The 60,948-nt window shown below is 46.2% G+C and overlaps 2 protein-coding genes across 2 annotated transcripts; one reads left to right on the forward strand and one right to left on the reverse strand.

The window, feature by feature from the left end:
* The first annotated feature begins 1,859 nt into the window (after positions 1-1,859).
* Positions 1,860-8,963, forward strand: CTSB (cathepsin B). Its single transcript, XM_065878697.1, has 9 exons — positions 1,860-2,008; positions 2,991-3,076; positions 3,995-4,109; positions 5,663-5,781; positions 6,501-6,586; positions 6,878-7,021; positions 7,322-7,438; positions 8,383-8,511; positions 8,839-8,963. The coding sequence occupies exons 1-9, from the start codon at positions 1,886-1,888 to the stop codon at positions 8,922-8,924; spliced, it is 1,005 nt and encodes a 334-aa protein (XP_065734769.1). The 5' UTR covers positions 1,860-1,885; the 3' UTR covers positions 8,925-8,963.
* A 4,532-nt stretch (positions 8,964-13,495) lies between these two features.
* On the reverse strand, positions 13,496-57,465 carry FDFT1 (farnesyl-diphosphate farnesyltransferase 1). Its single transcript, XM_065878545.1, has 8 exons — positions 57,212-57,465; positions 46,558-46,655; positions 45,571-45,754; positions 40,662-40,790; positions 36,506-36,697; positions 30,950-31,126; positions 29,683-29,835; positions 13,496-14,089 (listed from the first exon to the last, which is right to left on the reverse strand). Exons 1-8 carry the CDS (start codon positions 57,308-57,310, stop codon positions 13,868-13,870), a joined length of 1,254 nt encoding a protein of 417 aa, XP_065734617.1. The 5' UTR covers positions 57,311-57,465; the 3' UTR covers positions 13,496-13,867.
* Positions 57,466-60,948: the final 3,483 nt, after the last annotated feature.

A 60,948-nucleotide genomic window follows, 5' to 3' on the forward strand; every position in this document is an offset into this window, starting at 1 on the left:
CTGGGCTGGCGTCACCCAGGGTTTATCATACGTTTCCCACCCCAGACCTTCAGGCCTTCATCGCTGTTCTTTTCCAGAACCGTCTGGCTGTCTTCACACGTGGATTCTTCCAAGTGAATTGTTGCCTAAGCAACGATTAAGTTAGGTTTTCCCTTGAATATAATTCACTGTGTGGAAGGCAGCATGTTCAGTGCTGTCACCTACGTCATCTTCATGTACCCCTCACAAAAACCTGTGACCTGAGGAGGTGACCCAGTGACCCTGCTGTTCCAGCCCCTGAGGTCAGGGACAGGAGGTCCCAGCATGCGCGCACATACACACACACACACACACACACACTCGCTCTCTTGCTCTCTCGCTCTCGCTCTCACTCACTCGCTTACTGAGTGGGCATCTCACGAGGCCCTGCAGTGCCGTGGCGCCCAGGTCACATTTCTTGCTCTCATCAGAGCTTCTTGCCTAAGAGTGTGCCTCAGAGGCTGAGCTGGAAGTTGGCAGTCTCCTGCAGGCCAATCCAAGAGCTAAGGCCTTCGTGGTGATGGGATGGCTTCCCTTCTCGGGAGCCCCGTCTCTGAAACTGGAAGCAGAGCCCTTGGCTGACTGGAAAAGCCAGGGACAGTTCCGGGAGACCTGTGCCACCAGCCAAACTAGCTGTGGTTTCCCAGCTCTCGAGACAGCACACGCGGGGCTGGAGGTGGGCTTGTGTTTGCTTGTTTGGTGTCCAGGATGTGGCTCATGAGATTTATCTTCTCTCGCGTTTTTCTTATCCCACTGGTCTTCCACTTGAGACATGATCACGGGGAAAGGCTGTTTATTCCTTGGGAGCACAAACTTGGGAGAAGTCACAAACTTTGTTCCAGGAACCCATGGAGAGGCAGGTTGACCATAGTGGGGAGGGCACTGGATTCGACTTTGCCTGAAGATCCGGGTTTGTCCATTTGTTTGGGATGGACTTGTTGAAACTGCTTGTCGCCTGGGCCCTGGGGTGGGTTCTGACAGATAGCAGAGCAGCCTCGGCCCCGACCTCCCAGCTCACAAGATAGTTGATCCACAAACCATGTAGTGACCAGCATCATTTCAGACTGTGAGCCCTGCCCTGGCCCTGCAGCAGCTCTAGAGACCGAGTGATGTGGTGTCCTGCCGGCATCCAAGGGGGCCTCACGCACACAGCACAGCCCTTTCTTGGCTTTCTCTCTCGTGCCTGCTCCCAGCCACCTAGAGAAGCACACAGTCTGTCTTAGCCATTCAGGCCATTACAACAGAATGCTACAGATGGTGGATTCCAAACAAACTTACTGCTCACAGTTCTGGAGACTGGGAGCCCCAGATCAGAGGCCAGCATTGGCCAGTGAGGGACCCCCTGCCTGGTCAGACTTCCCCTGTGTCCTCACATGGAGGAAGGGGGGCTAGGGAGCTCTGTAGGAGCTCTTTCATAATAAGGGCACTAATCCCATTCATGAGGGCTCCACCCTCATGACCTCATCATTCCCCAAAGGCCCCACGTCCTAACACCATCACCTTGAGGGGTAGGATTTCAACTTGAATTTGGGGGCGTGGGACACAAACATGAGTCCATTTCACGGTCCTGCATGCTATGGGCAGGGGCTGGGACTTTGAGACAAGGCCTGAGAGCACATGGTCACCGAGGCTTGAAGGCTGTCTGCTGACACCTCAGTTCCAGAAGAGGAAACTGAGGAGCACAAGGGGGCAGGTGGTAGAGCCAGGACGGAATGGGATCCCTTTGACCACTGGGTTGTTTGTGGCCCCAGAACAGTGCTACCTGAGGTGACACCTTGTGTCTGTCAAGCACTTGAACTGAGGGAAGAAGCATCCTGATGTCTTGTGTCCTTTCCTTTCCAGGTTAATCTAGCATCCAGTTTCCAAAATGTGGCGGCTCCTGGCCACACTCAGCCTGGTGGTGCTGACCAGTGCCTGGAGCGATGTGCATTTCCCGCCTCTGTCGGATGAGCTGGTCAACTTCGTTAACAAGCAGAACACTACGTGGAAGGTGGGCTGGGGGCCCCTTCTGTGTACTCTGACTCCCGAGGGAGGGGCTGCAGCTGTGGCCCGCGGGACAGTGTGTCCTAGACAGTTGATCTGATTCATAGACCTGGCCACTGAGGCCCACGCGCACCGCCCTGTCCCCTTCCCTGGTGTATGTGTTGTCTGTGTGTGAGAGAGTGTGAAGGTGCATGGGGGAAAACCAGCTCTGGAAGAGTTCACCACCGGGTAGACACTGTAACCCCACCGTGGTAGGTGTCACAGCCCATCAGTACCACCAACTCCGTGATTCTGCCCAGCCCTGAGGCCCGAGGCTACAGGAACAGAGGGATGAGGGATAAGCCGTGTTCAGGGCATTGGAGGCTCTCTCGTGACGTCAGCAAATGGTACAGCTTGGGGGAGATCCCCACTGGTCTGAGAGCTACCCACTGCCCGTGCGGTCACTCTGGGCTGCTCCCCGCCTGCTTTGCAGATGCCTGTCTTAATCCATTCAGACTGCTGTAACAAAAGCACAGAGGCCAGTGCCTGTAAACCGGAATGTGTTGCTTGCAGTTCTGGAGGCTGGAGGTCCAAGATCGGGGTGTTGGCACAGTCGGGTTCTGGTGGGGGCCCTCTTCCGGGTTGCAAGTGGCTGACCTCTTGTGCCCTCACTTAGCCTGAGGGGTAAGCTAGCTCTCTGGAGTCTCCTTATAAAAGGGCATGATCCCATTCATGGGGGCTCCACCCTCATGACCTAAGCACCTCCAAAGGCCCCACTTCTTAACACCATCACATTGGGGTTAGGTTGCAACATGAATTTTGGGGGGGGACACACATATTTGTTCTGTAGCAGTGCCCCAATCCCCTTGCTCTGCGGAGGTGGAGGGGCCCCCGGCCTTGTCAGGGCTAGTGTGGGTGGTGTGCGTGCTCCACCCCGTCTCTGGAAACATCCCCACCCCGCTGCCGCCCCGTGTTGGTGGGTGACTGCCATGGGTGCGGCTGTCTTCCAGGCTGGACACAACTTCTACAACGTGGACCTGAGCTACGTGAAGAAGCTGTGTGGCACCTTCCTGGGCGGGCCCAAGCTGCCCCAGAGGTGAGTGCCCACCACTGGGGAGGACGCACAGCTACACCAGCACCGCTGCCATGGGAGCAGAGATGCTCGGCACAGAGGGAAGGGGGAGGCAAGAAGGCTTCCCTGGCATCTGTAGGCCTCACTGCCCCCAGAGCTGCAGGGACTCTGCCTGAGGTACAGGGGCTAGCCACCGATGCCAGAGTTTACTACAGTGCTTCTCCAGGTGTCCCAGCCGCAGTGGGACAGGCCCCAGGTCTGGGTCTCCAAGATCTGAATGGACCCAATCTTGAATTTAAGGAAAATCTAAGAAAAGCCATATGATCTGCCGTTAATGTTTTTGTTCTTTTTTCTGGAAAAGTCTGCAGTTTCTATTTTCATGTAGATATTACTCTTGAAGGAAGTGTTAGAGAAACCTAACAGTGAGGATGGGATAGTTACGTTATGGGGACCATTACACAGTTGTGAAGGTACTTAAAAAATGATGAACCTGGGCAGATGTTTGATTCGGGGTCGGGTTGGGGAAGCAAGAGATACAGTTATCTGGACCCCGTGGCGAAAACTCTTCAAAAATATCTATAAAATGGGTGTAGAAAGAAACGTACAGAAGAGTAAGTTACGTGGAGCAGTAGAACCTATTTTGTTTTATAAATTCCAAGGGGGGGAATTCCCTGGTGGTCCGATGGTTAGGACTCCACGCTCTCAATGCTGAGGGCCCGGGTTCGATCCCTGGTTGGGGAACTAAGATCCTGCAAGCTGCACGGCACAGCCTCCCCCAAAAAATTGTTTAAATAAATTCCAAGGGGACACCCTTGCATACGCCCTCCTTTGCATGTCCTCGTGCCAGTCCCCTTCTAGGTGACGGCAGTCAGCTGGCCTTTGCGGGGATAGGAGAGTGGGTTCTAAGGTGACAGCTTGTGACGGAGACCTTCCTTTTTCCAGAGCTGCCTTTGCTGAGGGCATGATTCTGCCTGAAAGCTTCGACGCCCGGGAACAGTGGCCAAACTGCCCGACCATCAGAGAGATCAGAGACCAGGGTTCCTGCGGCTCCTGCTGGGTGAGTACCCTGCTGGCCGGGAGGGCTGCGGCCAGGGGACAGGTTGGGGTGGGAGAGACCAGGGGAGTTGAGGTTAGACCAGCTGTGACTAGGCAAGTCACAGAAGGTTCCCGAGTCTCAGTCTCCACCAGTATAAAAACAAGAAGGATCCCTAAGGTCGTGAATCATTGCAGGACCAGGCGGAAGAATCGGTACATGCAGAATGCCCTGTACAGGGCGTGTCCCACGTATGGGTTGTGAAGCAGTTTTTATTTCTGTTTGACACACTGTCCCAGGCCATCAGCAAATACCACTAACTGTGAAGAAGCATCCCATCTATATCAATGGCTACCTTAATTGTGCTTGTTTGGGTAAAACACACGACATAAATTTAATCATCTTAATCATTAAATGTACCACCCAGTGGCATTGGGTCCATTCAGGTTGCTGTGCAGGTATCACCACCTCTGTCCACAGAGCCCTTCATTGTGCAAAACTGAGACTCTGTCCCCACGAAACACTAACCCCCATTCCCCTCTCCCCAACCCTCAACAACCACTCTTCTGTCTCTTGTGGTTTTTTCTTTTTTTAAATCCGTGAATCAGTGTATTCCAGGGTAACTCGCAGGGTGGGATTGGGATGAGGGGTTGAGTGGAGACGGCAGTCCGGAAGCACGTGCAGTCGCATCCTGCACTGCTGAGGAGCCCCTGGGACTTTTTTTTTTTTTTTTTTTGTGGTACGCGGGCCTCTCACTGTTGTGGCCTCTCCCGTTGCGGAGCACGGGCTCCGGACGCGCAGGCTCAGCGGCCATGGCTCACGGGCCCAGCCGCTCCGCGGCACGTGGGATCTTCCCGGACCGGGGCACGAACCCGCGTCCCCTGTATCAGCAGGCGGACTCTCAACCCCTGCGCCACCAGGGAAGCCCCTCCCTGGGACAGTTTCATAGCTCACCCGGGGTATGGGGGGTAGGTAGGTGCTTGGAAAGGGAAAGTACATTCTTAAGATTCATGAATGGGTAACTGGTCTGTTTTGTGGGTACCAGGAATATGTCAGCGAAGGTTTTCATCATTGTTTAGGGACTAACAGAACATAGAGGCTACCCGGTCCTAGTGATTATTAAAATCTAGTAAATACTAAAACCTTTGATGACACAGAAGTGATTGCACCGTGCAGTCCTGGGTAGGGTCAGCAGAAGAATCGGAGGAACTGGAAGGGCCCAAGGGGGAATCGGTCACGCTAACTGCTCTGTGCTCCACCCGAATTTTTTTTTTTTGGTCTCTCACTATTTTAACTAGTCTGGGTACCTCATATGTAAGTAGAATCATACAGTATTCGTCCTTTGTACAAGCTATATTTTTATGTCAGAAACCAAAGACCGCATGTTTCAGCAGCGAACTGAATGGTTTGGGGTGGACTGGTCTCTTGCTTTAATGCCCAGCTTGAGTACCAGGCTCCTCCACTGCCGTGGAGAGGAACCAGCCACCAGGAAGGCATGGGGTGCCTGACGTCGCCCCCCGGGTGGAGGCTGGAGGGCCCGCAGTGCAGGATGGGGCTCAGTGTGCCGGTTCTTGCAGGCGTTCGGGGCTGTGGAAGCCATCTCTGACCGGCTCTGCATCCGCAGCAATGGACGTGTCAACGTGGAGGTGTCGGCCGAGGACATGCTGACCTGCTGTGGCGACGAGTGTGGGGATGGGTGAGTCGGAGCCGCCCAGCAGACCCGCGGGTGGGCGCTGGCCGGGGGGCTCCCTGCGGGCGGGACGCCGCCTCTGCTGAGACACGATGGGGACCCGGGGCGTCGGGAACCAGGCCGGCCGTGCAGAGCTGGGTGTGGGCCGTGGGGGCCAGACACAGCTTCTCCGCACAGGCGGCTTAGCTTCTGGGTTTTGTCGTGCTGGTTCCCTTCCTGCTTGAGGCAATGTAGTGGTCTCTGGGGCCTGTCTCCTTCTCTGTAATTAAGGGTGGTGGGCTCCCAGATAAGCCCCATTAGTAACCAGATCCCTGTCTTCTGCCAGCTCTGCCCTTGCTTCTGCAACAGTGGTTCTCAGATGTGGCTGCGGATTAGCAATACCTGGGAGTTAAAAAAAATGCCCAGGTCTCACCCCACAGCAATGAAATGGGAATCCCTGGCACTGGTGTTCTGTAAGAGCCCCAGGGGATTCTAACGTACTGCCCTTCAAGAACCGCTGTCTAGACAGAAGACAGAGCCTGGTGTGGACGTGATTATGAAAGTACTTCCTGTCTTCTGGGGGCGAGTCCCTGCAAGAAGTGGCTGTCAGGAGGATGAATGGGGCATTTGGGGTCTGGGAGAACTGTTGGGCCAGTTGCCAAAGGCAGTGGTGGTGCACCGGGCTGTGGCCTGGGAGCAGCGAGAACCACTCTCACCATAAGTTTAACCAGTGGTTCTTTTCTCAGCTGTAATGGCGGCTTCCCCTCTGGAGCCTGGAACTTCTGGACGAAACAAGGCCTGGTGTCCGGGGGCCTCTATAACTCACATGTGGGTGAGTGTCTGCCCTCAGCCCCCATCTGGCCAGATGGATTTTATATGCAGGAATAATAGTGGTCTCATTTTCCCCTATAAAGTAGAGGTTAAGGGTTGAGGGCAGGAATGCTGGGCTGAAAATCCAGGTCGAAAGACAAGGCAGCCTTGTGTATGGCAGAGTTAGCAACAGGAGGACAGCGTCAGTGCCGCAGACTTGAGGGTAACTTCTGTTCCCGCGAGCCGTCACCCCGATTCTTCCCTCTGGCCTCGAGGGGCCTCCTGACACCCACCTTTGTCCTTGGCCCTCCAGGCTGCAGGCCCTACTCCATCCCCCCCTGCGAGCACCACGTGAACGGCTCGCGGCCCCCGTGCACGGGGGAGGGCGACACCCCCAAGTGCAGCAAGATCTGTGAGCCCGGCTACACCCCATCCTACAAAGAAGACAAGCACTTTGGTAAGCGGGGCGGGTGCCGCCAGTGCACTGGCCGGGGGAAGCCAAGGAGGGAGGACCAGGGCTTTGGGCTCTTAGGTCAGGAACACAGAATGGAGCAGCACACTGCATTCTCTGCCCATTTCCACCCTGAAGTCTGCGGGAATGGTGTCTTGGAAGGAAGAGACCAAAGCCCTCATTTTCATGGGGGAGTAGTCTGCCCTAGAATCCTTCTGGGTGCCGCCTGCCCTGCTTCCAGGGCCTCAGGCCCCGTGCGACCCTCTGTGGGAGGCGCCCTGCCCTACTTGGCCGGTCCCTTTGCAGGATGCAGTTCCTACAGCGTCTCCGGTAGCGAGAAGGAGATCATGGCGGAGATCTACAAAAACGGCCCAGTCGAGGGGGCCTTCTCCGTGTATTCGGACTTCCTGCTGTACAAGTCTGGTGGGTCTTGACCCCTGGTGGCAGCTGGCAGGGGAGGGAGGGCTGGGTTCCCAGCTGGCAGGACCTCCTGGGGGGGGGGGGCGGGGAGGCGGTGCCACACACCCCTGGCCGCTCCTTGGCTGGTGGTAGAGCTCTCCGCAGTGGAAAGGCCAGCGCACTTATCTCCTCAGGGAGCCTTTCCTCCATTGCTTCCTCATCGCATTCACGTTGGCCTTGGCAGAGTCTAAGCGTCATGCCCAGCACCCAGTGGATGAGGAACGAGGGAGCACCTTGTTGTGGGGATTCAAATGGCCGGGGACAGGATGGTCGCCGCCTGAGAGCTTAGAAATCCCTCATTCCAGACGAACAGGCTGTGCTGAGGGCTTCTGTCTCATTTTATACGCTGCTAGGTTGAAAACTCCAAAGCTCTCCAATCTTATAGAAAAAAAACCAAGGTGCCTGGCAAGAAAAGTTCTTAACACAGTCTCCACCAGTATTATATGAGAGGACGCATTTCCAATTTGACGAAGTGATTCACCAGTGAGGTGGTAGCCTGGGGGTCCTCAGAGCACCTTAGCCAGCATCTTTCTGGGTCATCAGCACCTCTGCAGGGTGTGCCCCAGAGCAGCAGTGAGACTAAGCCACGTGGAGTCACTGTATGTAACACAGTTAACTGTTGTATTTTTATTAGAATTTACAATTTACAACTTTAAAGGGAACCAACGAACACATTTGATTGGCCTCCATCTTAATATTTACCTCCTATATTCGAGTGTGGTAGGCTTTCAAAAATAAGTAATTCCAAAATGTTGTGGGAACTCCTGGAGCCTTCTTGTGGCACGCCAGGGCCCGTCCTTTCCTCCAGCCCCGTCCGTCCTGCCCGGGGTGACCAGCTGAGCTGGAGGGGTGCTGTGGCAGATGGGGCGGCTGCCCGGTCTTGGTCTGACCGCTGTCTCCTTTCCCAGGGGTGTACCAGCACGTCACAGGAGAGATGATGGGAGGCCACGCCATCCGCATCCTGGGCTGGGGAGTGGAGAACGGCACCCCCTACTGGCTGGTCGGCAACTCCTGGAACACCGACTGGGGTGACAATGGTGAGTGCAGCCCCTTCCTGCTGAGAGCAGGGCCCCCTGAGCCAGGGCACAGCGGGCGTCCTGTCCTGCTCCGCCAGTTGCGCAGGTGCCGGGGCTTCCACGAGGGCAGCCTCTGATCCCGGGAGGGTGTGTGCTCGGCCTGGGTCCCCACGGCACCAGGTGCAGGGGCCGGATGCGGGGTGAACGGAAGCCGGCAGAGCATCTTGTGGGCTGGCTGGTGACAGCTTTGGGGCTGGTTTGTGACTTCTGTTTCCCCGTTTTTCAGGGGTGGGTCTGGATATGTCGGCAAAAGCCAAGCACTCTCTAAAGGCGTCTTCTGCTCTCTAGGCTTCTTTAAAATCCTCAGAGGAGAGGATCACTGTGGAATCGAATCGGAAATTGTGGCTGGAATCCCATGCCCTCGTCAGTACTAGAAGATGTAACCTCCTGTGGGCCTGTCCGCCGGCCCTGGGGATGAGATGCAGGGGTAGGAACGTCTCTTATTCTTTGATTTAGCCAGGACCTGGTGGACTGGGTCAGGCCAAGCCCCACGTCTGCCATCCGCACTGTCTTCCAAGGAGACGACGGGAGCACTTAGCCAGCAAGCCTCCCGTAGACCAGCTGTGTAGTGCCTGCTGCCCCCGCCTCTGCGTCACCAGGGAGCAAGACCAGAAGGGTTGTAGTTTCCCAAAGGAGTGGAAAGTAGAGCTCTCCTAGCTAGATGGATTTCTGCCTGCTTCTTTCTGGATCCAGAATAGGTTGAGAAGAGATAGATAGTGGGGCAGCCCTTTGGAGAAGCCACGTTCTCCCAGGGCCCCTGCATCTGTTGAGGTCTGCAGTGCTGCTAGCCCTCTCTGGTCTTGTCCTTGGCATGATTCTTAGGTTTTCTGTTGTGTGCCCCTCGGCTGATCAGGTGGATGAGTCTGCTGGTTGGAAGAGCTGTACTAGTGGAAGTACAGATCGTCTCCTTCAAACCCAGTGGTTGAGATTTCTCTTACCTGCTGCCCTCTGATACCACAGTCTGGGGAGAAGCCGGCTTTTACTGTTTTGAAATCACTGCTTCACCCTGTTAATATAACAAAGAAAGGAATGACTGCCAATAAAATGCCTCTTCTTCAATGTGAAGTCTGCGTTCTGGTGGCATCTCGAAGATTGTTTCTCACTGTCTGTAGACGTTTAGCTGCCTGTCTCTCCTTCTCCTCCAGAAGGAATCGTGTTCCCATGGATCTGGGTGCCCTTGAACCTCTAACCAGGGATATCTTGCCTGGGTTGAGTGGAACAAAATAAATACCTAACTTTTTAACTTCACTGCTGCAGCCGTACTGTCAAACCACAGCACCTCCTCTCTTACTTTCCTGTCCTCCTGTCGTTCTCATCAACCCTTTTCTATAAATCTGCCACCCCACACTGCCCCAAGCCTCGGTGAACTCTGTGCCTGCTTACTTACTTAGAACTCTTACCTCTTTTTCTTATTTTACCAACTGCACACCAGCAGTGAGGGTTCCTGCAGGCGCGGTGTAACCAGTCCTGCCGGAAGACCAGCTTCCCGGGTCGGGGCAGAGCCTGTGTGCAGTGTTAGGAGCTCCTGTCTCTTGGGACGCTCGTTAAGATTGCTGCTTTGCATCATCCTAATTCCCCGTACGCAATGGGAGGACCCCAGTTCTCCAGGGAACAGGAGACTGTTAGAATCTCCACCTCTACCCGCACCCCGGCCTGTCAATACCCCAAGTCATTTCCCTTCCACAACTGGGAGTGGAACCAGCTCTTCCCAGAAGCACAGGAGGTTTAACTTCTGACGTGCCCCAGAAATTAGGATCAGAACTACCTCAGACACGCTCTTGAACACGTGGTGAACATCATTGCAGGAAAAACTGGTGAAACTCATAGTACTTACAGAATGTTTAACAAGGGTTAAAGCTACAAATTCTTCACTGCTAGGATACATTCACAGTGAAGTTCTAACATTTTCTACCCACTCCCAAACTGCATTGAATAATTCTGTTTACTACTTTCTCCCATTCGCACCCCTTACCCACCTGCACCTCCATCCTCACCCGGACGCCAGCAGACATGCACTAAGTGAACCGAACTGGACCTCGGGGCATCTTCGTGCTTGGCCTAAGGAGTCTTTGTTAGAAAATAGAAAGCAATGTTTACGATTGGGACTGACGTCACTACTTCAGTAAACACACTACCCTACTACCACCACCTCATTGCCTCAGTTCAGTAGGTGGGAAGTTTTTCTTGGGTGCCTCCAAACAAGATGACAGAAGTGACAATACCTTTTCGTTCTTTACATGGAGAAGGGAGTATTTTTGTTCAGATTTAGAAGGGTGAGCAAAGGTAGTCCAACCTTTCCCGTTCCTTTAATAGGCATCAGAAACTGTCCTTTGGAGCCTCAGGAGTGGTCCATGGACCAACAGCATTGCCATCTCTGAGGTTCTTGCAAGAAATGCACAGTTTGGGGACAGACCTGAATCTGCATGTGTGGTTAACCCGGACTCCACTATGGGTTGAGGAACGCCTTAGAGCAGTGGCTCCCAAGCTGGTCTCCTGCCCAGCAACATGTGTGGCACCAGGGAACTTGTTAAAAACGTAGGTTTAGGGGCACCTCCCCAGATCCACTGAGAAATCTAGCAATCTGGAACCTTCAAGCAGTTCACTGAAGTTTAAGAACCAGCCTTAGAGCTCTCTTTCCAAAACTAAGAATAACCTAGGGCTTCCCTGGTGGTTAAGAATCCGCCTGCCAATGCAGGGGACACAGGTTCAAGCCCTGGCCCGGGAAGATCCCACATGCCGCGGAACAGCTGGGCCCGTGAGCCACAACTGCTGAGCCTGCGCTCTACAGCCCGTGCCCTGCAACGAGAAGCCACCACAATAAGAAGCCTACACGCAGCAAGGAAGACCCAATGCAGCCAAAAATAAAAAGAATAACCTAGAATGCCTGTTAATTAACAAATGTGTAGCCACCCCTCCTCCTCCCCCTACACCCGCGGCCACAGAGAAGGGGCTCAGTAGATACAAGAGTGGGGCTTCCAGGTATTTGTTTCCCAGGGCAGGGTGTGGGTGTGTGTGCAGGTCTCAGCTAGGGCTCCAGAGAAAGTTCTCCAAATGGGGTTAGGCTCTGTTAAGTTTCTTGATTTGAAGCCCTGGATTCAGATGGGTCAGATATTCCTCTGAGGAAAACTTAAAATCTCCCACTGTAAGAGTCACGTAGACTATGCCAGGGATCTTGTACATTTAATTACTTACCTTAAAAGTGTGCAGTAGACGGTGGGGTTGCCAGATTCAGCAAGTAAAAATACACGATGCCAGGGCTCCCCTGGTGGCGCAGTGGTTGAGAGTCCGCCTGCTGCTGCAGGGGACACGGGTTCGTGTCCCGGTCTGGGAGGGTCCCACATGCCGTGGAGCGGCTGGGCCCGTGAGCCATGGCCGCTGAGCCTGCACGTCCGGAGCCTGTGCTCTGCAACGGGAGAGGCCACAACAGTGAGAGGTCCGCGTACCGCAAAAAAAAAAATACAGGATGCCAAATCAGATTTGAATTTCAGAAGTCATCTTTTAGTATAAATATGTCCTGTGCAGTATTTGGGACATAATTATACTAAAAAACCATTTTATCTGAAATTCAAGTTTAACTGGGTATCCTGTATTATCCGGCAATTGCAGTAGAGAAAACATTTAGAAGGGATATGTTCTTCCAAAGGAGTGGGCATGCGAGCTAAGACCTTTATAGCTTTACAGCTGGGAGGGACCTAAAAGATCATACAAACCACCAGAAGCTCAGAAAGCCCCACAGCTGAGCCAGGAGAGAAGCTTCCAACGCATCCACCTCAGACCCAGGCTCTTTCCACCGGGTTGTCCCGTGTCCTACGTGATAGATTTCAACACACAAATCTTAACACCTACCTTGGAATCGCAAACCAAGTTTTGATGCTTAAATTACTCACTGCTGAGTCTGGCTTAGAGCTGGGCTCTAAGTGGTAAGTGACTTTGGCTTCAGTGTGGTGACTGGTTCATCCAGGACTGAGTCTCAAATGAACCAAAACAGTTCACGGTCAGGCGGCGGCAGCGACCCACAGGAGAAGAATCAGTGTGGGTACGTGTGTCACAGTGCAGACCCAACGTTACTGCTGGAACATAGCTCCTTCAGTGACTAAGTCATCACACACAGAGAGCTGCAGCAAAAGAGGACTGACTATACACTACACACCAAGAGCACAGCTTCGGGAAAGTACTGTAACGCCCTGCGACAGGGATTCTCGGCCCGAGGGGCTTTTTCAAACACCCCCTCTGAGCCGAGACTCGGAGTCACTGGGTGGGCACAGCCCAAACCTCGGCGATGCTGGGGGGAAGAGGGAGGTGGACCACCGTGCTGGGGGAACTGGGCTAAGTGCCACTTGGCTTTCAAGCCAATCACCCGAAAACATCTTCTGCCTTTCTTGAGAAACAAACAGAAAAAAACCCCAAAGCTGAAAATACCCTCCGAATGCAATAAAATTTCTGAATGCAGCTAAGAGAATTAGCTAGAAGTAGAGCAGGCTGGCGGAGATGATGCCCTTGCTCCCTTCCTGGCAGGCACAGCGCAGCGGGGGGAGGCCGGGTCCCTGCTTCCCAGTGGCAGCAGTGGCCACCGTCCCTCAACCAGTAACTCCAGCCTGGAGTTCCGTACCTGCCACGCTCATCCAGGCTTCAAGTGAACTGCCCTTGACAAATGCCGAGTAATTCAGTTCTTTATTATAAAAATCTCAAAAACGTCAGCCTTAACTGGAAACCAACCTGCTACGATGGGACCAAAGGCAATCCTGAAACCTAAACTCCTTTTAAATGAGGAAATAATGCTAACCCCACCCAGAAGTTACTTCCTAGCCTTCACGTGCAGAAGACAGTCTGCATCCTTAGGAAACGGGAATATTCCTAGAACTCTAAACATTCACATCTACTACATTCAAGTCCACTGAAGAAAACAAAAGGATGAGAAAAACAGGAAGAGAACAGAAAGAAAATGCACTTCACTTTCTACTAGGATAGGTATTCAAAGGTTGCTTCAAATTAAATACATTTAAATTTAGCCCATATTCACACTAAGTATGACCTCTCTGCAGGCCTGGATGCAGCCCTGACTGTGACCCACAGCAGTGGACGCTCAGCCCTCAGTCACCCCGCCCAGGTGGGCACAGGTGAACACAGGTGGCCAAGGCTGAAGTGTCCTTTCCCTTTAATCTTATCTTCACCACATGTCACAGTTTCTAAAGTTCTAGGCCCACAGAGTTCTTTGAGGAATTAAAGCAGGAGGGGAAAAAGGGGGGAAGCCCACATCCATCCCTGAAGAGAAGGTCAGTCCATTCCCCAGGGTGTTCAGTCTCCCGACCAAGCCCAGTCAGCGTTCTCCGGTCTGAACATAGTCCTCTGTGACCTGGGACAGGGTGCTCAGATACTGCCAGCTCAGGGCCGCCAGGAGCATGACACACGACAGGTACAGGGGTGAGTAGTGGCTCCGAGAGATGAGCTGACAGTTGGGAAGACTCTGTGTCCTGATCGTGGAGATGATCTGCCTTGTTTTAGTAGAACATGGGTCGGAGTTGGGGATTCTGTGATAAATCTGTGGAAGAAAGAGAAGAAAACAGTCGTAGGAACTTTATAAACATCTGTGTTCACTTCTGACCACAACCTGAAACAGGTAGGCATTTTATGCCCATTTTACCATTGAGAAAAACTGAGGCTCAGAGAACACAAAAGCAATAACCCAAAGTCACTCCACTAATAAGGCAGGATGTCAGCGGGGCCTGTGTGATCCCACGGGCCATCCCGGAGCAGCAGGGTGGCCCCCGAGAGCCCCACCCTCGGAACCTCGCAGAGCCAGTGACATCCACGTTGCTCGCTGAGGCTACAGCAGAGCCACGTGGAGGAGGAAACACACTGCACAGACCGGGCACGGGCACTCAGGAGAACGCGATGGACTCTGAGGTGCGCGCAGCAGGCGAGAACAAAGCAGGGCCCCCGAGAGTCACCCTGGAGGCCTCCCCGTCCCTGCACACCCTCCCCTCCGAAAGCTCCAGAATCCCCGCTGAACCCAGGCCTCCTCCCCAGGCCTGCAAACACTGCTCCTGCTTAGGTTAGGCCCTCCCACCGGAGCTTCCAAATCGAGCTCCTGCCTCTGTGCTCGAACCCTAAAGCCATGCACCTGCCCCACCACGCTGTAACCAAAGAGACCTACAACCGCTTCGGCGTGACAGCCTCGGGGGTTCCGTATCCCCGGCCGCGCGAGGCCTGAGCTCCCGAGCGTGCACCTGGCCCTGCCCAGGGCCCCCGCGCACGCCAGCAACAGCTGCTGGTGATCGTCTTCTGTGTGCGATGCTGCTGTTTCTGTTCCCTCCCCGCTCACACCATTCCCTCTGCCCCCGGGAACGCTCCTCCCACGTGCCGTCGCCAGGCTGAGTCCCACCTCCACCCAAGTCTCGCCCTAGGTAGCTGTCTTCCATGGCACCCGGCCCGAATGCCCAGGTCGGGCCGAGGGCCCCCTCGGGTATATACTATCTCCCCGTCGCCCATGCCGGGCCAGCATCTGCACGTCGCCCTAAATGGACCGAAGGCCTGAAGGCACCGCAGCTTCCTTGTCTTTCCATCTCTGGCCCAGCCCTGTGCCCGGCACAGAGCAGGCCTTCGATCAACGTTTCCTGCCTCAAACCAACTGACCCAGAGGTCATTAAGGTGGAAAGCAACGGGGACCCGAGCCCAGACGGAGGCAAAGAGGATGAAGAGGATGGAGCAGGCATCTATAAAGTTATTATCTTCAATTTTTCCATTACACAATGGGTATGTTTTTTCCACAAACGTTCTCTTATATTCTTGCCCCCCTCACCCCAAAAAGCACAACTACAATTTAATATAGCGAGGAAATAAAAGAACATGCTGACAGGAACACGCCAATGACATCTAACATCTAACGCAATGCTATGAAGCACAGGTACGGAGAGAAACTATAATGTCTTCTCAAAAACTGTAGATGATAGAATTATGGTTATAAAAATAGGCAAAACAAAAAAAAAAGAAATCAAACTTCCCTTACATTTTTCCCCCTCGCTTTGTCCTTATTAGCCTATACATATAAATGTACAAACCGTCACATATTAATACATACATTAATGTAATATGATATACTAGTGTAGTTTATTCCTGGGTTTATTCCAGGAATGCAAAGATTCTTCAATATACGCAAATCAATCAATGTCATAAACCATATTAAACTGAAGGAGAAAAACCATATGATCATCTCAATAGGGTCAGACAAAGCTTTTGACAAAATTCAACACCCATTTATGATAAAAACCCTGCAGAAAGTAGGCACAGAGAGAACTTTCCTCAACATAATAAAGGCCAGATATGACAAACCCACAGCCAACATCGTCCTGAATGGTGAAAAACCGAAAGCATTTCCACTAAGATCAGGAACAAAACAACGTTGCCCACTCTCACCACTCTTATTCAACACAGTTTTGGAAGCTTTAGCCACAGCAATCAGAGAAGAAAAGGAAACAAAAGGAATCCAAATCGGAAAAGAAGAAGTAAAGCTGTCACTGTTTGCAGATGACATGATACTATACATAGAGAATCCTAAAGATGCTACCAGAAAACTACTAGAGCTAATCAATGAATTTGGTAAAGTAGCAGGATACAAAATTAATGCACAGAAATCTCTGGCATTCCTATATACTAATGATGAAAAATCTGAAAGTGAAATCAAGAAAACACTCCCATTTACCATTGCAACAAAAAGAATAAAATATCTAGGAATAAACCTACCTAAGGATACGAAAGACCTGTATGCAGAAAATTATAAGACACTGATGAAAGAAATTAAAGATGATACAAATAGATGGAGAGATATACCATGTTCTTGGATGGGAAGAATCAACATTGTGAAAATGACTCTACTACCCAAAACAATCTACAGATTCAATGCAATCCCTATCAAACTACCACTGGCATTTTTCACAGAACTAGAACAAAAAATTTCGCAATTTGTATGGAAACACAAAAGACCCCGAATAGCCAAAGCAATCTTTAGAACGAAAAAAGGAGCTGGAGGAATAAGGCTCCCTGACTTCAGACTATATTACAAAGCAACAGTAATCAAGACAGTATGGTACTGGCACAAAAACAGAAAGATAGATCAGTGAAACAGGATAGAAAGCCCAGAGATAAACCCACGCACATATGGACACCTTATCTTTGATAAAGGAGGCAGGAATGTACAGTGGAGAAAGGACAGCCTCTTTAATAAATGGTGCTGGGAAAACTGGACAGGTACATGTAAAAGTATGAGATTAGATCACTCCCTAACACCATACACAAAAATAAGCTCAAAATGGATTAAAGACCTAAATGTAAGGCCAGAAACTATCAAACTCTTAGAAGAAAACATAGGAAGAACACTCTATGACATAAATCACAGCAAGATCCTTTCTGACCCACCTCCTAGAGTAATGGAAATAAAAACAAAAATAAACAAATGGGACCTAATGAAACTTCAAACCTTTTGCACAGCAAAGGAAACCATAACCAAGACCAAAAGACAACCCTCAGAATGGGAGAAAACATTTGCAAATGAAGCAACTGACAAAGGATTAATCTCCAAAATTTACAAGCAGCTCATGCAGCTCAATAACAAAAAACCAAACAACCCCATCCAAAAATGGGCAGAAGACCTAAATAGACATTTCTCCAAAGAAGATATACAGAATGCCAACAAACACATGAAAGAATGCTCAACATCATTAATCATTAGAGAAATGCAAATCAAAACTACAATGAGATATCATCTCACACCAGTCAGAATGGCCATCATCAAAAAATCTAGAAACAATAAATGCTGGAGAGGGTGTGGAGAAAAGGGGACACTCTTGCACTGCTGGTGGGAATGTGAATTGGTTCAGCCACTGTGGAGAACAGTATGGAGGTTCCTTAAAAAACTACAAATAGAATTACCATATGACCCAGCAATCCCACTACTTGGCATATACCCTGAGAAAACCAAAATTCAAAGAGAGTCATGTACCAAAATGTTCATTGCAGCTCTATTTACAATAGCCAGGACATGGAAACAACCTAAGCGCCCATCATCGGATGAATGGATAAAGAAGATGTGGCACATATACACAATGGAATATTACTCAGCCTTAAAAAGAAATGAAATTGAGCTATTTGTAATGAGATGGATAGACCTAGAATCTGTCATACAGAGTGAAGTAAGTCAGAAAGAAAAAGACAAATACCGTATGCTAACACATATATATGGAATTTAAGGGAAAAAAATGTCATGAAGAACCTAGGGGTAAGATAGGAATAAAGACGCAGACCTACTGGAGAACGGACTTAAGGATATGGGGAGGGGGAAGGGTGAGTTTTGACAGGGCGAGAGAGAGTCATGGACATATACACACTAACAAACGTAGTAAGGTAGATAGCTGGGGGGAAGCAGCCGCAAGGCACAGGGATATTAGCTCGGTGCTTTGTGACAGCCTGGAAGGGTGGGATGGGGAGAGTGGGAGGGAGGGAGACGCAAGAGGGAAGACATATGGGAACATATGTATATGTATAGCTGATTCACTTTGTTGTAAAGCAGAAACTAACACACCATTGTTAAGCAATTATACCCCAATAAAGATGTTTAAAAAAAAAAAAAAAAAAAAAAAGAAGTAAAGCTGTCACTGTCTGCACATGACATGATACTATACATAGAGAATCCTAAAGATGCTACCAGAAAACTACTAGAGCTAATCAATGAATTTGGTAAAGCAGCAGGATACAAAATTAATGCACAGAAATCTCTGGCATTCCTATACATTAATGATGAAAAATCTGAAAGTGAAATCAAGAAAACACTCCCATTTACTACTGCAACAAAAAGAATAAAATACCTAGGAATAAACCTACCTAAGGAGACAAAAGACCTGTATGCAGAAAAACATGACACTGATGAAAGAAATTAAAGATGATACAAACAGATGGAGAGCTATACCATGTTCTTGGATTGGAAGAATCAACATTGTGAAAATGACTCTACTACCCAAAGAAACCTACAGATAATGCAATCCCTATCAAACTACCACTGGCATTTTACACAGATGTAGAACAAAAAATTTCACCATTTGTATGGAAACGCAGAAGACCCCGAAGAGCCAAAGCAATCTTGAGAACGAAAAACGGAGCTGGAGGAATCAGGCTCCCTGACTTCAGACAATACTACAAAGCTACAGTAATCAAGACACAATGGTACTGGCACAAAAACAGAAAGATATATCAATGGAACAGGATAGAAAGCCGAGAGATAAACCGACGCACATACGGTCACCGTATCTTTGATAAAGGAGGCAGGGATGTACAGTGGAGAAAGGACCACCTCTTCAGTAAGTGGTGCTGGGAAAACTGGACAGGTACACGTGAAAGTATGAGATTAGATCACTCCCTAACACCATACACAAAAATAAGCTCAAAATGGATTAAAGACCTAAATGTAAGGCCAGAAACTATCAAACTCTTAGAGGAAAACATAGGCGGAACACTCTATGACATAAATCACAGCAAGATCCTTTTTGACCCACCTCCTAGAGAAATGGAAATAAAAACAAAAATAAACAAATGGGACGTAATGAAACTTCAAAGCTTTTCCACAGCAAAGGAAACCATGAACAAGACCAAAATACAACCCTCAGAATGGGAGAAAATATTTGCAAATGAAGCAACTAACAAAGGATTAATCTCCAAAATTTACAAGCAGCTCAGTAACAAAAAAAACAAACAACCCAATCCAAAAATGGGCAGAAGACCTAAACAGACATTTCTCCAAAGAAGATATACAGACTGCCAACAGACACATGAAAGACTGCTCAACATCATTAATCATTAGAGAAATGCAAATCAAAACTACAATGAGGTATCACCTCACACCAGTCAGAATGGCCATCATCAAAAAATCTAGAAACAAGAAATGCGGGAGAGGGTGTGGAGAGAAGGGAACCGTCTTGCACTGCTGGTGGGAATGTAAACTGATACAGCCACTGTGGAGAAGAGTACAGAGGTTTCTTAAAAAACTACAAATAGAACTACCGTATGACCCAGCAATCCCACCCACTACTGGGCATATACCCTGAGAAAACCATAATTCCAAAAGAGTCAGGTACCAAAATGTTCATTGCAGCCCTATTTACAATAGACCGGAGATGCAAACGACCTAAGTGCCCATCTTCGGGTGAATGGATAAAGAAGATGTGGCACATATATGCAATGGAAAATTACTCAGCCATAAAAAGAAACGAAACGGAGCTATTTGTAATGAGGTGGATAGACCTAGAGTCTGTCATACAGAGTGAAGTCAGTCAGAAAGAGAAAGACAAATACCGTATGCTAACACATATATATGGAATTTAAGAAAAAAAACAATGTCATGAAGAACCTAGGGGTAAGACAGGAATAAAGACACAGACCTACTGGAGAACGGTCTTGAGGATATAGGGAGGGGGAACAATGAGCTGTGACAGGGCGGGAGAGACGCCTGGACATAGATACACTAACAAACGTAAGGTAGATAGCTAGTGGGAAGCAGCCACATGGCACAGGGATATCGGCTCTCTGCTCTGTGATCGCCTGGAGGCGTGGTATAGGGAGGGTGGGAGGGAGGGAGACGTAAGAGGGAAGAGATATGGGAACATATGTATAACTGATTCACTTTGTTATAAAGGAGAAACTAACACAGCATTGTAAAGCAATTATACCCCAATAAAGATGTTAAAAGAAAAAAAAAAAAAAAACTGGGATCTAATGTTACTTCAAAGCTTTTGTACAGCAAAGGAAACCATAAACAAGACCAAAAGACAACCCTCCGAATGGCAGAAAATATTTGCAAATGAAGCAACTGACAAAGGATTAATCTCCAAAATTTACAAGCAGCTCATGCAGCTCAATAACAAAAAAACAAACAACCCCATCCAAAAATGGGCAGAAGACCTAAATAGACATTTCTCCAAAGAAGATATACAGACTGCCAACAAACACATGAAAGGATGCTCAACATCATTAATCATTAGAGAAATGCAAATCAAAACTACAATGAGATATCATCTCACACCAGTCAGAATGGCCATCATCAAAAAATCTAGAAACAATAAATGCGAGACAGGGTGGAGAAAAGGGAACCCTCTTGCACTGCTGGTGGGAATGTGAATTGGTTCAGCCACTATGGAGAACAGTACGGAGGTTCCTTAAAAAACTACAAATAGAACTACCACATGACCCAGCAATCCCACTACTGGGCATATACCCGGAGAAATCCATAATTCCAAAAGAGTCAGGTACCAAAATGTTCATTGCAGCCCTATTTACAATAGCCCGGAGATGGAAAAAACCTAAGCGCCTATCTTCGGATCAATGGATAAAGAAGAGGTGGCACACATATACAATGGAATATTACTCGGCCATGAAAAGAAACAAAACTGAGCTATTTGTAATGAGGTGGATAGACTGAGAGTCTGTCATACAGAGTGAAGTAAGTCAGAAAGAGAAAGACAAATACCATATGCTAAGACATATATATGGAATTTAAGAAAAAAAAATGTCATGAAGTACCTAGGGTTAAGACAGGAATAAAGACACAGACCTAGCAGAGAATGGACTTGAGGATATGGGGAGGGGGAAGGGTAAGCTGTGAGAAAGTGACAGTGAGGTTTGGACATATATACACTACCAAACGTAAGGTAGATAGCTAGTGGGAAGCAGCCGCATAGCACAGGGAGATCAGCTTGGTACTTTTGACCGCCTGGAGGGGTGGGATAGGGAGGGCGGGAGGGAGGGAGACGCAAGAGGGAAGAGATATCGGAACATATGTATATGTATAACTGATTCACTTTGTTATAAAGGAGGAACTAACACACCATTGTAAAGCAATTATACTCCAATAAAGATGTAAAAACAAAACAAAACATTTAGAGAAGAGCTAACACCTATCCTTCTCAAACTCTTCCAAAATATAGCAGAGGTAGGAACGCTCCCAAACTCATTCTACGAGGCCACCATCACCTTGGTACCAAAACCAGAGAAGGATGTCACAAAGAAAGTAAACTACAGGCCAGTATCACTGATGAACATACATGCAAAAGTCCTGAACAAAATGCTAGCAAACAGAATCCAACAGCAAATTAAAAGAATCACACACCATGATCCAGTGGGTTTATTCCAGGAATGCAAGGATTCTTCAATATACGCAAATCAATCAACGTGATAAACCATATTAACAAATAGAAAGAGAAAAACCGTATGATCATCTCAACAGACGCAGAGAAAGCTTTCGACAAAATTCAACACCTAGTTATGATAAAAACCCTGCAGAACACAGGCATAGAGGGAACTTTCCTCAACATAATGAAGGACATATATGACAAATCCACAGCCAACATCGTCCTCAATGCTGAGAAACTGAAAGCATTTCCAGTAAGATCAGGAACAAGACAAGGTTGCCCACTCTCACCACTATTTTTCAACATAGTTTTGGAAGTTTTAGTCACAGAAATCAGAGAAGAAAACGAAATAAAACGAATCCAAATCGGAAAAGAAGAAGTAAAGCTGTCACTGTTTGCACATGACATGATACTATACAGAGAAAATCCTAAAGATGCTACCAAAACACTACTAGAGCTAATCAATGAATTTGGTAAAGCAGCAGGATACAAAATTAATGCACAGAAATCTCTGGCATTCCTATACATTAATGATGAAAAATCTGAAAGTGAAAGCAGGAAACACTCCCATTTACCATTGGAACAAAAACAATAAAATATCTAGGAATAAACCTACCTAAGGAGACAAAACTCCTGTATGCAGAAAATTATTAAGACACTGATGAAAGAAATTAAAGATGATACAAATACATGGAGAGATATGCCATGTTCCTGGATTGGAAAAATCAACATTGTTAAAATGACTCTACTACCCAAAGCAATCTACAGATTTAATGCAATCCCTATCAAACTACCACTGGCATTTTGCACAGAAGTAGAACAAAAAATTTAACAATTTATATGGAAAAACAAAAGACCCCGAAGAGCCAAAGCAATCTTGAGAACGAAAAACGGAGCTGGAGGAATCAGGCTCCCTGACTTCAGACAATACTACAAAGCTACAGTAATCAAGACACAATGGTACTGGCACAAAAACAGAAAGATCAATGGAACAGGATAGAAAGCCCAGAGATAAACCCACGTACATACGGACACCTTATCTTTGATAAAGGAGGCCGGGATGTACAGTGGAGAAAGGACAGCCTCTTCAGTAAGTGGTGCTGGGAGAACTGGACAGGTACATGTAAAAGTATGAGATTAGATCACTCCCTAACACCATACACAAAAATAAGCTCAAAATGGATTAAAGACCTAAATGTAAGGCCAGAAACTATCAAACTCTTAGAGGAAAACATAGGCAGAACACTATGACATAAATCACAGCAAGATCCTTTTTGACCCACCTCCTAGAGAAATGGAAATAAAAACAAAAATAAACAAATGAGACCTAATGAAACTTCAAAGCTTTTGCATGAAAAAGGAAACCATGAACAAGACCAAAAGACAACCCTCCGAATGGGAGAAAATATTTGCAAATGAAGCAACTGACAACGGATTAATCTCCAAAATTTACAAGCAGCTCATGCAGCTCAATAACAAAAAAACAAACAACCCAATCCAAAAATGGGCAGAAGACCTAAATACACATTTCTCCAAAGAAGATATACAGACTGCATAAAAGGATGCTCAACATCATTAATCATTAGAGAAATGCAAATCAAAACTACAATGAGATATCATCTCACACCGGTCAGAATGGCCATCATCAAAAAATCTAGAAATAATAAATGCTGGAGAGCGTGTGGAGAGAAGGGAACCCTCTTGAACTGCTGGAGGGAATGTAAATTGATACAGCCACTGTGGAGAACAGTATGGAGGTTCCTAAAAAAACTACAAATAGAACTACCATATGACCCAGCAATCCCACTACTGGGCACATACCCTGAGAAATCCATAATTCCAAAAGAGTCAGGTACCAAAATGTTCATTGCAGCCCTATTTACAATAGCCCGGAGATGGAAAAAACCTAAGTGCCCGTCTTCGGATGAATGGATAAAGAAGATGTGGCACATATATACAATGGAATGTTACTCAGCCATAAAAAGAAATGAAATTGAGCTATTTGTAATGAGGTGGATAGACCGAGAGTCTGTCATTCAGGGTGAAGTCAGTCAGAAAGAAAAAGACAAATACCGTATGCTAACACATATATATGGAATTGAAGAAAAAAAATGTCATGAAGAACCTAGGGGTAAGACAGAAATAAAGCCACAGACCTACTAGAGAATGGACTTGAGGATATGGGGAGGGGGAAGGGTGAGATGTGATAAAGCGAGAGAGAGGCCTGGACATATATACACTACCAAACGTAAGGTAGATAGCTAGTGGGAAGCAGCCGCATAGCACAGGGAGATGAGCTCGGTGGTTTGTGACAGCCTGGAGGGGTGGGATAGGGAGGGTGGGAGGGAGGGAGACGGAAGAGGGAAGAGATATGGGAACATAAGTATATGTATAACTGATTCACTTAGTTATAAAGCAGAAACTAACACACCATTGTAAAGCAATTATACCTCAATAAAGATGTTAAAAAAATAAATAATCTCTGAAAAAAAATAGATTATCAACAAGGACCTACTGTATAGCACAGGGAACTCTTCTCAGTATTCTGTAATAACGTATATAGGACAAGAATCTAAAAGAATGGATATATGTATTTGTATAAATGAATCACTTTGCAGTACACCGGAAGTTAACACAACATTGTAAATCAACTATAATCCAATATAAAATTTGAAAACATTTTAATTAAAAAAAAAAATTGCACAATGTTAAAAAAAAACAAAAAACAATCTTAGAGTTTTATAGTTTAGTTTTATTATTTTATTCTTTGTCCTCCCCCACCCCGCAACTTCTATCTTAGCAGGCTTGAAAAAACTAAATCTACTTTACCACAGAGTAGTGCCTTTATAGGAAATAACCCAATGGTTTACTTCTGGACCTGCCTCATCAGTATCAGCTGGGAATACCCTGTAATCGTGACAATTCATTAACCTCTGCTGTAAAAGCAGGAGAAAGAAGACTCACGCTATTTTTCTGTGAAAATGGTGGTTAGAAGAAGGGGTGTTGTAGGGGTGTGAGGGGAAAAGAAGAGAGAGTTAATGAAACAGAGTAAAGAAATAAAAAGAAAAAACTGTAGATGATGGAATTATGCTTATAAAAATAGGCAAAACAAAAATAAAGAAATCAAAATTCCCTTACATTATTCCCCCTCGCTTTGTCCTTATTAGCCTATACATGTAAATGTACAAACCGTCACATATTAAACTGGTGTAGTTCCTTTTATACCTCTTGCTACACCCATATAAGCCTCTATACAAACACAAAATGTCATAGAGATGTATTATATATTATGCGTACTATATACGATTATATATGATGTACAAATATATATCATTCTATATTATCCATATCAAGTTATACATACACACAATTTTATTTAAATTGTATACCTATTTTAAATTTTATTTAAACTGTAAACCTATTAAATTAATAGGTTACAAACATATTGTTCTATAATTTGACTTCCTTAACTCACACGATTTTTTATGGACGTTTTTTAACGCTAGAACCCACAAAATAATGTCATTCTTTTTTTAAACACAAGCTGCATAGTATGAATGTACTACAATTTAATCAATTCATTCCCAACGAGGCATGAGGACAAAATGCTCCAATAAGCATTGCTGCACATTTTCTGGTTATTTTTTGTAGGTAAAGTTCTAGAAGTGCTCGGTCAGAGGGTAATGTGCACAAAATTGTGACAAGTATGAAAGCATAACCAGAACAGCCAAGACGTGGAGATTCCTGAGGTGGGTTAGGGAGAACAGAGGACGACATGCAACAGCCTCCAGGTTACCTGGATTCCACGATTAGGTGAAAGGTAATGTCATCAGACAGCAAAAAGAAGTTAATGACCAAGGCCAGAGCTGGGGGAGCTGGAGAGCCCTTATGTGGTGAGGAAACACGAAAATCAAGAATGAACCCCAGGAAACACCAGCACCAGGAGCCAGAGGACAAAGGAGCAGGCAGAGGGGTAAGAGGTTGAACTGGGGTCAAGTGTCACAGAAACCAAAAAAGGAAAGGGCTTCAAGGAGAGAGACCCACAGTGTCAAACGATACAGTGGGATCAGCGAAGAGTAAAGAAAGTGCTCATGAGATCTGTGCGCGGGCGGGGGGGGGGGGGGGGCGGGATCATCAAATCACTTAGGTAAGAAAAGTTCTAATGACAAAGGTAGGAAACAAAAGTTACAATGAAGTAGGCTGAGGAAAAAAAAGGGGAATCAATAACATTAAGAACACCTGCCCTGGGACTTCCCTGGTGGTGCAGTGGTTAATACTCCACGCTCCCAATGCAGGGGGCCCAGGTTCAATACCTGGTCCGGGAACTAGATCCCACATGCATGCCACAACTAAGAGCCCCTTGAGCCACAAATAAGGAGCCCACCTGCCGCAACTAAGACCTGACGCAACCAATTAAATAAATAAATAAATAATTTTTTTTAAAAAAAGAAGAAGAACACCTGCCCTTTCAAGAAGCTTAGCTGTGAAGGAAAGGAGAGGGAGCGGGGAGGCAGAGAGCTGAAGCCCAGGAGGAGTTGGGATGTGCCTGCTGTCTGCAGGGACTGACCTGAGCGCAGATATACACCGAGAGGCAGGGGCGGGGGAGAAAGGCGGAGGAGCTCAGGCAAGAGGGCAGGAGGGAAAGAGTGCTTAGATGGGGGTCAGGACACAGACAAAAATGCAGCGAGTTCAGACATCCAATCGCAAGTTCACAGCATCCAATCCTGAGTTCACAGCATCCAAACCCAAATTCACAGCAGCCGGTTCCCTAATTGCTCACAGGGTTAAATGCACAGCTGACTGAGAACGAGGTGGGGAGCTAGAGCTGTGCTCTTCAAACTGTGTTCACAGGCGCCACCCGGGCATCCTGCTGTGGGCACATTCTGACTCAAGGACTGAACCACTCACATGCCGGCAGGGGACGCAGAAGCCGGGAGGAGGACCACACTCTGAGTCACAAGGACCCACAGGGACCGAGAGTACGGCGCCGCTCTAGACCGACCACAGACAAACGGGAAGCCCTACCTGCTTGAAAAAGTTGGGCCTTGCCAAGGAATCATCTTTGGCAGAGAAGGAAATAAAAGTTTCTGGCTGTTTGCCTGAGCATTTGTTTCTGCCCCGGAATAGCTGGTTAGCTTCTCACCAGCTGCCAGGTAGCCAGACTGGTTTCCAGCTGGGGCTGCTCCAGAGGATGAGCGCCTGAGGGGCAGCTCCCCTGCTCAGAGGATCCGGGCTTCACTCCACCTCGTCCTTTACATCTTAGAGTTGCAAGAGGAGAACTCTGAAGTCCCCTGCAGGTGCGCTACTGCTACAACCAGGGACCTGAGGGGTAAATGTCTTCCCGTCTTACTGCAAAGGACAGATGTGGTCAGTGAGGAGATGCAGGAGTAGAGTTAATGTCTGGCCACCAGCAAGAAGCCTGACAACTTGTGGACTTCATACAAAAAGTCTTCATTTGAAATTGTATTGATGGAATGTCCTTGGGCTCCCCTGGTGGTGCAGTGGTTAAGAATCTGCCTGCCAATGCAGGGGACACGGGTTTGAGCCCTGGTTCGGGAAGATCCCACATGCCACGGAGCAACTAAGCCCATGTGCCACAAGTACTGAGCCTGCGCTCTAGAGCCCGAGAGCCACTACTGAGCCCACATGCCACAACTACTGAAGCCCATGCTCCGCAACAAGAGAAGCCACCACAATGAGAAGCCCACACATCGCAACGAAGAGTAGCCCCCACTCTCCGTAACTAGAGAAAGCCCGTGTGAAGCAACGAAGACCCAATGCAGCCAAAAAAAAAAAGTCCTTAAGGCTGATATTAAAACCATTATCACATTCTATTACTTGAGACTTAGAAATTTTCAGTTTTTTGAGTCAAATCAACTTATTAGTATTTCCTCCAAAATACCCTGAGTTTCACTAGAGTAGCTTTATAGACTTTTTAAAAAATATTCATTTATTTATTTGGCTGTGCCAGGTCTTAGTTGTGGCATGTGGGATCTTCGTTGCCACGTGTGGGATCTTCGCTGCCACGTGTGGGATCTTTGCTGCGGCATGCAGGATCTTTTGGTTGCGGCATGCGTGTGGGATCTAGTTCCCTGACCAGGGATCGAACCCAGGCCCCCTGCATTGGGACCGTGGAGTCTTAACCACTGGACCGCCAGGGAAGTCCCTAGAGTAATTTTAAACAAAATAATTCATGCCCTAGATCAGAGGTCAGCAAACTTTTCCTTAAAGGTCCAAGAAAGTATTTTCAGCTTTGTGGGCCCCCTCTGTTACAGCCACTCAGCTCTGCTGCTGTAGAACCCTGAGAAGCCACAGACAATATGGAAACAAATGGGCATGGCTATGCCCTAATAAAAAGGCATTTACAAAATCAGGGGGTCAGCCAGCCCTGCTCTAAATCAAACTGTGAATCACAACTAGATTTAATTCCAGTAGTTAAGGAAAATACCTAATAAAATCTGAAGTTTAATATAGTATGGAACTGCCTACCACAGTTTTTAAAACATCATTTTCTAAAATCAGTGACCAGAATAAAAGTGCAAAACTAAAATATTCTCTGAACTACAAACCATATAGAATGTTTCTAATTTACATAAAATGGAGAAACAGCGCCTAAAAAAGGCACTATTCAGTTTAGAAAGGGTAATTCAAGCCCTTAGAATCGTGGTGAACAGTGTAGGCTCCGAAGTCAGCCAGACCTGGGTCCAAATTCTGGCCCCAGCCGTGGGGTTAGGGCCTCAAATTTCCTTGACATTAATAGTATCCACCTATTTGGCTGCTGTGCCAGGCACAGAGTACACCCCAAATAAGTGCTGGCTAAACAGTGAACCCCAATTTCCCAAGTCTCGTCAGTAGCAGTTTTTTAGTCAACATATTCATCTAGTCAGTAAAAGAATTTTAGGCTTTTTTTAAAAATCTCATTTTTCTCTTATACCTTCTATAGGTGCCTTGGGCAGAAGTGCTGAGGTGCAAAACTTGGCAGGTGCAAGACAGGGAGGAAATACAAGGAGAAGGTGCAATATGCAATGGAAATCAGAGGAAAGAGCTGTTTTGTAGAATTCTGTTTAGATGAAACTGCTGCTACACATCTCACCCGTCAAAGCGCAACCGGGGGACTGGAAGGGTCAGAAAACTAGGGGCAGCAGTGATCTGCGGGGAGGGAGACCTTATGTTTTCATCTCCTTCTGCAGTATTTCAGTCTTCACTAAGAACCAACCTAAGGATCTCGGGTGTCTACGCACCAGATGGTAGTAGCCACTCACACCCCAGCGTGACAATCAAAAATGTCTCCACACATTGCCAAGTGTCCCCCAGGGGAGGGGGAAGCCAGATCACCTCCATTTGAGAAGCCTTACTCCAGGGCCTGGCAAGTAGAGTTCTAGCCTCTAAGAAAAAGTTCTTTTGAACCAAGTCATGTATTACACCCTCCAGAGTTGGAGATTTGACTAGAACAAGCATGTTCTGTTTTACTGGATGGTTTGGGCATCTGAAATGAGATCTGCATTAGAAAATTTAGAAATAGTTGCAGTTTGATGGTTTTCCTTTGCTGAATCCCCCACAATGGTTTCTCAACTGAGGTCCCTGCCATAGTGGAAAGTACTGGACCGGGTGTCGGGAGTGTGGCCTGGGGTCCTGGATCCACTCAGTCAGATGCTGCGTCAGCAGCCACAGCCTTGGCTTCACACGCCTCAGCCGTGAGACAAGAAGCCTGGTTGGCCTCTAACTTCATCTTCCAGCTCAAAAAATATGATTCTCCTGGGAGCTCCATCCTAAGGCCTGGCTTCCTTTATCCCCTCTGACCAGGGTACCGGGCAGCTCCCAACACTCGGCGCTCTGTGCCTATTCTTCCAAATAAAGGACACCAACCCGTCCAACACCAATGCCGTAACACTGTGAGCTGTTAAGATCATCTAATATCCAAATACAAGTGTTTAAATAGTGATATTATTAAATGAAAACCCACCTCTTCCATGTACTGGTGTATTATAGCTTTTACAGCGGGCATGTTGGTGGCATCCATCATCAGGGTGACTGCTTGCCCTTTTCGTATCTTCACCACCCCTTTGAATACCTGCTGATTATTATAACAGGCGGCCAAAGTGGCAATGGCCATGACCTACAGATAAGGAGAGAGAGAGGAAACACTAATTCATCTCATTTCATGAAAAGAAGTAAGAAACTGCACGGTAAGCAATCATCATGAGAAGGGAAGAGAACCTTCAGTAGAAAGTGCCGAAGGGCTAAGATGCAACTAACCAAGAGAAAAGACCCATAAAGAAAGCAAGTCAAGACCTCTCCCTTTCCCATGTTTCCCTTTCTCAGCAAAACACAGAATCAAGTGCCCTTTGCAGTCTTGAATAATTCTATAGTTTAGTCACGATATTTCCTTTTTATTTGGAAAAAACAAACACAAGCCAATGTAACATTTTCCATGCTGGGGCAATGGGTTATTAGATCTGAAAAATAGATATTCCAAAATAATATCTGGAAAGGTTTTTCTATTTTGTTTTTTCTCCCCATTTTTCCTACAATGAACATAATCATTATACATTAAAAAAAAAGTAGCATGAGGGTGGCAAAGGACAAAAGAAAGGGGGCCGTGTAGTTTCCCATGCTCAAAGGTAAATTATTTCTAGGATAGATGGAAACATAAGTCTGGCATAAAGAGTTTAGTTCCATCAACTGGTCAGATTGGTCATTAGAACAAGACGAAACCATGCTTCCAAATCAGTTAAATCTTATAACTTTCTTCATTTTATTTGAGTTAAAAACGGAAATAACTGGTAAAGGCATTTAAAAAGTATAAGCTCCCAGGTCCACAGGACCAGGTTCTGTTATCCCAAGATCTGGGAAAGGAGAGCCAAAATTAGGTGCTTAAATAAGACTTTTTAGTAACAGCTTCACCTGTGTTTCACCCAGCACTCCTCATAAATCTGACTCAAAGCCCTAGATTTAATTGTGAGGATAAACATAAACTAGCTCGTTTAGAAAAAAGGGTTCTAGAAGGTTCTGGAAAGCAGCAGGCTTAACCTCAAGGCTGACCTGAGTGTGATGGCCATGGGGCAGAGGGGAGGTGTTGTGAACGTGCCTGCCCCTGGCAGAAGAAAATACACTACAGTCATTTTTTTGAGGAACCACATTCCGGAATACACAGACCAAAACAGTACACGCATTCCAGGCATGCCATCCCCAGCACACCACCCCGACCCCTCGGCCTCCCCGATCCACACCTGTGGAATAGCACAGAAGTTGAATATGCTCTGGTTTCTGAGTCGTGAAAGGTAAGTGATGACGTCAGGGATGTGGTGCAGCGTGCTGGCTATGAGCTCATTCAGGCACTGCACAGCCAAGTCCATGTTCTCTGGCTTGGCAAAGTCACCCAGCTTGTTCACATACTTGCTCCAAGCCTAGGCAGATAAGAAGATCGAAAGACGAGTCAGCACACGCACAGGGGAACAGTGTACAAGTCACATGAAAGGATCTTTGTGTGTAAGAACTATGATATACAAAGCCTTTCTTAGCTGCTGCCTCATCTTTCACCAAGACCAAGTCCATTTTAACCTCTATGCAATGTCTATTATGACTACAATCAAGATCTAATCATAATCAAGAGTCAGTTAAGTATTTGGGAAAGTGTCCCTTTGGGACAATTAGTGCAGCATGTACTAAGCAATACTTTGATGACCTCAGGCCAAAGAGGCCTCCTGTTATGTGCAAGGCATTGGTCTGTTCCTGAGAAGATAACCAGCTTTAACAAAATCAGCTACAACAGCATTACAGGCTAAACACTAAACATTCTCAAGATGGCCAAGGCATCAAAATAATTAATGATTAACATTACATTCCCAGTTCTGATAAGAACACTGCTGAACAAGCCTATCTGGGGAAACGAGCTGAGTCTCTACTGTAAGAACATTACCTCCTTGACCTTAGTGACCTGAAAATGAAATAACAGCCTCAACTCCAACAACAGAATTGGTCTGATGATCTTTAATAGTATTTAGAGGATTCTCTGAAGCTAGCAAATAATTTACTTTTATCCTTGGGTATTCTTAAGCTTCCTAAAGAATAACGCTTATTGTGACTTTATACACTCCCCAAAATAAATGACTAGGCCTAAAAGGACTAAGAGATTCTATGGTAAGTCACATTTGCTATCCATTCTTAATTTGCACCTAAACCCACTCAGATTGCTGGTACTAGACTGTCCTGCAGAACCTGGAGAAAAACGCTAATGGGCGCCTACATATCCATCCACCAGCTTCAACAGTTACTGACACTTGGCCAATCTTGTTCCAGCTATACGGCCCCAGACCCAAAATTATTTTAAATTAAAGCCCTAATATATCATTTTATCCACAAATACTTCATTATGAATATCTAAAAGACTAGGAACCTTTCTTGTACATATATCTTATCACAACTAAAAGTTAACGATAAATATTTAATACAAATTATCCAATTAGCAGTCATATTATCCCACTGTCTAATTTTTTTTTCCACTTGGTTTCTTCCAGTAAGTACTTAAACAAGATGCATATATTGCATGTGGTTGATGTCACATAGGTCTCGCTGCTCAGTTTTTATTTCACCCCTCAAGGTGGGCCCAATCCTGGAAAAGAATCCTGACTGGTCTGTGTCCACGTCCAGTTCAAGGGGGCCAATGCACTCCAGCTCCTCCAGGCTTCTCCATGGCCCCCGTGGACTCGCCCACAGCCAGAGAAGGAACACCCATTCCTGTTTCACCTGCTCTTCTCAAATGGGTCCATCCCACTGTCCACTCCCGCTCTCGGGTCTGAGACACCTGTAGCACCTTGGCTTTGTCCTGCACAGGTTTTGCAGGGTTTGTTTTTGGAGCTGCTGTTTTGTCTGCACCCATCTGTGTTCTGGAGTTCCTGGGGATGCTTTGTCACTTGTGCTTCTGGACATGCTATCCATTGTTTTGGATACATCTGTTTCAGTTTTTTGGTTGAGTTTTTGTCACCTTTTTTTTTTTTTTTGGGTGAGAATCTGGGAAAATCCAAACACTATGATGCTACCATCATCACAGTTTTGCAAAATCCAAAATTCCAGCTAATAAATGCAGAAAGGATGACAGAATTAAGATAGCACCATTTAGCATCTCCACTGATAATGGATCTAGGCAGTGACCACCAAGGAGGAGAAAAAGAACCCATAACATATACGGAAAAGAAAAGTAAGTTATCATTAGATTTTCAACAGCCAGTCCTAAAGCGGGAGAACATGGAGTAACACGTTTAAGAAACTTGAAAATGTGAGCTAAAAACTTGATATCCAGAAAAAGTGACCTTGAAGTATAAAGGACAAACTATTACCAACATGTATAAACATAGGGAAGCATCGTTCTTTTTTTTCTTCAAAATTCATAAATATTAATGGACTCCCCTGGTGGTGCAGTGGTTAAGAATCCACCTGCCAATGCAGGGGACATGGGTTCAAGCCGTGGTCCGAGAAGATCCCACATGCCACGGAGCAACTACGCCCGTGCGCCACAACTACTGAGCCTGCACTCCAGAGCCCGTGAGCCACAACTTTCTCTAGTTGCAATGAGTAGAGGCTACTCTTCATTATGGTGTGTGGGCTTCTCATTGCGGTGGCTCCTCTTGTTGTGGAGCACAGGCTTTAGGCGCACAGGCTTCAGTAGCTGTGGCATGTGGGCTCTAGAGCACAGGCTCAGTAGTTGTGGTGCACGGGCTTAGTTGCTCTGCAGCATGTGGGATCTTTCCACACCAGGGCTCAAACCTGTGTCCCCTGCGTTGGCAGGTGGATTCTTTTTTTTTTTTTTTTTTTTTGCCGTACGCAGGCCTCTCACTGTTGTGGCCTCTCCCGTTGCGGAGCACAGGCTCCGGACGCGCAGGCTCAATGGCCATGGCTCAGGGGCCCAGCCACTCCACGGCATGTGGGATCTTCCCGGACCGGGGCACGAACCCGTGTCCCCTGCATCGGCAGGCAGACTCTCAACCACTGCGCCACCAGGGAAGCCCGGCAGGTGGATTCTTAACCACTGCGCCACCAGGGAAGTCCAGTCTTAATGGCTATCTGATCTGACAATTTAGATATAAATACAATATAAAAACAAGGAATTAGCTAGCATATGCGAAAACATTTTCAACTGTGTTCAGTAGTCATACTTGGTAGCAGTAGCACTACAGTCACTATTCAGAGACTGTGGTAATGTGTAATTACATCTGTCATGTGGGAAAAAAGCAAATGAGTCATTATGGGATATACTAATTCTATCATCTCCTATTTTCCTTGAGAAATACGACTGTGGATGAGGAAGAGGTAGAGATGTAATACAGAAGAGACTATGTAACAGTCCTGAGTTTGAATTGGAAATATCAATATGAACTACAAGGTAAATACTTTAGATTTAAAACTAAATATATACGACGACTACTCCAAGAGCAATGACCACCCCGAGTGCCCAAGTGTCGTCTGGAGGCACCATTTCCCATTAACAGAAAGCTTAGGCTTCCTGAAGAGCTGCGTGAGTCCAAATCCCAGTCAAAAAAATGTACAAAATGAGCTTGGAACATCTTGACATACCACCAAATGGCACGGCAGCTATCAAAGACTATTAGGGTCCCACCAAGGGGACTGAGGAGCCACTTGAACCTCTTTCTACAATACAACTCTTAGTAGATGGAGCTAGAATTCTCTAAGAGAAACGATATCATGAGTTCATACTGATATTTCCAATCCAGTTTAGGATCACTGGAGTTTTTGCTTAACTTCAGTGTTTTCTATCTTTACAACTTTTATTTTAGACTGAAAATCTTGCTTCCTAATGATACGAACAAAATTACCTATTTTCTTTAAGCTGTAAAGTTTCTATAATAGTTTCAATATTATTATTCACAATATAATTACTGAAAGCTTTATTCCTTTCTGGTTTATCCTTCCATTGGAACTACACATACTGTTATGCATCTTGCTTTTTTCACTTAGTAATATAACCTGGGACTCACTCCACAGTAGGCTCGCTCTTTTGCTGCTCCACTGCGTGGACAGACCATAGTTCATTCCCTCCGTCCCGTACGGACGGACATCTGAGTCGTTTATAAACTATTACAAACAGTGGCTGCGGTCAGTAACCTCCCACAGCCGTCACTGGCCAAGCTCGCGCTCACCACCCGCACGGGAGCACCCATTTCCCCAGCATGGCTTACGGCTTATCAAACTTCCGACATTTTGCCAATCTGATGCAGGAAATGGTATCTCACGACTGTTTTTTGTGGTCGTTAAGCTGCTTGAACTGACGTTTACTAAGCACTCTGTGCTAGGAGTTTTTCTCATTTTATTCGCACCACTGCCTGGCGTATAAACTATTCTATTTTACAGAAGAGTGGGCAGTGAGGCACCTGCAGGGATGCAGAGCCTCGTCTGAAAGGCGGTGTGGTTTCCTGGACAGGCACCGGGCTGAGACCCAGGAGACAGAAGCTCCCCTTCTGGGAGTCCTGAGACAAGCCCCTTCCCTTCTCTGAGCCTTGGTGTCAAAGGAGGGGTTGTCAAGAGCTGTTTCTCGACCTCGCTGCACACCACAGTCACCTGGGAGGCTTGAAAACCTATGATGTCTGAGGTCAGGGGAGGTTTAATGTGAATTTCACCTATCAGGAGTAAGGTTGATCGCCTTCCCAGATATTTAAGGATCATTTCCATCTTTCTTTCTGTGAACTACCTGTTCTTATCCCTTTACCCATTTTTTCTGTGCAGTTGGTCTTTTACTTAACTTTTGGCAGTTCTTTTAATATTAGGAATATTAACTCTTTATCTGCAGTATAAATTCCAAATACCTTTTCCACCTTCTCACCTGCCTTTTTTCACCTTAAAAGCGCTTGGTTCTAAGAAACCGTTTTTTTATCTTTATTTTTTTAAAAAAATAAATTTATTTATTTATTTTTGGCTGCATTGGGTCTTCATTGCTGTGCGTGGGCTTTCTCTAGTTGCAGAGAGCGGGGGCTACTCTTGGCTGCGGTGCGTGGGCTTCTCATTGCAGTGGCTTCTCTTGTTGAGGAGCACGGGCTCTAGAGCGCAGGCTCAGTAGTTGTGGCGCATGGGCTTAGTTGCTCCGCGGCATGTGGGATCTTCCCAGACCAGGGCTCAAACCCGTGTCCCCTGCACTGGCAGGCGGATTCTTAACCACTGCACCACCAGGGAAGTCCCTAGGATACCATTTGATGGATTAAAACAAAAGGTAAATGCTGGAGTAAAATCAGGAGATAGTCATAAGATTTCCTAGCTTTCCTTCTGAATAAAATCAATGTCAAAGCCCTTCCTTTCCCTGTCCATTTTAAATTAAGTCAAAGATCCACTCTTGTCTCTGATAATGAACATCTGTAGTGGGTGCCCGTCTGGTGCCCCTTCTTGCCACCGAGTCCTTCTTTCTTGGAGGAAATCCATTCTACACGTGTGGGCAGACATATTCCAGGTCTAGACTGAGTGCTCAACGCTCTGGCTACTAACTGATTAAGGGATGGGCATAGGAACCAAGCCTATGAGTGAGTCATGGGACGTTATACCCACCACTGGACAAAGCCTGTCCAAGAGGTAGAAAGGGGACAAAGCCTTATTACATAGTCTGAATCCCTGGATGCAGCCCGTCCCCCTGAAGCAAACTAAATCCTAACCTAGTCTACACCGTCTCCTATGCTGTCTAAGGGAGCTTGATTTGTGTTTCTATCACTTGCAACCAAAAGGGTTTAATGTTTTGTTGTCAGAGAGCATTCAAAATTATTTCTCCCCAAATCCCCTGAACCTATTACCTCTTGAGGCCAAAACTCTCTTCCTTCTCGCTGGTCTTCCAGATAATCACGGATGATGTTTGTTTTCTGCAGAAACAGGCCCATAGAGTTGGCAAGCTCTGTGTCTTCACCAATTAAGGGATCTTCTAACTCTGAGGCCGAGAACAGACGAGAAAGGCCAATTCCCACCAGCCCAGCAACATAGTGACAGTACTGTAAAAGATGATTTTTAAAGTACTTTAATAATGAAACTTTTACTAAAACAGAAATGCTACAGATCATTAGCTATAAAAAACCAGGTTCCAAAAAGAATGTAAAAGATCTCATTTTGCTTAAAAAAACCACATTATACACTATGTACATGTAAAGAGTAAAAAACATTCCAAGAAGGATGTGCACAAAAGACTTAACAAAAGTGATCTCTGGCTCATGTGATGTTTCTGGTTTTTTTATTTTATTTTTTACTGTATTTTCTATATCTGTACAATGCACATGCACTGCTTCTAGAATAAAAGGTTATTGAAAAAATAAACTAGTAAACTTTTTGATATCCCAAATTGGGAGTGAAGGCCTTGAGGGAATAAGGAATATTCTAACAGAAACTAGAATACTAAGTAGAATTTAATCTTGAAGACATTTTAAGATCTTGCAGTGTCTCAGAATCCTCATTAAGTAAAAGAACGTAGTGGTACTACTTTGTTTTTTTACATAACAAGGATGTGTTTTATTTATTTTTAAAATATACTTTCCTAAGTTTTTCACTCATTTTTAAAAAAATTTTTAAATTTATTTATTTAGGCTGTGCTGGGTCTTAGCTGCAACACTCGGGATCTTCAGTTGTGGCATGCAAGATCTTTGGTTGAGGCATGCAGATTTCTTAGTTGCAGCATGCATGTGGGATCTAGCTCCTTACCAGAGTTCGAGCCCAGGTCCCTTGCAGTGGGAGCGCGGAGTCTTACCCACTGGACCACCAGGGAAGTCCTCAGTGACGTGTTTTAAGCATGCTGCATATTCGGTCCTCACAAACATCTTCTGGGGCACATTCACTAATTATCACCATTGTGCAGATGCAGAAACTGAGGCACAGAGACGTCACTTAACTTGCACAAGATCACTCATCTGGCGCGTCAGAGGCCAGGGATTCTCAGCCAAGCCATATGGCTTCAGAGGCAGGGTTGAACAACTTTGCTAAAACTCTGCCTTTCTCTCAAATGAAGTCTGAGTGAATGTAAGTCTTAATTGTCAAAGACGTTTTTTTCTGTACAAGTGCTTTGTCAAAGCTGTCCTCCCCGGAGAAGAGTATTCCAAGACAACTCAATGGAATACTCTTTGTTTTTAAATTGAAATATAGTTGATTTACAATATTGTATTACTTAAAGCAATACGTTTATAAAATGAATGTCCACTAGACAACTTAAGAAGTGAAGAGGAGTTAAAGAAGGTACCCTCTGCAGCAGAGTTAGGGGAAGACCAGAGTAGAGAGTATCTCTGGTTTAAAGTAATACAGGGCTTCCCTGGTGGTGCAGTGGTTAAGAATCCGCCTTCCAATGCAGGGGACAAGGGTTCGAGCCCTGGTCTGGGAAGATGCACACGCCACGGAGCAACTAAGCCCATGCACCACAACCACTGAGCCCGCGTGCTATGGCTACTGAAGCCCGTACGCCTAGAGCCCGTGCTCTGCAACAAGAGAAGCCACCGCAATGAGAAGCCCACGCACCACAATGAAGAGTAGCCCCCGCTCGCCGCAACTAGAGAAAGCCCACACGCAGCAACGATGACCCAACACAGCCAAAAATTAATTAATTTTTTAAAAAAAAGAAAGTAATACAAAGTCACAGACTAATCAAGGGGTACGATGAAGTGGTAGAAAAAGCACTTGAAATATGTTCCAGGAGAGGAAGGATCTGGAAAGAGTAAAGATATGCTGAAATCAGAGAGAAAGAAGCTGTGGACAACTACAAGAAATTTTTAAAAGACTTATTAGAAATTAATAAAAAACATTACATATTACATTACAACATCCATATTGCTGTCCAAGGAAAAGTATATTTTATGTTAAGATAACAGTTCTTTGGGTAGAAATACTAGAATGGAGGTATTCATTTTCCTCTAAAGTTGAAGGAAAAGAAAAATATTTACAAGTATTCGGTTTTATCTGATCAGAACTTCTACTCAACAGCCTATAATTAAGTTTCCTGAATAGATCTGCATGGCAGAAGAGGAAGTTACTGTGCTGATAAGCAGCGCTGGTTCGTGGCCAGGAGTTTCAGCTTTAACTTTAAATTCATAAACTGATATCCTAGCAGCAGCCACACTCACACTAACTTGTGGAGCATAAACCACCAGTTCCAAAGATGCTGTCATCAAGTTTTGAGTCGTGAAAAATGAGGAGGCCAGACCTTGGACCTACACTCACTTGATGAATATGCAGTAGCATCTCTTTTGGGATCCTAACCTAAACACTATTAGAGACACAAAATATGTACGCAGTTTAGACGTTGAAAATGTCTCTGCTTCCATCGAGGTGATGAGTAAGTCTCACAGAGGCCATTCCTATGGGAAATGGGCAAGACTCCCTCCCCTCCTATCTTGTATTTTGAGTCAAGTTTAGTCCCCGTAGTCAATTACGTCACTTTGTCCACAGAAGCAAGCTCTCCCCAACCCCTGGCCAACATCCTGCACAGCTGCTGGTCAGGGATAACCTCTGGCCAAATGAAAGCCAGTATAATTGTATCTGCCACATCATCTGCTCTCACAGCCCTTTCCAGCTGCTCTGTCCCTAGAGGAAGACAACCGGGGCCCCCCAGGGGCTCCTTTGTGTACCTCCATGTATGTGCATCTACAAGCACCATAAAAAGAGGTAGGTGGACGTCAAGAAACCTGGAACCTCTCGCATCATCTTATTTCTATGAAAAGATGATGGGGAAGGAGGAGTGGGTATTAGAAAGGCACTCACTCCTCAGCGTAATCCAACTATGATCCAAGTTAGTGCCTTGGGATCCTCGTGAACCGTTTCGTTTCTGAGGAAACAGACACAGAATACAATTTAACAGTCTGATACCTATTCCTAAGTAAATGGGGCCAAGGTGGCCCTGAATTTAAAAGTAAGCTCGTGGGGACTCCCTGGTGGTCCAGTGGCTAAGACTCTGCACTCCCAATGCAAGGGGCTTGAGCTCAATCCCTGGTTGAGGAACTAGATCCCGCATGCCACAACTAAAGACCCAGCATGCCGCAAGTAAGACCCAGCACAGCCTAAATAAAGAAATGTTGAAAACGAAAACAGGGGCTTCCCTGGTGGCGCGGTGGTTGAGAGTTCGCCTGCCGATGCAGGGGACGTGGGTTCATGCCATGGTCCGGGAAGATCCCACATGCCGCGGAGCGGCTAGGCCCGTGAGCCATGGCCGCTGAGCCTGCGCGTCCGGAGCCTGTCCGCGACGGGAGAGGCCACAACAGTGAGAGGCCCGCGTACCGCAAAAAAAAAAAAAAAAAAAAAAAAAAAAACACGAAAAGAAACCCAAATTTCATTTTAAAAAAAACTAAGCTTGTGTTATGAAGGAACTGGAAATGACTCAGAAACACACACGCGTGCTCAGTAAAGGAAAAAAACATAGAAGACACATTTTAAGATGTGAAAACTATTGATGTCTCTATATTACATGCAATAATTTGGTCATTAACCTCAAATTTCACAGCAAGTCAGAGACACTTTCATCAGCTTAATGTTTGCACCTCTGGGACGAGTTATATCTGCTTTGGCCTAACTCAGTGGTCCCCAACCTATTTGGCACCAGGGACCAGTTTCGTGGAAGACAGCTTTTCCACGGACAGAGTGGGGGTATGGTGGATGGCTAATGCGAGCGATGGGGAGCAGCAGATGAAGCTTCGCTCGCTCGCCCACCGCGCACCTCCTGCTGTGCGGCCCGGTTCCTAACAGCCTGTGGACCTGTACCGGTCCACGGCCCAGGGGTTGGGGGCCCCTGGCCTAACTTGACGAAAAACTCCCCAGAGCAACGATTATTCCAGGTATGACGACACATAAGCCCCTATTAAGTGTTTATGTGGAGACATTACAGCTGGGCTGTGAAACCACCCCTTGTCCCTCGGCCCGAATGTCATGGTGAGCACTGCCAGTTCATCAGTGCCACTCACACCCACAACGCTCCACAGGGACACTAACCTTGTCCCACTCCCGTTCAGACATCACACGCTTATCCAAAAACTCTGCCATCCCAAATCCCATCTTCCGGCAAATGTCAACAATCACTGTTTGGTATTTCTCAGCCAGATTTCGAAACTCCAGGGAGATCTGAAATGGAGGTCATAAAAAAAACAGAAAATATGAAATACGTATTAAAACTGGGAACCAACAGGGTACCTACAGATCATAAAGCAAAGCAACAACAGAACGCCATTAGGGAAGACTCCCAAATGATCCAGCTATAAGTCTAACATCTAGGTTATGCTAGCTTTCTACATATAGAATAAGTTCGGCAAATTTCATAAATATTAAAATAGAAGGGTACAGAAATGCTAAAGTTTCTAGACTCAAAAGAAGATTCAGGGAATTCCCTGGAGGTCCAGGGGTTAGGACTCTGAGCTCTCACTGCTGAGGGCCCAGGTTCAACCCCTGGTCAGGGAACTAAGATCCCACAAGCCTTGGGGCAAGGCCCCCCCCCGAAGAAAAAAAGAAGATTCATAGTCTTATTATACGCTCATCTTCCCACCTAATGAGCAATGAGATAATTCAACATAAAACTGGACATACGTGTAAGAATTTTAGGAAGAATGCCTCATTTTCAGACAAGCCTCATGATAATGAAGATTCATTTGTGCAAACATGTCTTGGCCACTTCCTATGCAACAAGCACTGTTGTGGGCACTGGGAATGCACAGCCGGGAGATGACCAGAAACTCCGCCTCCAGAGCTTATGTTCTAGCAAGGAGACCAGCCAACCACTGTCTATCCTCAGTTCCCGAATTCATACCATGAAGCTACAGTGTCTCCCTACTACAAGGCTACACTTTCTAATTCCTTAAACAACTCAGTTTAGTTCAATCTGCAGCAGGCTATCCAACATTTATTTTTCATAGCCCAAGCTTTAATGTCGAAAAGTACTATTGATGTTCTTAAAAGTCACTGCTACTGTACAAGTATCTTAAGTTCAAAGAAGTGTCTGTAGGTTATCAAAACAGAATATACTGGATTGGGCAAAAAGTTCGTTCGGGTTTTCATCCCATCTTACAGAAAAACCAGAATGAACTTTTTAGCCAACCCAATGAAACACCATGAAACTTCTCAAATAACATGCTATTAACACACAATACTGAAAACAGTGAATACACTTTGCTAAGCTTCCGAAGTGTGAGAAATACCTGGTCTATGTTTACAGAAAGGTTAGAAAAACTCCCTCAAGGAACACCTAAATTTAAGGCCCTGAGAGAAACCTAGAGGGTTGCAGGGCACTGAAGGGGTTCAGAAGCCTAAGATCCTTTAGGATTATTCTGATGAACATAAACTGTTAAACCCCCAAATTCCATAAAACCAAACTGATCTCTCTAGAACTCTTCTCTACAGAACAGCTGTTCCAAGACAGAGCCAAAAGGTAATTCCCACGTGGACTGAAGCAAACGAACAGCTCTACCAAAGGTCATTTGAATCCCTCAATCTCCCAAGGACCTGGTCTTTCAACAGATCCCAGGCTGGGTCAGTTCTATTTATAAGAGGGGAAAGGCCAGCGAGCTGGGGGAGGAGCAGCTTAGGCTTGAAAACAAAGGCTCCAAAATAAACACTTCACTGCTGGATGTGAACCAACTTCAATTCCTTGGTACTTACTACATCATTATATAATTCAAAACATGAAAACAAAAATATCTAGGGAGGAGTGACCACGAAGAGCTCTAGGTTTTCCCAGAAACCTGAGGGAGGGTGGGGAGGGAGGGGCCCGACTCCCCCAGGCAGCTCTGCCCGCGAGGTCAGCCAGGAGCGGCTTTTCCTTGTCCCTCCAGGGAATTCTGTTTCCCAGCTATAGTACACTTCTAGGTCCCGGGGTCACTCTCTAGTGATTCCAAGTACGAGAAGGAAGGACACCACGGGGAGTCCACTGGTACAATGGAGAAAGGCCAGCCCCGAAGCAGGGGCAAGGGGAGCATGTACACAGAAATCTCCCTGATTATAAACCTTGGGGTGTTATGATCAAAACACTGGGTGGGGCTTCCCTGGTGGCACAGTGGATAAGAATCCACCTGCCAGTGCAGGGGACACGGGTTAGAGCCCTGGTCCGGGAAGATCCCACATGCCACAGAGCAACTAAGCCTGTGCACCACAACTACTGAGCCTGCGCTCCAGAGCCCACAAGTCACAACTACTGAAGCCCGTGTGCCTAGAGCCCATGCTCCTCAACAAGAGAAGCCACCGCAATGAGAAGCCCGCGCACAGCAATGGAGAGTAGCCCCTGCTCGCCACAACTAGAGAAAGCCCACGCACAGCAATGAAGACCCAACGCAGCCAGAAGTAAATAAATAAATTTACTTACTTATTTAAAAGAAAAAAAATTTTTTTAATGGTTTCCTAGAACCAAGTGCTTTTAAGGTGAAAAGAGGCAGGTGAAAAGGTGGAAAAAATATTTGGAATTTACACTGCAGATAAAGAATTAATATTCCTAATATTAAAAGAACTGCCACTAAGCCCATGTGCCACAACTACTGAGCCTGTGCTCTAGAGCCTGCAAGCCACAACTACTGAAGCCCGTGTGCCTAGAGCCTGTGCTCCACAAGAGAAGCCACCACAGTGAGAAGCCCGCACACAGCAACAAAGAGTAGCCCCTGCTCGCCACAACTAGAGAAAGCCCGCACGCAGCAATGAAGAGCCAACACAGCCAAAGAAAAAAAAAAAAAACCACCAAAACACTGGGTGATGCTACCTTCACCTATATGCAAAATTTTCATTTTTAACCATTTTTTAAAGGGGCAGTAGAGTGTGCCAGGGATTAAGCACAAGGGTTCTGGATGTAGGCCTTTTGTGTTTGAATCCTGGTTCTGCCACTTAACTTCACAGGTGATTTGAGGCAAGGGGCTTAAATCTCTATGTCTCAGTTTCCTTATCTATACACACGTGGTTAACAGAGTATCACATCCATTACATGTTAAAACTATATTAATATTAAATAAAACAAATGATAAACCAATAATGAAATACATTTTGTAACTCATAGCTCAATAAATGTACGCTATTATTGCCATTATCATTTAAAAGTAGCCCTTTCTTATTTCTCAAGCTGTGGTTGGAGGTAGATCTCAAAGACTACCAGTCTCCACTAGTACCAGGTGAAAAAGATGTACTCTAATTTAACCCATAATATACAATGAGTGTTCTAGAAAGCTTGGTATCAACTAATGAGCACTGAAACCTTATTACAGCCCCAGGTGCCATGTCAATGCTGACCAGAGGAAGGCTTCAGCCGCTTCACTCGGTTAGGAGGCCCCGTGGGGGCTCAGCCCCACCTTCCACCGGGCCCGGGGCAAGAGCACAACGGTGGCCACACGCCATATGGCTCAAAATCTTAAACCATCAAGCGAGCTAGTAACTTACCAAGTGCAGTATGTTCTCTTCTCCCACCCTGACAAACATACCTTCACAACCACCTGGAGGACTCGGGTGTGAATTTACAGTTCTTGGCCCCTCAGGCTTCTGTTCCAAAATTAAATAGTGCAGAGACTGCCAGGAGGAGGAATCTCACACTCGTGTGTAAGGACACCCCAGACAGCAGGGTCAAGCTTCACCCACGACCCTCCTGAAGAGCCACCCTCAGGCCAAAGGTCACGGTCACTGGTGCACAGTACACCCTGGAGGAAATGGGCCCCAGGAAACGGACTGCAAGCCGGTGTGTGTGGGGGGTGTCTCAGCGAATTAGGGGCACGCAACCCCAGACCCCCAGAAGATGGTCTACAAGGGGAGCTGCACAAGCTTGGGGCAGTCACGCTCCCACGGCCCCCCTTGAGGGTGAGAAGGCCCAGAGGGGGGCCCTCTAAAGTGAGGGGCAGGAAGGGACTTCCCTGGCGGTCCAGTGGTTACGACTCTGGGCTCCCAATGCGGGGGTCACAGGTTCGAACCCTGGTTGGGGAACTAAGATCCCACATGCCATACTGCGCGGCCAAAAAAAAAAAAAAAAAAAAAGATGGACTTAAGAGAAATAAATAAGTGAGGGAAGGGGGAAGGGCCCTTCTTGCCCCTATCTGAGAGCAGTGCTGTGTGAGGGAGGCCCTCGCCCCAAACCCACTCACCGTACAGCTAACCCTCGGCAACCGGAATTTGTGGGATCTTCTAAAGCTCAAGATTTTAATTAGAACCCACTTTACTCCAACTGAGTGGACTAAATACCCAATATTTATAGAACACTATTCTAAGTACTCTACGTGTATGAACTCATTCAGGCCTCGCAGCTCTAACTTCACAAATCAGGAAACTGAGGCACAAGGAAGTTAAGGGGTGTGTCCAGGCTCACACAGCTGCGGGTGGCAGAGATCATCCTGCTTCAGTCCTCAGCTCAGCTGCGAAGAGCCCGCGCCCTACCCCACAGCTGCCGCCCATCGTGAGCTGCAGCTGCACAGCACGCCACCAGGTTCAGGGTGCCCCAGAGGCCAGCAGCGCGACACACCTAGGCCGCGTTCTCGGGTGCACTGGCTGGAGAACCCATCTTTCACGACACTGGCACTGGAGTACTCTTTCCACAGGAAGGAAGGCTGGACTTCCCAACAACATCCTGGTGATGACAGTAGCAGCTAACACCTAAGAGCTCCACCTACGTTAACTCTTTCCATCCTCACAACCACACTGGGAGGCAGGCACCATTATTCTCTGTCTCACCGATGAAGAAACAGAGGCACAGGCAGGCTATGTAACGCAGCACCAGTTAATGAGTGGGAGCATGGGGCCGCCAACCCAGGCAGTCTGGCTTGAGACGCACCATTGCCACATTATGCTACACTGCCCTGAGACCGCTGGTTTTGCGGTTCCCGCCAGGCACACGGGCCAGCTGACGGCCACCCCACCAATCATGCGCACGACGGCATCCCGTTAGTCCCGCTACCGTTGGAAAGTCCTCCAGGACTTGTCGGTCCTTCTCCTTGCTCTCCGTGAACCGCCAGTCGGGCTCATAAAGGTACGAGTGGAAGTTGTGTAACAGGGGGACCTTTCTTTCTATACTGATGGTCATGTCATCTTCCAGAGTGTCCAGCGCTCGGAGAACCAGATAAAATATGCATACTGCATGGCTGTAAGAAAGGAATAACTATCAATACATTGGAACAAACATTCAAAGATATTTGTTTTAAAATCACATCTCATTTTTGCTGGGCCGTTTTCTAAACCCTCCTACACCCTTAACTCTACAGAACTATGAAAGGATATCCAAAACTTTTCGTACTTAATGCAACTTCTTGGCTTCTCTTTCTTAGGTGGGAGCAATGGACTTCTGTAGTTTATTTATAAAAATAAAGAAAGAAAGAAAGAACCTGCCAGCTGGACGTCACTACTCCTCCCACAATGAGTAAACATTTAACTAATGCAGCACAACTGTAGAAAGACCAGCAGACCATTTGGAACTATTATTTTGTAGATAAAATAAAGTCAAAAGACACAGTAACTTCTCACTATCAATACTATCATACCTAACGGCTAAGTCATGTACACAATCTGCACAGAGGCAACTTCAGAAGAATTAACCCAATATACTAGAAATGCAAAGTAGCATAAGTGAAGCCAAGGAAAATGCATGAGCCGCTTAGAGACAGGTCCAGCTGCCAGCACTAAAAAAAGTTAATAAACATCCCCTCCCCCTCCCTGAAAGAGCTGGGCCTGCAGGGAAGCTATGAGATGGCCAGGTGCCTGGAAGGGCATTCTAAAGTAAACACAGGCGTGTTTCAACCCCGAACATTTCCTTCACCCACCGGGGCCTGTTCAGGGTACGCCACAAGCACGGCGACAGCAACGCGAGGGGCCGTGTCAAAAAGTGGCTTCGAATGGCCCGTGGCAGTTTTCTTCCCCCAGGTCACAAAGAGCTCCCTGCGCCACTCACCGCATTTCCCCATCCAGCGCCTGGATAACAGCTGCGAAACTGCGACTGGTCTGATTCAAGTACTTGTAACAAGTTTTCAAGCTGCTGCTGAGCGAGTCCTGCGGGCAGAGGAGACACACGGCGGTGGGAGACGCGGAGGGGCTGGAGTGGGGCTGGGGCGGGCGGCCGGCTACCGCGGGGCTCCGCAGCCGGCCGCACACGCCCTCTCCCCGCGGCCGGTCCTTGGAGGGCCAAGCGGCGGGGGGCAAAGGGCAGCCGCGCGGGGGAGTGCCCGCGCCCCTGGGCGCCGCGCCGGGGCTCAGCACCAAGGTCCGCTTGAAAAGGGACATGGCCTTGGTGCCGCAGGCGACTGCGGCCATGGGAACCGCGAGACCAACGCCGTTTTTCCTCCATAGACCCGAGAAGAGCGGAGGGGCGCCCAACGAAGGGCGGGACCGGCTCTTGCTCCACCGCAATAGGCTTGGGGCGGCGGAGCAGTGAGCTGGCGTCCGCCGTCCCGCCCGCCCACGTGCGAGCCGAGCGCCGCCCCACACGCCCCGCGGCCAGCCCCGCCCACCCTGCCCAGATGCGAGCCCCACCCCGCGGCCTACGGCTCACAACCCGCGCCTTCCTCACCTTGTTCCCCTTCTCCCCAGAACCCGCAGGCTGTTGACGGAACCCGAATCTCTCCTCGGCCAAACTTTAGTCAGGCTCCTGAATCCTCCACCTTTGTACTTCTATGTTTATCTTTTGCGTCGCTCAGCTTTAGCAAGAACTCTGCTAAATTGGTTTAGCCAGAATCCCTCATCCGTCATGTATGATCACCCATGATCACCCGCACCATCTGACCCGTTCCTCTTCCCCCACCATCCCAGCGCCCTAACCTGCCTCCAGCAAGAATCCCGGTAGGTCGTTTCAGCAGAATGCCCCTTACCCCAGAGATTTCCTTTTAGTACTTTTCCATCCACCCACACCCACACTCTGCTCCTTGTTGTATTCGGAACCGAGCCCGGTTCTATACTGAGGTCTCTTTCCTCTATTGCAATTGCTTTTCTGAATGAAATCTGATTTTACCCCTTTAACTACTGTCCAGTTCTGGTTTTCCTTTAACACCTGTTAAACCTCTATTATCCTCTGGAAAGCTAGCTATTCCTTTTAAGATTTCTAATCATCTTTCCCTTTCAAATCAGTGAGCTGTAACGATCTTTACGAACCTTATTTACTCTTCCCTAAGGAAGACAAAAACTTTTTCCAGAAAAAAAAAAAAAGCCATGTTCTGATATGCAAGCATATCAGAAAGAATTGCTCGCTGTTTTGTATATTTTTTTATGGAGACTTTATATTTTAGAACAGTTTTAGGTTCAGAGAAAATTGAGTGGAAAATACAGAGTCCCCATATACCACCCCCCCAAGTCTCCCCCACTCTCTTTTTAAGAGAGAAACAGGAAACATTTGCAATATCTAACAACAGGGGGGATGGTTTAAAATAAATATATGTACACACATATACATATATGTGTATATATACATATATATATATGTATGTATATGGAAATCCCATAGTCACTTGGGAATGTCAACAGTGAACCTTGGGACCCTGCTGGGGTCCAGGTGAACTATCTTCTTTTCATATGTGTTTATTTCCTACCATGGATACATGTTCTTCTGTCAAGAGAATAAAGCTTTTCTTTTTAAATCACATAACCATAAGAAATTATTGCCAAGTTCAATTTAAAAAATTAGTAAAAATTAACATTTACTAAGCACCATATATTAGTAAAATCATTTCGTACATACAGTCTGGCATATAAAAATACTCAGTGAAGGTCTGATGAGTAAATGAATAAGTTCAAAGAGTATTTAAAAACAATTCACCAACTCCTTCCCTATCAAAATGTGGAGAGGCAAGACTTCACAATAAATAGAAGGAACAGAATAACAGCTCTTTTCTGAGCTCTAAGCCAGCTCTTCACATACAACTGTTGTTACCAGGCCACAATGATTCCTTTCACTGCACTGCCAAATGTTTTAATCCCCGGATACAACTAAGGGTTTGGGGGCTGATGTCAAAGGTGCATCACACATTGGGACTTCCCTGGTGGCGCAGTGGTTAAGAATCCACCTGCTAATGCAGGGGACACAGGTTCGAGCTCTGGTCCAGGAAGATCCCACATGCCACGGAGCAGCTAAGCCCGTGCGCCACAACTACTGAGCCTGCAAGCCACAACTACTGAGGCCATGCACCACAACTACTGAAGCCCCCATGCCTAGAGCCCGTGCTCTGCAACAAGAGAAGCCACCGCAATGAGAAGCCCGCGCACCGCAACGAAGAGCAGCCCCTGCTCGCTGCAAATGGAGAAAGCCCGCGCAAAGCAACGAAGACCCAACACAGCCAAAAATAAATATAAATAAATAAATTTATATATTAAAAAAAAAAGGATCGTCGCACTCGTTCTGAAGAGCAACAATCTTGAAGGACGCCCCCTCCTTTCCAACACACCTTCTCCACTCTTCTTTTTTTAAAGCAGTCATCCTTGTCTTTTTTTTTTAATATAAATTTATTTATTTTATTTTTGGCTGCGTTGGCTCTTCGTTGCTGCTCGCAGGCTTTCACTAGTTGCGTTGAGCGGGGGCCACTCTTCGTTGCAGTGCGCGGGCTTCTTATTGCGGGGGCTTCTCTTGTTGCGGAGCACGGGCTCTAGGTGCGTGGGCTTCAGTAGTTGTGGCACGTGGACTCAGTAGTTGTGGCTCACAGGGTCCAGAGCACAGCCTCAGTAGTTGTGGCGCATGGGCTTAGTTGCTCCGCGGCATGTGGGACCTTCCCGGACCGGGGCTTGAACCCATGTCCCCTGCATTGGCAGGCGGGTTCTTAACCACTGGAGCGAGGTCACGAAATCACTTCGCATCTCCTTACCCCATCATTCTTTTTTCCTGGCACCTATTTGCGTCAATACCTCATTCTGTAACAATAATTTCCTCAAATTGCCAAGAAGATACAGGGAGATATAACTATGAAACACACTATGGAAAACACCACTGTTAAAAACATTTCCACTGCTTGCTTCCCATGAGCTAATGGAAAAAAAAATTTTTTTAATAAAAAGCTAAAGCTACTGTGGCCTGTCCCTAGAGCCTCCTGATGTTTTTCTTTGCTGTCTTGAGATGAACGTGCTCACAAGAACTCTCCAGTGAGAGAAAACAGGGATGAAGAGCATTGAGAGTAAGAGTGTGCAGTGGTGAGAAGGACAGGACTGTCCTCCCACGACTGGGGTTCCACCTGAAAGATAGTTCCACAAGTGGACGGCAACCAACCCTCCCCACAGCCTTCCATTCAGATTAAGTAACACAGGCTCCCTGAGAAGGGAGGGAAAACCTCACAAACTTGAGAAATGAAGTTACGTAACAGCAAGAGTAATACCTGCCACTTACTGGGCAGCTACTACATGCCAAGCACGATACAAATATTACGCAACCTTTTAAAGATGATATGATACAGACCTGCAGTCCACCCAAGGTCTTCATGGCCAGATGTGTAGCACAATTCAGAATCTGGAGTGTTTTAGAAGACAGGCAATGAAATGCACATACAGCCTGTCATTGTGGAATGGCTCCCTGTAACTGATTATCGACACTTCCTCAGCAAAACATTTAGAATAGTTATACTAAGTGGGATCACTTTATCATATATCAGAGCACATTGTACTGCCAAGTGACCTTGAGCCAGACTTATTAAAAACCTCTTTGTTTTCAGACCATTTTGGAGTTGGGAAATTGTGATTGACAGATTGTGATCCACTGTCTCTATTATACGGAGGAAGAACCTGTTGCTGGAGGTTAAGTCACCAAAAGGAATAGAGTCAGGATTAAACTTCATAGACATTAGTCTAAGTAATAGGATTTAGACTTGATAGAAGCCAGAACTGCATGATTACAAAACACCGAGTTTTTCCATTATGTGCTCTCTTAGTGATGACACACAACTTGCAGGTGGTAGTATGATGCCAGATTTACTGATATGCTCCTAAAAATTCAGGATAAGTCAATTTAGGGAACCCTGAACTCCTACAGCCAAATCCTTCTGTGACTGAAATAATCTCAGCCCTCCATGTCTGCTAAGTGTAATCTTTTTCCCCCAGCTTCTTTGTTACCTAAGAGAGAAACTAAGATAATGTTAAGTGAAGGAAAATGGTTTTTCCTATGTTTCCTCTAACTAGAGGTATACTCAGCTATTTTTAAAAAATGGATCATGGGGGTAAAAAACGGCTCAGGAAAACTACAACTAACAAAATAATACTGTACTGCATTGCTCATCAAATCTTAGAGCTAGGAGAGGAAACAGCCCAGGTCTCACTTTTTAAAAAATTTAAAAGATTATACTGTGAAAAGTCTTACCCCTACCCCTTACTGTGGCCACCCATTTGCCTCTCTAGAGGTATCCAATGCTACCATTTTTTCCAAGTCTCATTTCATAGAGAAGAAAATGTGACACAGAGAAGTCTCTGGACCCAAATCACAACCCTATAAATTGCGTCCCCTGACTTTAAGACACTCAGCTCCCTTGCCCTTCTATCATTTTCCTTTGTAGTACTTCTCTCCACCTGAAATATTGTATATTTGCTCTTTTTTCCCTTCTCTCTCTATTAGAATGTACGATTCACAAAAGCAAGGTCTTCACCTATTTGGTTCACCGTTTTATCCCAGCACCTAGAACAATATCAAGCATGCAACCGGCGGCCAGATGTTTGTTAAATGAATATAGGAAGGATAGGAAGGAGGGAGGGAGGGAGGAAATGCACAACAGAATTGGGAAGGGCAGATAGAAGCCAGAAATTGCTGTGTGCCCGTGAAGTGTCTGGTGCACACATGACAGCACTGGAATGTGATCAGCTCTCTGGGACCAGTCAAAGCCTGTGCTCTTTATTCTGGGTGGCCTCCAGAGTGGAAGCATGAAGGTCTTCAGACAGGCCAGGGATGGCATCATGGAACCACCACTCGAGAGCTTCCAAATTCAACTCCTTTATGCCAGTTTCCTAATGTGTAAAATGGCAGTAACAATAGCACTTATCACTTTAGCGTTGTCGTCGAGATCGACTAAGTATGGTAAGTTACAAAATGGCCATAAAGTTTGTGGCTCTTCCCATCAGGAGGTGGAGTCTATCTCCACCTCTTCGCATCTGGGCTCCCCTTGTGACTTTTTTTGGCCAAGAAGACAGTAGCAACTGTGAGTCAAGCAGAAAGCGGAAGAGTGTGTGCACACTGGGGTTTGCATGATTCTAGTCAAGAGAGGAGAGTTCCCAGGCTAGCCTGCTGGATGAGACACACAGGGCTCAGCCTCCCCTCAATGCTCCAGCCTACAGCCTGCTAATCAGATGGTCCAGCCACATGCCAACCAGCCAGCTGAGCAAACCCAGTAGAAATCACTCAAGTTGGCCCAGACCAGGACTCCCCAGCTCTCCAAGAGAACTGTGAACTAAGTAACAGTTATTATTTTAAATCACTGAGTTTGGTTCTTTACTTGTGGTAAAATATACATAACATGAAATTGACCATCTTGGCCATCTGTGAGCGTGCACTTCAGGAGTGTTAAGTCACACTGCTGTGCATCCAGTCTCCAGAATTAAGCCACTCCGTTTCGGGGTGGTTACCCAACGAAAGCTAACTGATAACACTGACATAACAGACTTCCAGAGCTTCGCCAGTGCCTGGAACACAGAACTCAATAAATGCTGTCTATTAATATTACTATTATCGTTATTAATTTGATTATTCTCACAGTTTAATCCCCTAATTCCACTCACCTGCCAAACTACTGTTCCAAAACTACTGCTTTCATAGTGCCACAGGTGCATCTGACCATTGCCTGCTTCACGGAATACAGCTCAGCTCCTGGACTCCCACATGTACCCACTGCACTTTGCACTCAATTCCAGCCACACACACTGTGCTTAGTCCTACCTACATGACTTGGCTCACATTGGCTTTCCCCACAGAGGATCCTCCCTGACTAATCTAAATCTAATACCTCTTTTCAAGGCCCTACACTTTGCAAAGCACTTCTGTGTTTTTTAAAAACTTTTCACTGTAAAAAAGTTCTACTTCACTAAAATTTCCTGAAATCTCAATGTACTTAAGATGACTTGGCACTTCCTAGGTATCTTTTGTACACCTGCCCTCCATCAGGCTGGGAACTGACTGAGGATACACAGTTTCCAGTCTGTGTCCATCACACAAAGCGTGTTCAGCTTTTAGCTGAATCTGGATGACCCGCTGCTTAATGTGACTCTCTGGCCCATCACCTGAATGACCAGCAGCATGATGGGGTCAAGAGAGTGAGCTCTGGACTCAGACTGCCAGGGTCAAAGGCGGTCTCCACCCGTGAACAGCTGTGGGACCTCAGGCAATAACCAACCTCTCTGTGCCTTTTTTTTCATCTATAAAAACAGGAAAAATAATAGTAGCTTCCTCACAGGGTTACTGGAAGGTTTAAATAATACACGTTAGGAGGCACTGGGCACACAGTAAGAGCACAATAAATGTTAGGCATTATTATGACACCCTTTACCTAAAAGGTAAAGATCTAGGTTTAAAAAGTCTTTCAGGAGGACATCAAGATGGAAGAACAGACCTTGAAGGGATCTGGGCTGACCATGGTTCTAAGTCCACAGCATGGTGAGACTGCCTAAAAAAGTCAATGAACCAAACAGACTTAATTGATATTTATATAATTAAAGTGGCAGGATACACTTTCCTCTCAAGTACTCACAGAATATTCTCCAGGATAGATCACCTCTTGGGTCACAAATCAAGCCTTGGTAAATTTAAGAAAATTGAAATCGTATCAAGTATCTTTTTCAAACCACAACGCCATGAGATTAGAAATCAATTACAGGAAAAAAATTGTAAAAAATACAAACACATGGAGGCTAAACAATACGCTACTAAATAACCAAGAGATCACTGAAGAAATTAGAGAGGAAATAAAAAAAAATACCTAGAAACAAATGACAATGAAAACACGACAACCCAAAACCTATGGGATGCAGGAAAAGCAGTTCTAAGAGGGAAGTTTATAGCAATACAATCCTACCTCAAGAAACAAGAAAAATCTCAAATAAACAACCTAACCTTATACCTAAAGCAGCTAGAGAAAGAACAAACAAAACCCAAAGTTAGTAGTAGGAAAGAAATCATAAAGATCAGAGCAGAAATAAATGAAATAGAAAAAAAGAAAACAATAGCAAAGATCAATAAAACTAAAAGTTGGTTCTTTGAGAAGATAAACAAAATTGATAAACTTTTAGCCAGACTTATCAAGAAAAAAAAGGAGAGGACTCAAATCAGCAAAATTAGAAATGAAAAAGGAGAATTTACAACTGACATCACAAAAATACAAAGGCTCTTAAGAGACTATACAAGCAACTATATGCCAATAAACTGGACAACCTGGATGAAATGGACAAATTCTGAGAAAAGTACAACCTTTCAAGACTGAACCAAGAAGAAATAGAAAATATGAACAGACCAATCACAAGTAATGAAATTGAAACTGTGATTAAAAATCTTCCAGCAAACAAAATTCCAGGACCAGATGGCTTCACAGGTGAATTCTAACAAACATTTAGAGAAGAGCTAACACCTATCCTTCTCAAACTCTTCCAAAAAAATTGCAGAGGGTGGAACCCTCCCAAACTCATTCTATGAGGCTACCATCACCCTGATACCAAAACCAGTTCAAAATATCACAAAAAAAGAAAATTACAGGTTAATATCATTGATGAAAATAGATGCAAAAATCCTCAACAAAATACTAGCAAACAGAATCCAACAACAGATTAAAAGGATCATACACCATGATCAAGTGGGATTTATTCCAGGGATGCAAGGATTCTTCAATATATGCAAATCAATTAATGTGATACACCATATTAATAAATTAAAGAATAAAAACCATATGATCATCTCAATAGATGTAGAAAAAGCTTTCAACAAAATTCAATACCCATTTACGATAAAAAGTCTCCAGAAAGTGGGCATAGAGGGAACCTACCTCAACATAATAAAGGCCATATATGACAAACCCACAGCAAATATCATTCATAATGGTGAAAAACTGAAAGCAATTCCTCTAAGATCAGGAACAAGCCAAGGATGTCCACTCTCGCCACTATTATTCAACATAGTTTTGGAAGTCCTAGCCATGGCAATCAGAGAAGAAAAAGAAATAAAAGGGATACAAATTGGAAAAGAAGTAAAACTGTCACTTTGCAGATGACATGATACTATCCAGAGAAAATCCTAAAGATGCAAGCAGAAAACTACTAGAGCTAAATCAATGAATCTGGTAAAGTTGCAGAATACAAAATACACAGAAATCTCTTCCATTCCTATACACTAACAACGAAAGGACAGAAACAGAAGTTAAGGAAACAATCCCATTTACCACTGCAACTAAAAGAATAAAATACCTAGGAACAAACCTACCTAAGGAGGCAAAAGACCTGTCCTCAGAAAACTGTAGAACACTGATGAAAAAAATCAAAGATGACATAAACAGATGAAGAGATATACCATGTTCTTGGATTGGAAGACTCAACACTGTGAAAATGACTATACTACACAAAGCAATCAACAGATTCAATGCAATCCCTATCAAACTACCACTGGCATTTTTCACAGAACTAGAACAAAATATTTCACAATTTGTATGGAAACACAAAAGACCCTGAATAGCCAAAGCAATCTTGATAAAGAAAAATGGAGCTGGAGGAATCAGGCTCCCTCCCTCACTGTAAGATAACACCTCCTAAAAACCAGAACTGTCTGGCGATGGGCAGTCTCCAGAGGTAGTGAATTACCTGTCACAGGAGGTGTTCAGGAAACTGTATATCCTGGATTGTAAAGCAGTGACTATTTTTCTGTTTTGGGTCACAGATCCCTGGAAGCATCTGATAATAGTGAACAGAATTCTCTTCCCCCCAAAACACACAAATATACAGTAACATAAATATCTGCAAATAATTTCAGGAAAGGGCCAAGTAAGAACTCTTAGCCAAAATCTCCTAATTAAACAAATATCTATTGATCAAGGCACAGGAGAAATTTAAGGCTGCATTTCCTTTAGGCATCCCTCAAAAGATGAATCCCCTATCCCAGCCAGTGGTGATTTTTCCCTTCTGTGAATTTCCTTATGGCATTTACTATATTCTGCCACAGTTACTTAAGTTTCTCTTGTTTAAAAACCTAGAGGTATCTTGAGGGCATTGCATCCACCTTTTGTTCATTAATTCACTAAAGGTACATCAAACAAGACTCCTGTTTTCAAATAGCTTAAAAGTCCAGAATCAAACATAGAATCTTAAATCTGAAAGGTACTTTGGGAACATAAAACCCATAGACAAATAACCGCAATACAAGACTATGGGACTGATATAAGGTAAAACAGTGCTAGAGAAAATGGTCGAGGGAGGGTCACAGATAACATTAAAAGGCATCTCGTTATGGTGACTTCCTAAGCTTTCTATGAACAATTTTATAACATTTTATCGACCTGACAAGACAATGAGCTCTTTGAGTGTCTTATTTGTCTATACATGTTATCCTGCCCTTCTGCACCCAGTATAAAGCCTAAAGCGGAACAGATGTTTAATAAATATCTGCTGAATGGTCAACAGAGGTGGCATTCACAGAAGCCAGACCTTGAAGGATGAGAAGGATTCTGAGTTATAAGACAAAGGGAAAACTTTTCTTTCTGATAAGAAACGAAAGTGTTTTAATAAAGGACAACAACTAAGAGTATAAACACAGGATGGTATTTGTGTTACTTCCATTGGGGAAAAGAATTTAGAACTTTTGATATAACCCCACTAATTCAGTTGAATGTGTCTATTTATTCAATAATCACTTAATGATTTTCCTGTTGGAATAAATACCTTTGTAAGCATTCATTTAACAAAGGGTACAGGAGTGAGGAAGATGAAATATAAATAAAACCAAGTCTGGCCTTCAAGCAGCCAACAGGGTAACTAATCAACAGATATAGAGAAAATTAATAAGAACTCGCAAAAGTAGACAAGTATTCTAAAAACCTCAGGGAGCACTGAGGAAGAAGGGCTTGATCAGACTGCAGGAAAGGGGGAGAAGCTTATGGAGGTGGTGTAACTGAAAACTGGAAGGATGAGTAAGGTTTCATTCCAGAAAAGGTATTCATGACAACATTTGCATAGTTCATTACGTTCACAAAATTCTTTCACACGTCCTCTCCCACTTAATCTACCCATGCAGTCTCAGTTTTGTAACCCACATATTAGAACCCAGAAAAACATCTATCTCAGGGACAGAACGCAATATGAAGCAAAACTACTTGAAAACCAATGTCGTGAACGAACAGAAACATTTTAGGCAGCAAGACAACTTGGGGATGGGGGCGGATGCCTAGGAGACCAAGGGCAGCTGGGCCCGACATCTGATTAAGGAGAGGGGAACCAGGCTGGGAGGGTGGGGCCGCCTGACAGGGGTCAGGGGGCTGCTCCCCCGAGGGAAGGAGGGAGCCCGAGGCGTTTGGCACCCCTTGGCCGCAACCCTGGCCCTCGACTCTGGGCCCTGCCGGCCAGGCCCAGAAACCGGCGGTCGCGCGCAGCCTCCCGGCTCCGCCGGGATGCAGGGATGCTCGGCCCACCTGGTCCATCTTGGGCATCACCTTCTGCCGGCCCCCCATCTGGAAGCGCAGCAGGTTGTAGAACTCCTCGGGGTGCCCCAAGCACTTCACGAACTCCATGCCGGCGGCGGCGAACTGTCGGACCTCGGAGCTCACCTGGCGGATACCTCAGAATGGCCCCTACCCGCAACCAAAGGATTAGTCGGAGGGCGGGGCGGAGGCGGGCCCAGCGCGGCGGCGCCACGCCCACTTCACCACCAACTTCAACTAGCCTCGGTCTCTCGCGCCGCTGCCCGTGGGCTCGCGGGGTGGACTGGCGAGCGCTGATTGGCCAGGGCCGCTCGCACCAGCAAGATGCCGGCCAACAGGCGGCGGGATGTGTCTGGCGTGAGGACCACATCCTAGAAGCTAATTGGAGGGAGAGAAAAAGGCAGGCGAGCGGGATTGGTGCTCCTAATGGGGGCGGGACTTTGCTTTCCTCTGCTTTCCCAGTGCAGGACTGGAGGAGCGAACCGAGACTTTGAGAAGCCCCCCGAGGCGGAGCTCAGTGCGTGGGAGGCTCGCTCCGGCCCGGCTTTCGCTGAGAGCCCAGCGGGCCACAGCCCGCTAAGCCCTCCACGTGTCTGTCCTGCCAGGCAGACTAGCTCTTCCGGGACGCGCTCGGCTCACAGCCGCGCATCGAATGGGTGCAATCAGCCTGAGGCTTCCGAACACGTAAATTTTGTCCCAAAAAAGGATCTGAAGCGTTTCTACGGCCTATCAAAGGGTGATGTGGAAATTTTTATCTCGATCCTAGAGCACTCACAAGCCCTGGAAAAATACGTGCTACCCCAACCCCCAAATCTATTTTAACACCGCAATCAGTGATCCTTTTAAAAATTAAGGCAGCTCTGATCACTGCCTAAAAATCCTGCAATATCTGTCCATTTTACTCGGTAAAAGCCAAAGTCCCCACGAGGGTCTAGAAGTTCTGCACGAATAGCCCTCCATCCCCATTACGTCTCACCTGCATTTTCAAACCCCTCCCTCCTTGGCCCCAGGACTTGTCTACACTTTCTTCTTCCTGCAATATTTTTTCCCCGGATACGCAATTGGCTAACTCGTTCACCTCCTTCAAGTCTTTGCCGAACCCTCACCTCATTTAGGCCCACCCCATCACACTGTTTTATACTACAGCTTGCCTCACCCTCACCACTGCTGACTCCCCGGCCTGCTCTAGTTTTTCCCGTCCTATTGTTACTGACTAAGGTCTTTGGACTCTTTAGTCAATAGAAATTGATGAAGCCAGATCAGGAATTCAGGCAAGGCGTTACTGGGACTCCAGGGAGTGAAGACAAGTAACAGGTTCCCTTGCTCACTCTCTGAAGCGGGGAGAGCTTGTTCCTTAAATGGGGGGAAGGTAGAGGCAGATCAGTGGGTGGTGGGTGGGGCCGGAGGGGTGGCTTAGGTGGTCTGCCCACCCCTTCGGTGGTACTGTGTGCAGGGATCATGTAGTACCTGCTTTTGTTCCTGGCACCTCAGAAGTGCCAGTTGGGTTTTGGTCTTTTTGTATCTTATTGTTCAGGATTTGCCCCAACTGCCCACGCAGTTATTTTTAGTCCCTTATAGTTTCTTTGTATTCTGTTGCTCATTTGTCCAGGTGCAAGCACTACAGGAAAGGGTCTCAGGTCCCAGCCTATCTCAGCACTGATCACGTTCTGATATAAAATACATTGTTTACTTATGATGTTTAGTGTCTGTTTTTCCTTGCTAGAATATAAGTTCAATGACGACAGACTTTGTTTTGTTTGCTCACATACCCCCAAGCCTCCAGAACAGTGCAACTCTTTGATGTCCCCTCAGCATTGCAAACTTAACATTGCCCTAACTGGAATCTCTCTCCCATTGAGACTGCTTCTCCTGTGAATGGCACTAACCGCCTCCCAGTTGCCTAATTATAAAATCCAAACGTCATCCCTAACCTCTCCTTTCTCTCCCTACACCTGCCCTTTGTAAGTCATTCAACAGTTCTCTGGAATCCAAGAAACAAACATCTCTCCTCTTAATCTCTCCTCTCTGCTCCGGTGAGGTTCAAGCCCCACCTTCTCTCTCAAACCGTTACAGGTCAGTTTACCATCTCTCTCTCTATATCCGTTCCCATGTAACAGCTTGAGTAATCTCAATCTTTCAATTTTATTTTATTTTATAAGGTATTATGATTTTAATTAGCTTAAGGTGAGGCCCTGTGGGCTTCTTGACTTTGGTTCCATGAGTCCAGTCTGGCAACACAGAAAAACAGACTGAAGGGAGCTTCACTGAGAACTGACTTATTTACCTACAATTTCTTTGTGTTGTATCTGATGTTTGGTCCTTTTTTAAACTCTGTCAAGTTATAACTTTATATCTCTACTTGCATACTGCTTTTGGCCAGAAGACATAAAGCTAAGAGTTTTAGCACTCCCCTGCCTGTTAAAAGGACCCTGTAAAAAAACATTCCCTTCTTTCAATTTTAAATTGCACAAAGGAAATGCCTTTCAAGATAAAATCTGAGAATTCTGGCATAGAATAAAAATCCTCCCATCATTTGTCACCTACATTCCCTTTGGATTTCAGCCTCCTATTCAGTCACTCAACAACTCTCAAACCCTGATCCAGCCCTGGCAGCACTCACCACACAGGCCACAGTAGTTCATACCCCAGGACTCAAGTAATTCACCTGCCCTGAATGCCCTTCCTCCGTCCTCACCAAGCTACCTGCCAGGCTTCATTACAGCTCAGGTTCCTGCTTCAGGAACCCTTTCCTGAAGCTCCCTGGCCTCTCCTTTATCCGTTCTTCAGACTTAACAAACACCCACTGAGCACCAACAACAACGTGGCAGACACTGGAAATAACAAAGTAGATGAGGTTCCATCCCAAAGAGGGAGAGACAGAAGCACCTGGCACGGTGCTGCTGTTTACTAGGCACAGCTGGAGCCTCCTTCAGCTCCGGAGTCGGGTCCAGGTGCCCAGCCAGAGACTGTGGGAATGGACAGACAGACAGTGACCAGACCATATACAGTATCACAGTCTGTCCCACAGCCTCTGCACCAACTGGCCTGGAATAGTCAGGACTTGATCAATTGCTTCTGTATTCTTTGCCTCCACTTCCAACTCAGGACCAACCACAGAAAGCCAAACATGCTCCCCAAACCAATCACGTAAGACAGCCCACTTCGAGTTAGTCTGCTTCCAGCATCCCCTTGCCAACTTCCTCCCATCAGAGCACAATGATGAGTTCATTTTTTTTTTTTTGATGAAGTTTTCCCACTCCCTGCCTGCCTCTGAGTTTCTGCCACATGCAAGTGATGGGGGCTGCTGCCCTTGCTATAGCAAGCTCTGAATAAAGGGCCTCACCTGCTTATTCTTATTTTGGTGGTCTTTATTTCCACAAACCTCAGTACTTCAATGATGTTCAGTGGTCACTCTCATCCTGAACTTTCTGTATGCTAATTATCCCTTGTCTGACTCTTCACCTCACCTTGAACCCCTCAAGGTCAGGGACAGTGTCTAAACAGGGCACCTGGCACAGTACTTGCCACTTAAGAAGTCTCCATTACTTCTTATTAAATATCAGGGCTTGAAATAGGGACTGTACTGGAACTTTTAGAACACAGACGGGCAGTCACTTATCCAATCCCCCGCCCCCCCACAAAAAGCACTTTACGATAACCTACTAAAGTGCTTCTAACACTCTGTTGTAACAAGCCCGCCTCCTCCTACTAGTACAGAAGTTTTCTTG

Source organism: Phocoena phocoena, chromosome 6 (assembly GCF_963924675.1).
Source record: "Phocoena phocoena chromosome 6, mPhoPho1.1, whole genome shotgun sequence".
Classification (NCBI taxonomy): domain Eukaryota; kingdom Metazoa; phylum Chordata; class Mammalia; order Artiodactyla; family Phocoenidae; genus Phocoena; species Phocoena phocoena.

Coding starts and splice junctions, on each gene's coding strand:
- CTSB (XM_065878697.1), top strand. CDS start 1,886: ATGTGGCGGCTCCTGGCCACACTCAGCCTGGTGGTGCTGACCAGTGCC. Junction 2,009..2,990: donor AGCAGAACACTACGTGGAAG/GTGGGCTGGGGG, acceptor GCTGTCTTCCAG/GCTGGACACAACTTCTACAA. Junction 7,439..8,382: donor CTTCCTGCTGTACAAGTCTG/GTGGGTCTTGAC, acceptor CTCCTTTCCCAG/GGGTGTACCAGCACGTCACA.
- FDFT1 (XM_065878545.1), bottom strand. CDS start 57,310: ATGGAGTTCGTGAAGTGCTTGGGGCACCCCGAGGAGTTCTACAACCTG. Junction 40,791..45,570: donor TCCTGGAGGACTTTCCAACG/GTAGCGGGACTA, acceptor CCTCCATTTCAG/ATCTCCCTGGAGTTTCGAAA. Junction 14,090..29,682: donor TACACCAGTACATGGAAGAG/GTGGGTTTTCAT, acceptor TTTCTTCCACAG/ATTTATCACAGAATCCCCAA.